The sequence below is a fragment of the Amphiura filiformis genome, chromosome 2 (genome assembly GCF_039555335.1).
Source record: "Amphiura filiformis chromosome 2, Afil_fr2py, whole genome shotgun sequence".
Taxonomy (NCBI): Eukaryota; Metazoa; Echinodermata; class Ophiuroidea; order Amphilepidida; family Amphiuridae; genus Amphiura; species Amphiura filiformis.
In genome coordinates, this window is record NC_092629.1 from 49,994,860 (window position 1) to 50,066,948 (window position 72,089).

General features: G+C 38.6%; 3 protein-coding genes across 3 annotated transcripts; all 3 read right to left on the minus strand.

Moving 5' to 3' along the window:
* Positions 1-17,232: 17,232 nt before the first annotated feature.
* LOC140146323 (uncharacterized) lies at positions 17,233-34,968 on the minus strand. The gene is made up of 2 exons (XM_072168124.1): positions 34,930-34,968; positions 17,233-19,308 (listed from the first exon to the last, which is right to left on the minus strand). Exon 2 carries the CDS (start codon positions 19,294-19,296, stop codon positions 17,365-17,367), a length of 1,932 nt encoding a protein of 643 aa, XP_072024225.1. The 5' UTR covers positions 19,297-19,308; positions 34,930-34,968; the 3' UTR covers positions 17,233-17,364.
* Positions 34,969-35,309: 341 nt separating this feature from the next.
* Positions 35,310-46,286, minus strand: LOC140141230 (uncharacterized). The gene is made up of 10 exons (XM_072163032.1): positions 45,452-46,286; positions 43,837-43,992; positions 43,261-43,326; positions 42,272-42,366; positions 41,432-41,489; positions 40,738-41,055; positions 39,595-39,680; positions 39,125-39,182; positions 37,065-37,379; positions 35,310-35,449 (listed from the first exon to the last, which is right to left on the minus strand). The coding sequence occupies exons 1-10, from the start codon at positions 46,161-46,163 to the stop codon at positions 35,310-35,312; spliced, it is 2,004 nt and encodes a 667-aa protein (XP_072019133.1). The 5' UTR covers positions 46,164-46,286.
* Positions 46,287-61,220: 14,934 nt separating this feature from the next.
* On the minus strand, positions 61,221-71,157 carry LOC140146324 (uncharacterized). The gene is made up of 2 exons (XM_072168125.1): positions 71,002-71,157; positions 61,221-68,099 (listed from the first exon to the last, which is right to left on the minus strand). Exon 2 carries the CDS (start codon positions 68,088-68,090, stop codon positions 66,765-66,767), a length of 1,326 nt encoding a protein of 441 aa, XP_072024226.1. The 5' UTR covers positions 68,091-68,099; positions 71,002-71,157; the 3' UTR covers positions 61,221-66,764.
* Positions 71,158-72,089: the final 932 nt, after the last annotated feature.

The following is a 72,089-nucleotide window of genomic DNA, read 5'->3' on the forward strand; positions in this document are numbered from 1 at the left end:
CAACTTAATGCACACTGAAGCAGACACATGTAACATAGCATGTCTGTTTCCATCATTATTAGTTTATTTGCACTAGATACAACAACAGAAAAATATAATTGCTCAATTTTATCTGCAATAACAAATCAAAAAGTATATATTACCATTTGCGGTACAACCCATACACAGATACAACCCTTCCCAATAATGGTCCAGGTAGTGTTACTGCGTTTTTATCCATTTTCGGACACTACCACTCAGTGTTCGAAATAAGCACTTATCCTCTTGTCCTCTTGTCAACCATATTGAGATATGTACTTATCCTCTGGACAACCACTATATTTAAACTCTTAAATATGACACATTTTGGGGACAACCAAAATGTTTTGAGGACAAGCAGAATTTATGCTTTAGTTGTCCTCGGGACAACCTCCATATTTTCCTTATTTCGGACACTGCTACCACTTATAATAATTGGTACATGGTAAACTGTCTGTGATTACATCTTTAGAATTAACAGTGCAAGGTGGCCATATATACCAAATTTCAGAGTTCTAGGGGATGTACTTATGAATATAATAGCATCTCAACATGCGCTTTCGTGCCGGGATGCGTACATTTGGGTAATTTCGGTCATTTTTCCACATTTTTCAGGTGCTTTGTGGAACCTCAAGATATGCTTCAAATTTTCCAATTCTTTGCCAGGTTACTGCCTCTGATTACAGCAATGGATTAAGCAGTAAAAGGTAGCCATATATACCAAATTTCATAGTTCTAGGGGTGTACTTACGAATATATTAACATCTCAACATGCGCTTTCGTGCCGGGATGCGTAAATTTGGGTAATTTCGGTCATTTTCCCACATTTTTCAGGTGCTTTGTGGAACCTCAAGATATGCTTCAAATTTTCCAATTCTTTGCCAGGTTACTTATTTCATGTGTAAGCAAGTTTTTATAACTATCCAAAAAAATTATCTCAATTTTTTGTTTTTTCACTCCACCCTAGTGTGCATGTTCTCATCATTGATGGTTTGGTGGACTGTCATGAAACATGTGCATGTTCTCATCATTGATGGTTTGGTGGACTGTCATGAAACATGATGGATCATAAAAAGAGTGATCCTAAAAATGCCACCACCCAAACTAATTACAAGGCATCTTCTGCATTGAAGCTGGCTTTCCCTTTAAAGTGAATTTTTATTGATATTTGTTACTTTGTTATGTTTTTTATAAATACAAGGAAAGAAAATCCAGATTTATAAACTCCAACTGCGCTATTTTATGGATTTTATTTCACTATTTCATTCGTGTTTGCAATTTTAAAAGAGAGAAAATCTTTGTTGTATCAGCGGGGCGACACGCGCGCAACAACGCATCGCGCTGCGTATCGCGCAATTTGTTAACGCACAGATACGCTACGCATACGCGACGCTTATCTGCATGCGTGGCGCATCCTTTGGAAACACTAATTTCAAGTGGTCAAATGGCTCCGTTTTAGCTGATAAAATGTGGGTTTTTTCAAGTTCTTTTCCTCGATTTGAATATCAAGTTTTGAATGGATTTCGCTGAAACTTCTCAACGGGCTGTGGATTTACCCGATGTTCACATAATATAAGGTAGAAAAACGAAAACTGCCGCATTCTCCTGTGAGATTCGATGAAAGGGCAAAATGTGACCACTTTAAACTTTAACGGCCATTATTTCAATGTTCATTTTCTCGGTAAAATGACGATTTAGGTACACGATAACTCAATAAATACAGCATCTATAGGTAAGCAAATATGATCATCGTAAAAAGCATGATCGACTCAAGAAACGGTTTTCTCATTTTTTTATATTTTGGTCTATTTCCGATTTTAGGCATCATTTTGTGCAAATAGGCGTTTGTGAATTTTTAAAAGTTCAATTTGATGCCTTATATGGTCAATATCTCAAAAACTAAGGCCAATATTAAAAAAATAAAAAAACCGTTTTTGGAATGGAGCCTCAAGATTGAGCGAAAAACAAAATAAAATATTTTGGAAAGAGTGTTTTTTGTTATGATGTACCTAACAAATATTGCCAAAAACTCACTTTTTGTGATTTTCTTCATAATTGTTGTTTTTACCCCAAATCTGTATTTATATTAAGATTTATTGATGTCTTGCCTTTATAAAAATGTAAACTTTTATATGTCTTGCGCGAATAATTACAAAGTTATTGCACTTTTACTACATGCATGTCTGAGAGTACACAGCCACCTTAATTAGAATCGATCCAATTCCATACAAAGCGTCAAAACAGAAGGTTTGCATTATACTACAGACTATATAGGACCGTTCACAAACACGTAAGGGGGCCTGATGCAAAAAGGGGCCCTGGAAATTTGTATCCCTCTGAATGGGGGGGGGCAGGGTTTTCTTTAAGCATTTTGCTGAAAGGGTATTTTCAAATTTTTTTGACCCTTTCAATTGTGAATTTTTCCTCTGAAGGAGTCAAAACATTGCCCAAGGGGTATTTTTATAATACTATTTTTGAAGACATTTTTAACAATATGTGTGTTTTGGGAGCCATAGATGTAGATTTTTTGCCAGGGGAATGGTCCATACAATCATCCCCCAATGTTGACGCCTGTATGTGGGTTTCTGACCAAATTAACCTCATATTTGGTCATTTTAGTCCCAAAAAGTGCACATTGTTGCGCGCTTAGTGCGAATTTATTCCACTTTTGCATCATATTTCAACAGTTTAGCTTCAAAATGGTAAAAATTGTTGTACCATAAAAGCTCATAAACTTATTATTTCGCCAAAAGGTGCTGGATTCACTATACTTCAAGACATTTTTTCCCCCCCCCAAGTCAATAAGAAATATACGCCACTTTTTGGAGCAGTGGCGGATCTAGAGTAGTCAGAAGGGGTGGGGCAATTTTAAAAGAAAATAATAACATTTAAAACAATAATAATAATAAAAGAAGTAAAAAACTTGTGCAAAATGAAGACCTAATTGATGCAACTTGGTGGATCATTTTGGCGCTATTAATTTGTAAATTTTTAGTTTAAAAAGCCGAACATTTGTGAAATGAGCAGTCCATGGAGCCTTTCGTGGACGGCAAATTTTCCCTATTTATGGTAGGCCTACAAATTGAGTTAAACGAAAATTGGCAAATGTCGAAAGCAGAAGTGAAAGTGACCGTTTGTTTATCAACTACGCAGGGTGATGTTCCCCCCTCAGAACTTGGAAAATTTGCAAAATGAAGACCTAATTGAAGTGATTTGGTGGACCATTTTGGCACTATTACTGTGTAAAATTTAAGTTGAAAAGCCGAAAATTGTGAAATGACGCTCCATAAAGCCTTCGTTGTCACGTTTTCCCTTATTAGGCCTATAAATTGTGTTAAACATAGGGCCTAAATTGGCAAATGTCGAACGCCGATGCGAAAATGGTCACTTGTTTATCCACTAGGCATGGGGGTGTCTGAGGGGATGTTCCCCCATGAGAGGGAATATTTTGCAAAATTAAAGTCCAATTGAAGACATTTGGTGCATCATTTAAAGAGAAAAAAGGACCCGAACCCAATTTGCAAGATTTCAAACTGACCCTCTACAATTTACTAATCACTAAAACATGCATGGATCGATGCTGACAAAATGTGATGGGCCTTATTATATCGGGAGTAGGTCCTAAATGCCAAAAGCCGAGAATAAATGCACAATATCGGGTGTTTCTCTATTCAAATCTTGCAATATCTGAACGCGTACGTTTTCAAGATTTTGGGTGCCCTGAAAAAAATCTGTGAATTTTCTTTTTGCATTAAGTGTTTGTGAACGGTCCCTTTAGGTACTATTGCCAATATTCTACAAGTGTCATGATGCGACTATATTATAGTGCTACGGTCACAAAAATTTTAGGTGCCGTAGTTTTGTCAAAATCCGAGATTTTGAATTAACCGTCTTAGGGCTGTGCAATAATTATGAGCCCCCCCCCCCGGGTACAATTTCCACACGGCTCGCCAAAAATCGCTTGCCCCACCCCTTGCACAATGCACATGCCAAATTTTTGGGATCGCAATTTACAAACCTTGATGGTCTAGATACATGTACATGTTGCGAGCAGGAAAATTGTCATATTTAAGCGTTTCCGTACTGTTTTCCTAAGCCTTTTAGAGTGTTTTATTTAAAAAGCGCCCCTTGTATGTCTGCCAAAACTCGCTTGCCCCCCCCTTCGGCTCGCCAAAATGTCTTCCCCACCCCAATTTTACCCTTCTCCAGGGCTCAATTATTGCACAGCCCCTTATTAATAAAACGAACATGTTGTATGCGATGTTCATAACACAGTACGTACACGGCGTGCCGGACACATCAAAGGATCGTGCCGTATAACGACCACCGGTCACGCCCGCCTCCCCCATCGGCTTGCCAAAAATCGCTTGCACCCTCTCGGCCTGCCAAAAATCTCTGCCCCCCCCCCTTTGCACATACCAACTTGTTTTGGGTACCCAATTTGCAAAGTTTAAAATGGTCTAGATATGTTGCGAGCGTAGCGAGCAGGAAAATTTGCGTATTTAAGGGATCTGGAATGAGCGTTTTGACAGTATTTTTTGTGGGACATGAGAGCACATCAGACATATCGAATTGCATTCTGAATAGGCCTACGAAGAATGTCTTTCTGATATCAAATAATTTTAATTTTTTGAAATTCACGATATAATACAAGTTTTATGACAAATTATAAAAATTTGATATTTTTCACATTTTTGATATATAACAGTTCTCGAAGTAAATTTAATAAATCTAATGATATATTCTTCAAGTGTATGTAGCTCAGGAAAAGCCGACGATCAATTGAAAATTTTGACCTTTCATATTGAAGATATGGATTTTTTCCCCCAAAAGACCTTTTTTTGTTGGTGTTTTGGGAAAAAATCCATATCTTCAATACGAAAGGTCAAAATTTTCAATTGATCGTTAGACTATGCCATAGTCGAATTTTATTAAAAATATGTTATTATTAGTATTGATGAACCCAATTCGTTGAACTCAAAATTATACTGATGTTTATTAAAATTAAAGTATTCAATAGTAAAATGGTCATAAAGAGTTAAAAATATCAGACGATTAGTGACAATAAAAGTAATTGAATGCAACACTATCTTGCATAATTAAAACGGCTCACTAGTTTAATACTGAACAATTCTGATTTTGGAATCTACCAGTTTATTGATAGCGAACCCCGACATTTCGACTATGAACTTTGAATTGTAAGCAGAACTTTACCCCCTGGACTTTGCTCTCTAAAAACACACTGTCAAGCATACTTGTTTATCAGTCCATTAACCACAAGTAGGCCTACTAAGCATGGACGCGCTAGATGTTTGATGAGAGATTAACTTTCGCGTCAACACAAAAGCGCCGCAAATACCACAGACAGTGATACGGTGTAGTTAATGGTAATGGCGCGGGCCCAGACGATTAAAACCATAGCGAGGTATGGGCGACCAATCACAAGGCAGATCCATTTAAAGATGTATTACATCATGGACAATTTTAGTTAGGCCAGAAATTGGCCTAACTCTCCATAGAGTCCCGTGTTAAAAATCTTAACCGCAAGGCAATGTCAGTAGTCCACTTGGGAAGCTAACAAACAGAGGGAGTAGGGTGACTGATCAGATGTGAAAATCTATCAATTGTGCACACATTAATTAAATCAGAGTTTTAAGCTTAAATACAATATCCAGAGTATGCACAATGGGCAAGTGGACTACAGGGTAGTCTAATTGATCGTCGGCTTTTCATCCCACCTACATACACTTTAAGTATAAATCATCAGATTTATAAAATGTGTATTTCATTGCGAATTTCAAGGACATTCTTCGTATTCAGAATGTAATTCGATATGTCTGATGTGCTCTAATATCTCACAATAAATACTGTCCAAACGTTCATACCCCATCCCTTAAGCGTTTCCGCACTGTTTTCCTAAGCGTGGCCCTTAAACTTGGTGGGTAAGTGCGACTTGGTCCCAGCCAGAGAAATTTTGTTAGGTCATCCAAAGTCAAAGGTCAGGTCAAATTTAAAACTGCCCCAATTGTGCTTTATCTCGGAGAAAAACAAGTACCGTCGGATCCGTAGCGGTCGCTGCGGGACAAGGAATTCAATTTTGCAGTGTTGGTGTCTTTGAAGCAGGTTCAAGTTAAATTTCGGAAAAAAAAATTTCAAAAAAAATTTCGGAAAAAAAAAAATTCGGAAAAAAAAATTCGGAAAAAAAAAATTCGGAAAAAAAAATTTCAAAAAAAAAATTTCGGAAAAAAAATTTTCGGAAAAAAAAATTCGGAAAAAAAAATTTCGGAAAAAAAAATTTTCAAAAAAAAAAGTATCATAGCCATGCGACAAACAATGTAGACGTAACAGCATTTTTAGCGTTTGTTACTAACGGACTAACGGACGGACAGACTAACAGACGGAGAGACATGGTGACTTTTTATTGAGCTGCTACCCGCAGCTAAAAAACCCCGGCACTAGCGGAGTATGAAACCGCAAAGGTCATCCGAGGTTAATTTTAAAGTTGCTCTGATTGAGTTGTTACTCGGGGAAAATGATCCCAGCCACTAGGTGAGTATGAATCCGGAAAGTTCATCCAAGGTCAAATTTAAAGTTGCTCCGATTAGCCTGTAACTCGGGGAAAATGATACCTGACACATGGGGAGTATGAAACCGTAAAGGTCATCCGAGGTCAAAGGTCAGGACAAATTTAAAGTTCCTCTGATCGGGATGTAACTATTTCATTACAAAATAAAAACCTCATGACATCTGCAGAATGTTAAGGATAATGGTCTGTTATTGCAGCTTTTTGTGGTTGTGGAGGCGCCACAATATAGGCATGATTTTGTGAAAAGCTTCTAATTTCACTCTTGCTAGATTGACTTCGCAATTGTTTTGCTAAAATTATGCCCAGCTCAGAAATAAAACCACACTTTGCTTGGATTTTATTTTATTATTGTTTTCTGATATGCACGGGATAAAATGGTGAGCGTATATTCTTTGTTTAAAATACAAAATTAGGATTTATAAACACACCAAATAAATCCTGACCTTTGTATGCGTTCAACCAGTTTACCGTGTGCCTTAGAACCCGATAGACGGTGACATTTGACCATACACTAGGATCCACAACATGCTCATCTATCATGGGAACAGTTCTTAAACCGTAATACATTTGTACCGTCATCCTTTGAAAATTTGGGTACACAAACTCATACTCTGCAACTTGAGGTCAAATTTTGCACTATGATTATGTAATTGAGGTTATTGGACTATGCCATTGGGATGAGACTCTTGTGGTCCATAGTGAGAAGATCAATTAACGAGGCTTCTTAAACTGATGGCTTTTGTTTGCTAATTACCATAGAATCTATAATATAGCGGTTATTGCCAAAGTTGCAATATGGTGGCACATTTGGGCGGCAAACTGTATGCAAGCAACACGGCATATTAATTATACATGTTCTACATTGTTGTATTTTAAAACACTGAAGACCAAAATTGACGTGGAGGTAGTACTAGCTACTACCTCCATGATTGGATTAAGTAAATAACTAAATCCTGTTATCTACCCAGCAATGTTTGCTTATCTTAATAATTGTAACAAACTGTAGTGTACTAAATGGTACAAGACAGAAAAGGCAAACAGACAGAAATTTAGAGTTTTAAATTAGAGAGTTGACAGGAAGTTGTAAGAGTTAAATTGTTATGGATGATTGGTGTCAAAGTCATCCGAGGTGAATTAAGTAATGTCAATCACAAATTGTTACAGGTCATTTGAGGTGGACTAAGTTTATATTTGGATTGTCAGAACACGTTCCCCAATCAAACACATTTCTCTTGCATTTGATCATCTTCTACTCTTCCCTAGAAAAATCATTATAATACCAAATCTACACACCATGGAATTCACCATATCACGTCCAAGTTCACACTGGGCGCCACATTCCTTTTTTAAAGGAATTTTTATTTGTGATTGTTGTTGGCTGACTAGGTCAGTCTGTTGGTATGCGGGTTATAATAAAGGTCAGTTGGTATGCGAGTTATAATAAATAGAATGATTCAATAATGGTTATAACATTTTGATAAATTTATGTATGTTAAGCTGTATATTAGACCATTATTCGTTGGCATAGCCGAGGTCTGCTTGTTTTCTGTAGAAAAGGGGCAGTCTTCAGTGAACGGCTCTTTTCAGAGCCACCAAAACCTTTACAATTAGCAGATAGGCGAGATCTGCTTGTTCTCTGTGGGCAAGGAGCAGTCTTCAGCGAACGGCTCTTTTCAGAGCCATCAGTAGGTAAGGGGCGGCCTGCATGTCATATTCTTAGGTACGTTGTCCTGAAGAAGTCAGAGGTACTCCTGACGAAAGCTTGACAGTTCTAAACTTGTCCGGCGAACCCGCTAAAAACCCACTAATTATTCGTTGGCATTGTTGTACGGGTAATTGTGTAAAATAGAAACTTATGCGATAGTACTTACATTTATTTAATAAAACATGTGTTAAACTATTTTAGAACTATTTACATTGATTGGCAGTTTGCTATGTTAAAAGTAGAAAAAAGACATGTTAGAAAACTATCTACATTCTTATGTAGAAGCTAAAATGTAACTAAAAACATTCGTAAACTAGAAACTCTCCACGTCATATACTATACTGTAACATTGTAATACACATTATTTTGTAAACTAGAATTTGACATGTCAAAGGTCACATAGTTAGTAACCATGGTAACACGGGTGACCGGTGAAATAATGAACTGTAGTTGTTTCCAATTCTTAATTGCAAATTGGAATTCAACCACGTACCGATGAGTTCACTATACCTGCACACGTGTGATCAACATACCAGCCTGTAGGTAGGTCAAACTATATATTTTCTGAATCCCTTGTGACTTGGGAATATTTTATATGGAATAAAAATTTTGAGTTTTGACCCTTGTGTAGAATTTCTCTATTCTTATTTATGTAACTCATATAAAATTCTTTATCTTCCACTCAATTTTATAAATCACTAGGAAAACAAAGTAAATTACAGAAATATTTACCTAGCTGGGGGGTTTACACCCCCCAGCTAGGTATTGTAATCGTTTGGTTCTTCCGCTGGCAACAAACCACTGTAATCTTCCGTTTTCTTCCGCTGGCAACAAAGTTAGTACGAGGAACCCATACCGTAGTAGCTCTGCACAATAGGTAGATAGATAGGGCATACAGATAAATGATGTGTCTGTTTTGCCCGTTATTTAACCCTGTTCTCAAAATGCAATTATCATCTGTTCGTCATCCAAGCCCAGGGAATGTGTGTATGAGAGGATTGATGGCTAATATGATTTTGGAAGGGCTCAGTGGGAATTGAAAGGTTATTGCAAAAAACTTGAATAATAGTGACAGTGATTGGTGTACACTCTAAATTAGAAAGACTTGAAATATTAGTTGAGACTTGTAAATGTTTAAGTCTTTAAGATTTATTTTACGCGGGGTTTGATTTAAATTTTACTTTTGGGATCGGGAAATGAAAATTTATTTTTAAATCTTTCGAAAGACTTAAACATTAAACCAATCACAACGCGATGGTGCGTGCACGTGATCAAATCGAAACGTTTTCCTGGACTGCTCAGCCGCCATCTTTCTTTTGCGATTTTGTGTGGTGGCGAGCGAATGAATGAAGTGATATGGACGAATTTGTTTTGCAGAATGGCATCCCAAATGCTGTAATTGCCAATGTCAGTGACTATATGATCTTCCATGAAAAAGCTTCCATGAACATTATCTTCAATCGCCAAGGTAGTAGTATGTGCTTCTGCTGTATAAGCTTACCTATACACATACAGGGTGTCCCAGAAAAAATTACTGAGTGAATAAAATTGAACGTAAGTCTAGAACTAGACATCAGAATCAAATAATATAAATTGTAGCACATAGCCTATTTTATTGTGCATCACATACGAAAATTTTATTTGATTCGGTTGAATGGTTGCGAAGAAATTAATAATTACATAATGCGCACATCAATGCAGTTCATTCCAAGTTTGATCAACAGAAACCTTTTCATACTCGCTCACCGCTTCCTAAAGTTTGTGTATGTCATTCAATTTAGTCCACATTATCTATTTTATAATCCGACGGTGTTATGTTAGTCATGCTTTCACTGAAGATGAATAACAGTTTGTCCGAGAAAACTTTGATTTCTGCAATTTGAAGCATTTCAACTTTAATTCTTTATGTTGTGCAAATATGTTATATTTTAACTTTCCAAAGAACATTTGAGCCAAGAATGACAAAGTGCTTACAGCTTTTACGTGTGATTTTGAATATCACGCAACATTAATGTTGAAGTTTTAAAACAATTTCTTGGAAATATTCCAAAAACATTAAAGTGTTTGAGAAATTTTAAAAGCCAGATGGAATTCTTTATGCAATAATTCTTCATGCAACATTTACATCAAAATTAACGAAAAGAGATATTTACAATTACCGAGCATCATCTTACATGCATCTTTCACTTTCAATATCGTGGAGGTTTTCAAATTTGAAGAAACCCTAATTAAATGTTTTGCAAGAAACAGATTATTAAAACACAAAAACGAAAAGGATTTCACAGAACAAAATATGAAGCTCATCGAAGGTTAAAACCACTAGTGCGCATTGTGTTGAATGATCTTTCTTTCAAACTTGGAATGAAGTGAATTGACGCATGCGTTATGTAATTGCTCATTTCTTCGCAATCAGTCAACCGATTCCAGTAAAATTAGCGTATAAGATGCAGAATAAGATGGGCTACAAGTTGATTTTTAGATTTTTGGATTTTGATGTATATCTCTCGACTTACGTCCAATTTCATTTGCCCGGTAATTTTTTCTGGGACACCCTGTATATAATTTATAAATGGGTAAGCTTATTTCCATGAAGGATCACACTCGGCCACTGCAGTGACACTGGAATTATCATGGCACTGCAGACTATTGCTTGAACTTTATGAAAGAAGTAGTCCTGACTTGGTATTACTTCTGTGAATAGACGTATTACTTGATAAGAAGTCACACAGACTTGTAATTAATATCGATATTTAAATCCCCATAAAGATTTATATTATTTTGAAATAAATCCCAGATATGCTTAAAAGTAAATCTTAAAGGACTTGAATATTAAATCCAATGGACTTGCTGTCACTTGCATTTTTAATCTTTCAAGGATTTGACATTTTAAGTTTAAGGATAGTCTTATTTTTTAATCCAAAGGTTTTGTCACTGATTACAGTCCGCCTTGGATTTAAAAATTAAATCTTTTAAACTTGAAAATAAGTCTTTGAAGTATTAACATTTCCTCTTTGTAAATTTAAACTTTTAATCTGAAAGTTTTATTTTTTAAATCCCTGTGGGACTGAAATTGATAAAACTTTGTAAAGACTTATTTTAATCCTATATTGATTGGTCCTAACTACAGTCTTTGAAAGTTTTGTAAGTAAGTCTTTTGGATTTGAATTCAAATCCCTGTAATTTAGAGTGTATAGTAAGCAATAGTTAAAATAATGGCAGGTGAAAGCAAAGCTACCAGAGTGCCCTATTTTACATCTCTGTACAGAAAATATGTTAGTTTACAACCGTTATTATAATAAATTATACCAGATATAGTACACTCTTAGGGGCATATACCAGTTCATCGACCCATTATGTGGGTCACTACTGCTCTGAGCGAAGACAATAAATAAAAAAAGGAACATTTCTGACCAAATTTATGGTCCCCAAGAATTGTCTGGTCAATTATCCTTTTTATGATTGAAAGAAAAACACCACATTTTATAAACTCTTGTGATAAGAACGGGGTCACCAGTGAAATTGGTTTTGAAATAGAAACCAGATTTTGAAACATGAGATTATTGGGATCTGCACAAGGACATTACTTTGTGAAATTTTTGTAACCAGTTTTAGTTCTGCTGTATTCTGTTCAAGTATCAGTATAGATGTAATCCCAAATCTGAAATGTTTTGAGTAAGGGATTCACGATCATTGAGCATTTGCTATTATAACTGTTTACATATTTAGTTGATGTCAACTTATTTGTATTTTCTGTGTTTTGTCATCTTGAATGAGCAACAAACAAGGTAAGAAAATTATATCGATTCGATTTCATTGTATTAATTTGGTAATTCTAATATTGGGTGGATGACCACACCACTCCACGCCATACATACATTCTGCCAGTCACATTTCCCCAATTTGAAATTTTTTTAAAGTAAAATTTTAATTTTAATTTTACTTCATTAAAGTTTGGCGGAGGCGGGGTTCGAACCCACGGCGGCGGACTGCTTTGGATACACTATGAACCCAGCGCCTTAGACCACTCGGCTACCTGTCTTCTTGGAATTCATTTGAAACTTATTGGAAGATATAATCGCAACTTCAACATAGGCCTACCACGTGACAAGCAAAGGCAGAAAACGTACCATATTTTGGAATTTTATTTGCCTAAAAACATTTATGTGTATTATTAGCACTCAATTATTGTTAACTGCGTGTTTATACAAAAAAAATCCAATAATGAACATGATAACTGGGCGTCTGTATGGACAATACATTATATCGATTTTGACACGTGCTTGTGTCTCAGTACATTTCCATGGTCAGTAAAATACTATAGAGGAAAACCTACCATTTTCTTGTATACACGTTCGATGTTTTTATCAATTACATAAAAATTCCATTTTAGACCCCAAATGTTTTTTCAGGAAATAAAAGATTAGATTACCATAAAAACGAAACAGTAATCTTTTGCCGGGTCTAATGTAATATTCACATAGGATTTTCAACGTTTTTTCTATCCTTATTCTTGCTCAATTAAAAAATATTTTGGCGTATATAAAATTGAAATAAAATTCTCTGCTTCTTAAACGACATCAAATGTCCCACAATTGGGTATCACGAATCGTTATATATGATGTGCAGTTAATATTCATATTTTCTTTTATACAGAGGATGCTTCAGTTTTGACAGGAAAAATATTATCTTGAAAACCCTCTCACTCGGTTATTTTAAAAAGGTAACCACGCTTCCCTAGAATGTGCAATAAATTAGCATTAAAATTTTTCTTATTCTAACAGCAAGCGTTTCTAGAATGTATTTTGGCGAAATGTGGTGTGGTGGATGACTTAAATTTAGATTAGATTAATACGTGTCGATATTCATAAATATGTCAATTCAACAATTTAAAATGAGTGCTGTAAGTCCAACCATCATAATGTGTGCATCTTTTTACATCTTGTGGTTTAGATATAAAAAATGTTTTAATTAATGCAGCTCCATTTCATATTCTGCTGTATGTATTGTACTGTAATTATTTCAACATTGCTCTGTACACTTAGGTTTTTACCTAGCTGGGGGTTTACAACCCCGAAGCTAGGTCCTGTTTTTCTATCCGATCCTTTCTTTCTTTCTTTCTTTCTTTCTTTAGGGGTGGTGCAATAATTATGTGTACCGGGGGGGTGAATTCTCAAAAGGGTCTGCCAAAAATCGCTTGCCCCCCCCCCCTTTGGCCGTGCCAAAAAACCTTTGCCCCCCCTTTCGATGTGCCAAAAACCTTTGCCCCCCTTTTGATGTGCCAAAAATCTTTGCCCCCCCCTTACACATGCAAGATTTTGGGGAACCCGAATTTAAAACCTTAAATTGTCTTAACATCTAATGCGAGAGCAGCGAGTAGGAAATTTTGCATATTTGAACGTGTTCGTAACGTTTTCCTACGCCTTTTAGGGCGTAATATAGAAACGGTGCCCAAAATATCTGTGCCAAAAATTGCTTGCCCCCCCTTTCGACCTGCCAAAAATCGCTTGACCCCCTTTCGACCTGCCAAAAATGCTTGCCCCCCCTTTTGGCCTGCCAAAAATCTTTGCCCCCCCTATAATTCAGCCCCGGGGGGGTACACACAATTATTGCACCACCCCTTGCCTAGCTGGGGTATTCTAATGCTATCCGATTCCGCTTTCTTCTTCTGGCAACAAAAACTAGGAAATTTCCCCGGGGGGTCACTCCCATTGTGGCCTGTACACCATCCGCGATAATGAAAACGCGTAAAAAGGGTCGTTTTTCGTGGGTAGGCACGATACGCGCGTATCGCGTTTAGGGTGTCAAAAACAAGAAAAATTGAAAAAAAGGGTACCAAAATTGCAATTTCTAAATACGTGGAAATGAAATTTAGGGTATGAAATTTGATGTTAGGAATGAAATCCCTGTTTAGGGTGTCGTTTTAGCCAAGGGTTAAATCCTTGTTTAGGGTGCTTTTCAAAAGTTGATTATCGCGGATGGTGTACACTTGTACAGGCCACAATGGGAGTGACCCCCGGGGAAATTTCAAAATGCTTCTCCTCCAGGTTACACCCTACAATTACGTATCTTGCACATATGTATCAGCTATATCCAGTGCCCATAAGGTGCAAACAAAATTGGGGTCAAAGGTCATTAAGGGGGCATTTCCGGTATATAACCAAATACCTTCGAAATGCTCCTTCTGCCACATATTACATAGCACAATGACGTCACTTACACATGTGCATCGGCTTTACCCAGTGTCCATAACTTGCACACGGAATTGGGGTCAAAGGTCATTAAAGACCCATTCATGGATCCCAGCGAAAGTGTTAAAATTTTAAATTGTTCATAAATTGCTTAAAAGGGAAGGATAAGTTATTCAAATTCAGGGGTCAGGTCAAAGGTCATACAGAGGTCAAATTTTAGAAATGCTTTTCCTGGACAACTTTAAGGGGGTACGGGCTCAAACTTGGCGACAACAAACTTAATGATCAAAGGAACATTTGAAACACTTTGCAGGGGTCAGGTCAAAGGTTAACTGGGGTCAAATCTTATAATTTCATTTTCTGGATATCTGTAAGGGGTACGGGGCTCAAACTCAGTGACAACAAATCTCATGACCATGGGGAACATTTTGCAATGGTCAGGTCAAAGGTCATGCAGAGGTCAAATTTATTTTTGAAATGCATTTCCTTGACATCTGTAAGGGGTACGGGGCACAAACTATGTGACAACAAACTTACTGACCAGGGGAACACTTTGGAACACTGTGCAGGGATCAGGTCAAAGGTTATCTGGGGTCAAATCTTAGAATTATATTTTCTGGACATTTGTAAGGAGTACAAGACTCAAACTCGTGACAACAAACCTCATGACCAGGGGAACATTTTTGGAACATCTTTCAGGGGTCAGATACCTCCAAAATACTAACATGCCCCAGCTAGGTTTGTGGTCTATGACCACCATTTGCCTCTAGTACAAACTGTATTTATCTTAGAAGCGACATGCACACCTATAAAGCTGAATTTATACTTCATCGCTGAGCGACGATTTGTATTTTGACCAATGAGGTGACGCGCTCTTCCCAACGCAGCAAAAAGCGCTCTACCTCATTGGTTAAAACCCAATCGCTATCGCTCAGCGATGTAGTATCAATTCAGCTTAATTGGCGAATCGAGATGGTCACCGTTCGCGATATACACCCGCGTCTGTCAGCGTTGTCGTGGTAGCTGCGCGCCAGTGCAATGGAAAATGGACTATTGCACTGGCACGAAGTACAATAGTCTTTTTTTATAAATAGCAAACATATTCAATAGTAATTGACCAATCAAGTAATAAGATCTTTGTATGAGTTATAAGAATATAATGGGTGCCCAGTGGCAAAGCAGTCCATATTTCCACCTCATGAAAATATTCTTACCATTGTACTCATCAATACCGTAAACGTTCGCCTAATGGCGCTATGGGCTCCCTTGACATCAAATGAATTTTAGGCACAACCTAACAGTGTCCTCCTGTGAAATCCCCACCAGCAAATTAGGGCACGGAACCTTAATTCTTGTTGGGATTTCAGAGGAGGGAGCTCTCTATTTGCACATGAAATTTTCCCCCAGGCAAAGGATCCCAGCTGCGCCATTAGGCGAACGGTATTTGAATATCAATACACCTCAGATATCAATATTACAGCAGGACATGTTAGTCATACCCGACTTTATACTCACAAGCAAGTTCTACCCGACTTTGTGGTTGATGGCCGTTTAACTATTATCGATTAAAATTACAGATCTACTTATAATTATAATCTAATTACACAGATTAATTACTATTATCGATTAGAAATTATTACACCAATCACTAGTTAGTGGAAATTTAAAATGAGAATTCTTTAAAAAGCAATGATTCCTACAAAACTATGAGAATTGAACATTTTCTCATTTCTCTGAAACTTTCAACCCTGTGGGTATGCTTTCTCATCTAAATGAATGAGAAATCCTAATTATCGTGTAAACAACCTCTTGGTTGATATAATTTGGTTCACCTCAAGTTCGGTAGTGACGTATATATGTGCGGATTTCGATGGCCGCAGTAGTGAATCTCGCGCGTGAAGTTAAGCTGAATTTATACTCCATCACTGAGTGACGAGCGATTGATATCTGAGTCTGACCCACAGAATTAGTTTTAATTCTGTGGTCTGACCAATGAGGTTGCGTGCTCTTCTCAACGCAACAAAAAGCGCGCTACCTCATTGGCTAGAAACCAATCGCTCGTTGCTCAGCGATAGAGTATAAAGTCAGCTTTAATCTCGCAGAACGTACACCCACGCGTAAAAGAGAGGTTTGTCGGCAAGCTTGTGGTGCAACCGCGACAAAGCATTGACGTCACCCGGGACGTCACTACCGAACTTGAAGCGAACCAATGTATATGATGAACAAATTTTTAATCTTTCCCCGGAGCAGCCAGTGCACATAAACAGTGCTTCTGGCCGGATTCGAAAAGGTCGCCGGTTCGAATCCGGCCAGATGCTTTTGTTTTGTTTTCGTTTATGTGCGCTGGCTGCTCTGAGGAAATATTAAAATGTATAGAGGCCGTCAGCCTTTCGCCATCTTGTGGGTACAAATGATCTGCGTGTTCCTGCATCGGACACTACGCGCAGGGCGCATCTTGTCACGCACGCGTCGATGCGGTGATTTTGCTGTTCGCGCATGGAGATCGAACGACCATCGCAGCATGTACCCACAAGATGGCGGCATATGACGTCACGCTGACGGCCTCTATTCAATAAACTTAATATGTATACAACTCATTGTACTTCTTTTTTTCTATCAAACTTGGGAAAACCATGTTCATGATGTTCATTTATGCCTAATTTTTTTCTTCTTTTTTTGCAAAAAAATTAATAAAGGAAATAAAAAAAAGAAGAAAAAAAGATCCAAGGCCTTTATCAAATGCATTTTACAGCTTTAAAAGTTCCATTGGTAACTTTTTATCACAGAGAATGTCTTTGAATAATACTTCAAAAAATTTCCTACCTACCTACCCTAATTTTTTTAATGTTATGCCAATCAAACAATTTTTAGGCCTTATGATGTTTCAATTCATGATGCTTCTTGTGACACACTTGAGCAAAGAATTTATCGCAGTAATTACATTTGTGAGGTTTGTTCCCTGTATGTGTCATTTCATGTAGTTTCTTGCTACTCCATTTATTAAATGATTTGTCGCAATAGCTACACATGTGAGATTTTTCACCTGTGTGTATCAGTTCATGTTGTTTCCTGTGCGTCATCTGACGAAACGTCTTCTCGCAGTAGAAACACTTGTATGGTTTTACACCAGTGTGTGTCATCTCATGTTGTTTCGTGTAATCCGGTCGATTGAAGGATTTGTCGCAGTAGCTACACTTGTGAGTTTTTACTCCGGTGTGTATCAATTCATGAAGTTTCTTTTTCTCCAGTTGACAAAATAATTTACCACAGAAGCTACACTTGTGAGGTTTTTCTCCTGTGTGTGTCATCTCGTGCAGTTTTTTGCTATACATTTGAGCAAAGGGTTTGTTGCAGTAGCAACACTTGTGATGTTTCTCTTCTGCATGTTTTGTATGTCTCAATTCATGCCATCTCTTTTTACTCCGATAGCTGAAGGTTTCGTTACAGTATCTACACTTGTGAGGCTTTTCCCCTCTGTGCGCCATTTCATGCTCTTTCTTGCTACGCGGTAGGGTAAATAATTTGCCACAGTAACTACACTTGTGAGGTTTCTCTCCTCGATGTGTCATTTCGTGGTGTTTCTTGTGACCAAGCTGATCGAATGATTCGTCACAGTAATTACACTTGTGAGCTTTTTCTACTTTATGTTTCATTTCGTGGTGTTTCTTGTGACCAAGCTGATCGAATGATTCGTCACAGTAACTACATTTGTGAGCTTTCTCTCCTCGATGTGTCATTTCGTGGTGTTTCTTGTGTCCAAGCTGATCGAATGATTCGTCACAATAACTACACTTGTGAGCTTTTTCTCCTGCGTGTGTCATTTCGTGGTGTTTCTTGTGACCAAGCTGATCGAATGATTCGTCACAGTAACTACAATTGTGAGCTTTTTCTCCTGCGTGTGTCATTTCGTGGTGTTTCTTGTGACCAAGCTGATCGAATGATTCGTCACAGTAACTACATTTGTGAGCTTTTTCTCCTGCGTGTGTCATTTCGTGGTGTTTCTTGTGACCAAGCTGATCGAATGATTCGTCACAATAACTACACTTGTGAGCTTTTTCTCCTGCGTGTGTCATTTCGTGGTGTTTCTTGTGTCCAAGCTGATCGAATGATTCGTCACAGTAACTACACTGGTACGCTTTTTCTCCTGCGTGTGTCATTTCGTGGTGTTTCTTGTGACCAAGCTGATCGAATGATTCGTCACAGTAACTACATTTGTGAGCTTTTTCTCCTGCGTGTGTCATTTCGTGGTGTTTCTTGTGACCAAGCTGATCGAATGATTCGTCACAATAACTACACTTGTGAGCTTTTTCTCCTGCGTGTGTCATTTCGTGGTGTTTCTTGTGTCCAAGCTGATCGAATGATTCGTCACAGTAACTACACTTGTGAGGTTTCTCTCCTCGATGTGTCATTTCGTGGTGTTTCTTGTGTCCAAGCTGATCGAATGATTTGTCACAGTATCTACATTTGTGAGTTTTTTCTCCTGCGCGTTTCAGTTCATGTTGTTTCTTGGAATACACTGATTTGTTGGGGGTCTCTACTATGCGCGTCATTGTATGTCGTTCTTTAACAAGGTGATGATGGCTGGGTGTTTTGTTATAATAGCTATGCAGGTGGCAGTTTAAGTTTAATAGTCTGAGCCCAGATTGTGGCCATACCTTCCGGTTTCTGTACCAGAATGGTTTGATGTTCCGTTCATGTCTGCGTTTGTGAGACAGATAGCGCGAGATACTTCCAAACCATTGACGGCAATATCTGCATACTGGAGATAACAAATGTTCGCGCCTCATTGGTGTTGTCATGGTGACGTTGATCTGAAACAGAATGAATAGAGCATTAAGGATACTACAAGAAACGTATAAAAACGTATAAAAGACGTATAAACTTGTTCTCTAAAATCAGGTTTTACTCAGCAATTAAATATCCCAATGAGAAACATGTTGGTGCGTTGGATATAGCTTTACATTATATTTGTATGTTAATACATAATGATAATGGTTAGACTTATACTTATAGCCTTATTATTAATTGAAGTCATCCTGTTTACACACCATGTTGACGAGATCAAAAACGTGTTCATGATGTTTTTTGTGTGCTCCGTATAAAACCACGCTGAGTGATTGCTTTCTCCTTTTTTGTACTGTGCTACAAACCGATCCAAGAAATAATGTCGCCATTTATCACGTTTATTAGAACCAAATGCAGTACCGGGTTTTAAAAACCTGTTTTGCCATTGTTTGCGGGAACACTTTGAAGAGTCTTGCATGACAAAAAAAAATGTTTTGTTGTTATAATTATCTAGAATAAATTGCGGAACGTTAATGTTGACATCTAACTACCTACATTATCCGCCACTCGCTATCCCGTTTCAGTGGCGTAGCAGCCGGGTGGGGGCAGGGGGGCGATCGCCTATTGCCTATTTGGACCCCCGCCCCTAGTGCAAGGAAAAAAAGAGAAAAAGGAGGAAGAGAGAGGAAAAAAGAGAGAAGAGAGAGGGAGAGGAGGGAAAGAAAGATATTGGAATCCATACGATATGCAATACCATACGATTATTATCAACTAGGCGGTTACCCGTATTTCGCGGTTCTCGGCTGTCATAGTAATTGGCTTTTGCAGATCTCAAACCTGGGCTTCCTTGGCCAAAGTTACACCCACCGACCAAGTTTGAGTTCCATGAGCAATTTGAAATCTTTGTTTTTTGACCTATGACCTCTCAACCGTAGGTCTGACAAAAAGGTCACAATGGAACTTTTGTTTGTTAGTCCAATTTCCACCAACTCACCAAGTATGAGCTCCATAGGCATTTTGAAATTTTTACTTTTTTGACCTTTGACCTCTTATACGTAGGTCTGAAGAAAAGATCACGGTGGAATCTTTTGTTGTCCACCCACCCACCAAGTTTGAGTTCCAGAGGGGCAATTTGAAATGTTGACCTTTCTTGACCTATGACCTCTTAACCGTAGGTCTGACGAAAAGATCACCGTGGAAACTTTTGTTTGTTAGTCCAAGGTCCACCCACCCACCAAGTTTGAGCTCAATGGGAGCAATTTGAAATTGTGACCTTCCTTGACCTATGACCTCTTAACCGTAGGTATGATGAAAAGGTCACCGTGGAAACTTTTGTTTGTTAGTCCAAGGTCCACCCACCCACCAAGTTTGAGCTCCATAGGGGCAATTTGAAATTTTTACCTTTCTTGACCTACGACCTCTTAACCGTAGGTATGACGAAAAGGTCACCGTGGAAACTTTTGTTTGTTAGTCCAAGGTCCACCCACCCACCAAGTTTGAGCTCCATAGGAGTAATTTGAATTTGTTACCTTTCTTGACCTATGACCTCTTAACCGTAGGTCTGACAAAAGGTCATTGTGGAAACTTGTATTTGTTATTCCAAGTTCCATCCACCCACCAAGTTTGAGCTTCATAGGGGCAGTTTGAAATTTTTACCTTTCTTGACCTTTGACCTCTAAACCCTTGGTCTGACGATGAGGTCACCGTGGAAACTTTTGTTTGATAGTCCAAGGTCAACACAATGGCATGGCTAGATTTGCCATTTAAAGTATTTGAAATTAGACTTCAATTGAACTTGACCCCATCCTTGACCTTTGACCTTAAAAAATATAAACTCCTTCTTCCTCATACCAAGCTGCACCCACCCACCAAGTTTGAGCCCCGTATGACCTACGGTGGCCTCACATTAGCAGTCACAGACAAACAGAGGCGCAGACAGAGAATAGCGTATTATTATATAGATAAGCCTGGCAAAATTGTCTATTTGGGCCCCCGCCCCCCGTCCCATACAGGCTTGCCCCCCCCCTGAAAAAAATCCCAGCTACGTCGCTGTCCCGTTTCATTTTCACTCCAAATTGAAGCTAGTATATTGCAAAAGAGAAAAAATATCGATACGCCCGAAATTGCAGAGGACGAGCTTTTTATCATAACAGCCTGTGATAACACTATACATAGTCACTCGGTAACTCGCCTATCCCCTTAACTCGCCATATACCCAAATCCTTGTTGAATTCACTTACTCTTGGTCCCCGGGGTCTTGGTAACTCGCCTATTCCTTAACTCGCATAATACCCAATCCCCTTAAATCAACTTACTCTCGGTAACGTAACTCGCCTATCCCTTAACTCGCCATATACCCAAACCCTTGTTGAATTCACTTACTCTTAACTCGCAATTATACCCAATCCCTTTTGAATTCACTTACTCTCCTTAACTCGCTTATCCCTTAACTCGCAATATACCCAATCCCCTTGAATCCACTTACTCTCGGTAACTCGCCTATCCCTGAACTCGTATATACCCAATCTCTCAAATCGCAGCGTAATCAATGAAGCGTGTGAATGTCTGACACCGCGCACCGTGTAAACACCCATGGAAAGCAGTGGAAATTTGGAAATAGCCTATGTAAACAAAGTTGATCACGACCGGTACATGAGAATATAGCATATAAAATAGTGACACGACCATTGTAATGAAAAGGTGACGTCAACATTCGAAGTGTTACTACTTGAAGATTATTGCAGAAAAAAAAAAAAAAAATAAATAAAAAATTTCAAACTTACAAAAGTGGGTATATGCATAGGCTTTGGAACCATTGTGGGTAGCGGGGGCTGAGCCCCTCCCCTGCCCAATAATTTGGGTACAAGGGTTCAAATACCCTTCAACCACCCAATAATTCCAGGTGAAGTTTAAAAAAATGTGATCAGAAACAGGAAAAATTAACGTTTTAAGCGACATATTTTTTACCAAATTTTCTGACTTTGGTGACCCCTTCAGGCACCAATACCTAAACAGGTTATCAACAGAATTTGGATTGGTCAGCTCACTCCATTTGAACTGCATAGAATCACTAGGATCCACAACATGCTCATCTATCAGGGCACAGCTCTTTAACCCCCATACATTTGTACATTCAAAATGACATTTGACAATTTGGGTAAAAATCACATACTCTGCAACTCGAGGTCAAATTTTGCATTATGATTGTTTAATTGAGGTTATTGAACTATGCCATTGTGACGAGGCCATTGTGGTCCATAGTGAATGAGTTCCAATCTTTGCATATAATGCACCCGGATAGTGCACCCCATTCATCACCAGTCTTGATATCTTTAATATGGTCAATTCCAAGCAACCTCGCCCAAATTGTCAAAATTTAAAAATCAAGTCAAGTATGTGATTTTGGTCTCATATTGTAGCTAAAAAGCTATATTTTCTGAAAACATACTTTTTAGGAGGAAATGGTGTCCATTGTTAGAAAAACATCCTAATTCGCATAAATTTGCATATTCTTGACTGGTAAAAGCAGCAAAACTAAAAACACAGCAACTGCTCTGTACTGTAAAATTTTGGAAACAAATTATGCATGTGAATATAAAGTTTATAAGTAGCTCAAAATATAAACACCAGAAATTTTCAAATTTTATAACGTGTAGCCGTCAGCATTGTTTGAGTACCAATTTTACAATTAAAAGCATCATTCCGCAACGCAAAAGTATCATTTATTACCACTGCAATTTTAAAATAAGGTTGATTTTCATTGAAACTAGAATGCAAAGCAAATTTATTCATCCCTATCCAATAACAAAAATAATTGTCAAAAAGTCTAATTTGCGGCGGTAACGACCAATTAAAGTTGCATCATTCCGCAACGTTGCGGAATGATGCATAATTCATAATGTGCCCGTTTGAAAAAAATATTCACAATTTTGGGTTAAAACTTTCTGAAATGCATTGCACAGAACTATCTTTACAGTAATTGATGTTTCAGCATTGCCTGAACCATTGTAAGTGACATTTCTCCACAAAACCCCTGCATCATTCCGCAACGCCATAAGGATTCATGGATTGCAAGGATTTTTTTCTTTAAATTTACGATAAAATAAAAACAGTGATGATTATTTCTTGATAGATGGTGATAGTTGTTACGTTACATCCTATGGCTAACATCCAGTGCTAAATTTCACTTCCAAGAATTTTAGACTGGCAGAATGTTGACATAATTTTAGTTTCAAAATGTGACCATGCAACACAAGTTAGCGGATTAAAAAAAAATCGGTGATAAATATTTTTGGATAAATATTGATATTTGTCAGCTAACATTTAAGTAGCTAAGTATATTTAACACAATTTACTCAAATTTATTGATATATTTATTTTTATTTTCAAACATGGACTGCTTTTCATTTTCTATGGGATTTTACACACAGCATCATTCCGCAACGCTCCTTGCATCATTCCGCAACATGACCTAGTGTCTGCAAATTTGGCATAAAGAGACGTTGCCCTTTTTTTTTTTAAATCGATACTGACAATTGTCAGTTTACATCCTAAGCTTTACATTAAGTGGCAAATTTAATATCTCAGATTACTAAACTCACAGAGTTTGTCAAAAATGTTTTAGTGCAAAAATACTGCTCCGTGCGCATCATTCCATAACGCTGAACTTTGCATATGCAAATTAGGAAATTAGGGTGGTTTGGAAAAGTTTCTCCTACCTTAATCATTCACTTACCAAAAATACTTTAACATTATGCTATTCACCTTATGCTGTTAATACATATTTGGCTGCTGCATCAAAAAAGAAATTCGTACGAAGGCAGTTTGCATCATTCCGCAACGCTTGGAATTGCCCATATCTTCATTTGGTAGTTTAATCACTTTCGGTCGTGTGTCTTGAGCTCGCCACCAAAAAAAGGTGGCGACGTTACATTTTGCCAAAGTCGACTCAAAACAAATGATGATATCTCTGTCAAGCAAGAAGTTATTGTCATGCTTGTGGTCTCATTTTATTGCTAAATAAAATGCACTTTCAACCCTGTAAAAAGAAATACTTGAACTTTTTCAATACTGACACTGTGCTTCATAGAATTCAGAATGGGCAGGGTGGCGGTGGTGGGGATGTGGTGGTGGGGATGTGGTACACACAAACTCTATGGGATTGGTATTTTTAGTGCGTAATCTGCTTCTGTAAAGGCTGTAAATTGGATTTGGACTCTATTTAGCATCTAAACGACTCACGGCCTTACAGCTAAACAATTCTACTAATTGTTTTTAATCATTTATGATTGGTGTAGTGTAGAAAATACACACTTTTCCATACAAAACTACCCGTTGTCATATTAAACACTGTAGTAAGTAATGCAGATGTCTTCAAAATCTGAAAGTTACTGTAAAATTTTAATTACTTATCCTATCATAGTCAAAGTATAGATTTTCTGAAGGGAAATTTGATGAGGAATCTAAATATGGACATATTTTTTCTGTATGGGTTATGGGGAAAATGTTTAGGTTCAAAATATGTTGAATTGTAAAAAAAATCTAACATACTTTGGGACACCCTATATTCCGAGATTACCAAACAGCTGTGATTTTGGTTTCTTCCGAAGTCAGTTGGCTCTCCATTTCCTCTAACCAAATGAATGTTGTTTACTTCCAGTTTATTACTGTAAGTTGGTAATAAGCAATGCATTGAGTGACCCATTTTTTATCAAATCCTTTTTATTCCACCCTGTATAACTTTTTTTTATCTTTCCCACAAGACACAAAGTGCCCTGTGCTTTTATTTTCATTATTGCAGGTCACCCTGTATAATGAGTTGAAATGTATATATTGGAATTGCTGATGCCTTCAGCTTTCCAAAAATGTATACTCTTGCTAGTTTAGGGTTGATGATTGTCGAGATAATCTAATTAGAAACCCGGTTGGTGTAAACATTCATAATATTTGTCATGTAACGCTAAGGGTGGCGAGTTCAGGACACACGGCCTTTCACCTATTTTGTGCACCTTTGCCTGTGGCTCCGGGCCACGGGGACTTCACCTCTGCACCAAGTCCCAGTGTAGCTGATTGCTGCATGCACCTTCGAGGAAGATTGAAGATCCCGGGTTGAAGATCTTCCTAAGCCATTGATATGCGTTTACAAAATAGCTCCTTACCGTATTTACTACTTGTGAAATTAAAGTCTGTCGGTATCCCGTGGCAATAAAGTGCACCGAATTGGTATCCTAAGCCATGCCTAAATCAGTACGATATCTGTAGTTATGCTATTATTATAGAAATAGCCAAAAACCTCACATTTATGAACTTACCTTATCAATTAAATAACTGCTAATGGTATATAATTCACCTGTACCTGATGACCATTGCTGATATACCTGTGGGAAACTCTGCTTTCGATTATCATTATTTAATTTACCGTGCAATGCAATGCATCGCTGAGACTGTATGTTTAAAGCACCCTGCTGTTTTTTAAGTTTACCTTTATGAATCGTTTCCACTTTTTTTTTTTTTGGCAAAATAGCTTGGTCGACTTCGAGTCAATTTAATAACAACAAACTCTTTGAAAAGGACATATATAATATTAACTCTCTCCACGCGGGTGTAGACTGCAGACGACAAGTTTAAAAGAAAATTTCAGAATTGTAAATTTTCATGACCATATTTGGAATCAGCATGAAAAATGCATTAAAATGAGTACAAACAAGCCTAGTATTGGTTCAGTAGTTCTTGAGATCGCGCTTGATATTTTGAGAAAATATGTCAACACTTGGATTTTTGTTGTTGAAGCCGATGGAAAGCATGCAGAGCATTAAGCTTGGGAGCTCGAGCACAAACTTGTTAATGTTGGTCTGAACCCTGGAATTATGAAAACTTTCGGGCCTCATAACTGCTAAATTATTAGTCTAAAGAATATAAAGTAGACATTTTAGAATGGAAATGACTTGATGAATTCATCTGTGAGGTCAATTAGGGCCAAAATGCTCATTTTGAGAAAATCCCAAAAACGGGTTTTTGGCCCAAATTTTCGTGCAACCTAACAAAAAAATTGTTTGGCCAAAATTTTTTTTTTACTAATTTTTATAAACTAGATACAAATATCTAGGGACCGTTTTTTAATTTTTTTTGAATTTTGACCAACTTCACCAAATATATTTGAAATTTGGGCGAAAATCAGGCTTTTTTATGATTTTGTTGAATATGTTGCATTTTTGACCATTTTTGGTGCAAATTTCTCAAAGTTGGTCAAAATTCAAAAAATAAAAAACGGTCCCTAGATATTTTGATCTAGTTTTTAAAATTAATAAAAAATTTTTTGGCCAAACAATTTTTTTTGTTACGTTGCACGAAAAATTTGGGCAAAAAACCGTTTTTTTTATTTTCTCAAAAATGAGCATTTTGGCCCAAATTGGACCTCACAGATGAATTCAGCAAGTCATTTCCGGTCTAAAAATGTATACTTTTATATTCTTTAGACTAATAATTTAGCAGTTATGAGGCCCGAAAGTTTCCATAATTCCAGGGTTAAGACCACCCTTAATGCATAATGTTTCATGTATGCTAAATTTGTGATGATTTGTGTGATTGATTATATTTATTGTTCTTGTCGATTTTGCCGAATAAATATGAATGAATAAATGAATGAATGTACCAATGAAAATATATTGTGCCGAGGGAAGTTGTGAACTGTTTGACTCCAAGTTTTTCCCCAATGCGCTCAAGAAATTTAAAAGAGAGGAGAGGAGGTGGTGGGTGCGGAGCAAACCTTTTTCAACGCACGTTTATAATTATACACTCCTCAAATTAATTAAAGGATCAAATATTTGATCTAGATTATCTGGAACCTGCTTGTACCTAATCGGATTATCTTTTTATATTATGTGGCCAATGCTCTACTGAACACTGTAAACAGTTGGATGATGCAAGAGCTCATTCACGTGATTCAGTGTACAGGTTGCTGGATAAGTCAAAAAGGACTCCATACAGTCTATTGAAACGGAGAGCCAAAATGCGATTTCAGATTTTTGGCCTGTTTTTAAGCTTACCTCCTGTGTGTTTGTCTATTGCAGAAATACGAAAATTTAGCTCTTGTCAAATTCATATTTAGAGAAAAGTCACGATGCTCACGTGTTCGTGGTAGTTTTTGATTGTTATTCTGAATATAAAAATGATTGCATGGCTCTGCACAAGGTATATTTTTGTAAATATTTGGATTTGTTTACCTGCCGATCGTCTGTTGTCGCCGTGGGTTAAAAATACGGCAGAGAAAATTTGTCATGTCGTACGTGCGAATTTGGCTTCAAAATTTCACTATTCTGCTAGAAGTTGTACATAGATCTTATAATATTGTGTAAATAATTTTGTCAGGAACAAAATAAGGTATTACATACCGTCTACGAGTAAATATTGAGGACAAAATTCAGGTTTTTCTTGTTTGTTTACAGAATTTTGGATTTGTCATTTTGAAAGTTCCCGGCCATCAGTCGTCTGGTTTACGTAAACAAGTTTTCCTAAAAATTGTAAATTTCCTTAAAAACGACTTTTGTTGATCAAACTTTGGATTATTTAAGATGTAATTGTTTAAGGATGTAGAATTTTAAGATATTTTTGAGTATTTCAATGTTTTACATGGTCAAAAAGGGGGTCATCAGTTTGATTCCTGATTTAAAAACACTAGCAGTTCTAGTTATTAAATTTCGTCATGTTCAAAATCTTTTCGAAAGTGAGCGCCTGACGCGGAGTGACTGCGCGATATCCATAGTAACGGAGCTTACGCTTTGAACGCAGCCGCCAAAAGGTTCCATGAACGCGTTCAGGAGTCTATATAAAGGCCGTGCACGACGCGAATTAATCAGATTGCTTGGTGGACAATAGTCCACCCAAACCTTCACTCAGTTTGAAGGTAAGCACTGCCAACCAAAGCAAATACGCCCAGGACCGCGACACTCCGGAGGACAGCAGAGGACAGAAAAATGTGACTCTCGTGCTAGTCTCCTACACAACCAGTTAATTATGTTTTTGTTCATACCGCATACAGTCTGGCCCGCGCCCGAGACTAGCAGGAGAGTCACATTTTCTGTCCTCACATCGGTATAGGCCGTCTGCACGTTAATTGTACGGAGTGTCGCTTCTCTACCTTTATTTTCTCTGATACGCCCTACTCTGGAGCTCAGATTGAGCTAGGGGCAGCTTGGCTACCACAATAGTGGCACTGCCAACACCCGGGTGGTTATGCACTCCGGTGTTTTGGCCTAGCGCCTATACCTATTGTGCAAGTGACTTGCCGCACACATGCACAAGTCCAATGGAAAGTTATGCACTGTATTTGGTGTGCATTCATTGTTGCATGGCAAGTTCGTATAGGTGTACAGACATGGATACTATGCTCTGTAGTCGGCCTACTAGGCCTTGGCCTAGCCTATGACTATGTCATGTGATGAGAGATTCTGTTGATTAAATTGTATTTTTATGCTTCTCGATTATTCAAGCAGATAGTATGTACTTTTCGGCAGCATTTATTGGTAATTTATTTGGATTTAAAAGAGAGAAATAAGGAAATATCGTCATGATCAACAACAGAGATTGTGTATTTACCAGTGTTTACTTGTATTTATGAATTGTGATGTGATAAGACAAATATGAAAGCAAAATAACAATACAAGATATAACAAAAGAAGCAAATATAAAACCGAATTGTCAAGTCTCATTTTTACCTGTTACTTCTCATTTCATGCATCACTGATTCAACATATCTTGGGGAGAATTCTAGTCTTTGATACTACGCTACCACTTGTATGTTTAGAAGGCTAGTCTTCTCCATCAGTCGTTTACAAAAGTATTAGGGGCAAGCTCGGTCCCGTTACACTATTGCATTGTTATGGTTCAGCTCCAAAATGGCCGTGTTTCTTACGGTGTTTTTGGGTTGAGTTTCAAACTGTAAGACCCGCTATCAGAAGACACCTGGGTGAAATTGAAGTGGTAAGGGCTGTGCAAATGACTTCATATGGATTGACTTGGCGTCAATCAGCTGCTAACCTCGGGAGTGTGTTAGACTGCGGAACTCAGTCCTCAATGATAGTCAGTCACTTATCTTTTGGTCGATCATTTGAGGACTGAGTTCTTACCATACATCTTCCGAGGTGCAGTTTCAGACAATAGCTTGGGATTATTGGGGCAGAGGTTATCTTTTGAATTCTTTCATGACCACTGAAGCATAGTCAATCCTGTCAAGGACACTCGGCGTGAATTGAAAGACCATGTCACTCGCCACAAAAGAATGTCAAAGGTCATAAACACCAATTTGGTGTACTTCCGCGCCTCGGAAAATGATGTTTAAGGTTTAGGGCTAGCAGAAGACGTGGACACGGTCGTCGGAGGTTGACAACACCAGCTCAAGACCGTTATCTGCTAATTGTATCATCCAAGGTTTCTCTACTGCTTAGCAAAGCTTATTAGCCGAGATGTGCAACAATCTCCAGTGTGATGTCTTCTGTTTGCAAGAGACACATCGAGGAAGTAACAACATCCGCCCTACCATACCTGGCATGGATTTAGCCATCGAACGACCTCATCGACAGCATGGCACTGCTGTATTTGTCAAAGCTGGTTCAATCATAGAAGCTACGTCCTTCTCTGCGGATGAAGACATTGCGATCTTAACTGTGTACACGAGTAGTGTTGTAGTGATCTCTGTGTATAAACCACAACCTGTTGCTTCCACCAACTTGTTCCCCGATGTGCACAACAAGCCTCAAATCATCATTGGTGACCTTAATAGCCATAGCACTCTGTGGAGGTATAGAGAAACCAACAAGGATAACGAAGCTGTAGAAATGTGGATGGACACAAACCAACTAAGTCTCATTCATGACCCCAAGCTCCCTCCTTCGTTAGAAAGTCAAGTGGCAGAACTTTACTGACGAGCTAGATCTGAAGGTGAAACATTTTAAGCCAACAGCAGGTAACTACGACCAATTCATTCGACTGGTTAGGAAGATTGCTAGAAGATACATCCCACGAGGCTGCCGAGTAAATTACATCCCTGGAGTCTCAAACTCAGAGGTGATCCCAAAGCAGATCCGCCACAAGTGAAAAAAGCAGAAAAAGATCAAACTTACCATGCTTACCGTAAAAAGTACAACAAGGGCCGTGGTTTTACAAGAACTTTCACCTTGGAAGAGCTGGAAGCAGGAATCTCCCCTCTAAAACCAGGAAAAGCGATAGGTTTAAGCAATATCGCAACTGAACAGATCAAAAACTTTGGTCTTGATTCGACGCAAGGAAGTGGCTCCTACCATGCCTACAGCTCTTCAACCAATGTCTTGCAACACACAAGCTCCCGAATATCTGGACGAAAGCTCATGTGATAGCACTTTCGAAACCTGGAAAAGATCCATCAATTCCAAAGAACTATCGCCCAATATCACTTCTGAGCCATACATACAAGCTCTTTGAACGCCTAATACTCAACAGAGTCGCACAGTCGCACTTGTCATCGATGAACGCCTCATCCCTGAGCAAGCTGGCTTCCGCCCTGTCAAGTCAACAACCAGCCAAGTTCTCAACCTCACCCAGTACATCTAAGACGGTTACGAGAAAGGAATGGTGTCTGGGGTTGTGTTCGTCAATCTATCAGCAGCTTACGATACAGTCAACCATCGATGTCTTCTCCACAAGATCCAGGAGATGACTAAAGATATACAGTTAACGGAACTGATAGAAAGCATGCTTTGTTGACCTGGATAGCAAGAAGAGCAGATGGCATAGGCTCAAGAATGGTCTTCCACAGGGAAGTGTACTTGCGCAACTCCAGTGGCGTAACTATGGGCAAGAAACAAAATTGGCGCACCTCCCCCCCCCCCCCACCCGAGAATATCTTAAGGTCCGTTCATACTACCACCGCATTTGCGATGCGTTGCTTTGCGATGCCAATTATATTGATTACTTATGCCGCAACTCAACGCAACTCGTCGCATTTCCAAGTTAAATTGTATTTAACTTTATTGCGATATCGCAATGCAGCACTTGCAGTACGATGCAGTGCGGCAACTCACCGCATCGCAAAGCAACGCATCGCAAATGCGGTGGTAGTATGAACGGACCTTTAGACGCGGGGGTGTGGGAATGGCATCGGCATTATGATTTGGCGATTTGATGCCCCTCCCCTAATGGTAGCGCCCGGGGCACCTTGTCCCCCCCCCCCTAGTTACGCCACTGCGTAACTCCTCTTCAACATCTACACGAACATGACGAACGACCAACCAAGAAGTGAGATCACTGTTCGATTCATCTATGCTGACGATCTCGGTATTAGAGCTCAAGATCTAGATTTCACAGTGGCAGAAGAACGCCTCTCCAAAGCTCTGGTTGAACTCACGTCATACTATGAGGATAACAGTGTTGTAGTCCTCGGCCTCAAGGACTCCTCGAGGACAGGTTTTGAAGTCCTTGGTCCTCGGACATGTAGTCCTTGGCCTCGGACGTGTAGTCCTTGGCCGGCCTTGGCCTTGGCCTCGGACCCCAAAGTCCTTGGTCCTCGACAACAAGGACCCGACAAGGACAGGCAAAATCATCAAAAATGCAGGCAAATGTTCAAGTGAAAGAGTACAATCTGCTGTTTAGGTATATATTAAAACTTTTAGAGAAACATGACAATTAAGGATATATCTTTTATTGTACCTGATTGAAATACAAAACAGTTTGTCAATATTTTGGTGCGCTCTTAACTATCATCTTTGCTCTTTGCAAAACATGCACATGGAGGCCAAATATGTGGTTTGATATTAAAATTCCACTCAGCCAATATGATTCCTAAAATAGGAATATCCAATAGACACAAGAGGTTCTTTAGATATTTTAAGAAACTCATTGGACGCTACTGTAGGACATGTTTCGATTACCGGGTAGGCCTAACTGTGATCAAATGAATTTTATCTATTTTGGTTAATCTCATCAGCTACATTTTGCTGCATTTGATCTTAAGATAGATCAGTGCCCATTTTAGACTGCTTTGTCGCACATTATTATATACCACATAACTGTCTAGCTTTTGACTTCAAAATGGTAGGTATGCGATCAAACATAACTGTGTTATATTGTAATCTTCACTACTTGTCTAGATAAGGGAACATCCCAAAAGTTGAAGTCTTATTTACGAAAGTCCTTCTGTTAGGCTGCGATCACATAGAAGTATACGGTATTCGCTATACGAAATACGCTCATTCGATCAGGCTGAGTTCACATAGTATACTCCTATGTGAACTCAGCCTGATCGAACGAGCGTATTTCGTATAGCGAATACCGTATATCGTATATTTCTTATGTGATCGCAGCCTTAGGGAGGGAGGCGGGCCGAAAAGACAGATAATGTTTGTAAAAAAAAGTCGTTAAAACATCTGTCAAAGTTGATCTTTTTTAAGGATTTAATATAAAATTTTAGTATTTTCTGAAGTAGGCCTACGATATTGAAATTTTACAGTGGTTGCTTCAAAATGATTTTAAATCAATATAGTGTACAGTATTCGCAACCTACAACTCGTGCTAAAAAGGTACAAAGAAAATATCTTAAAATAAAATAGAATATTTGTTTCTTCCATAAATGTGATCACTAGTATCCTAGCATTGTCGCACCCCATCCACCATAGCGACGGCACTGTATCCTATGAATACAGGTTGGAGTTTTCGATATTTGACACTTGCGTTAGAGGGGAGGGTGGAAGGGTTAGCGTTCTAGCGAAAGGACTTTCGTTTATAGGACTTCATCAAACTTTTGGGTTGTTCCCTAAGACTAAGAAACAAATCGATATATTGAACAAGTTGGGTTTTGTTGGTTGAAACTAGGATAAAGAGTCCATTTTAGGCATGTTTATTTTATAAAGTTCTATAAATAGGCTTACTGTGCAGTGTTATTTAAAGTGCATATAAAATTGCCTTATGTTGACGACAATATGCCCCCCCCCCCCCCGATCGGGCGTGGTTTAGTATGGTTCATTATTATGAAAGTCCTTGGTCCTTGGCCTTGGCCTCGGAGACAAAAGTCCTTGGCCTCGGACACCAAGTCCTTGGCCTTGGCCTCGGACATGAGGTCCTCGACTACAACACTGGAGGATAACCACCTGCGAGACAACCCACCTTCCACGAATCATGTCGAGAAGACATACATGACAAAGATGAATGTCAGTACAAGAAACAACATCTTGAGTAAGCTCACCGGAACAAGCTGGGGTGTAAGTCCTTACACTCTGAAAGCAACAGCCTTGGCTATGCTACTCAACAGCAGAGTATGCATGCCCTGTATGGGAGAGATCGCCTCACGCAAAGAAGATGGATCTAGCGCTGAATGCTAGCTGTCACTGATAACAGATTGTCTTCGAGCAACACCACCTGTAGCAAGCATGAAAGAACGCCAGCGCCAAGCCACTGGTGTAAGACATCCCCTGTTTGGACATGTCCCTCCAGAAAGTCGTCTGAAGTCCAGAGATAGCTTCCTCAATAGTGTAATTCCACTTGAAACATCAGCTAACAGTAAAAGAGTGGCAAAATGGGAGGAGAGTTCTACCAATCACCCACCAACTTTGAATATCCCTGTTGGCGAAGAACTACCACCTGGTGTAGATGCAAGTTGGGTTGAATGGAAATGCCTCAATATTTAAGGTCTGGTGTAGCAATATGTAAAATCAACCTCAGCAAATGGGGATATCGAAAGAATGCAGATGTAACCTGCGATTGTGGAACAGAACCCCAAACAATGTGTTGCCCTCGCCTCAACTGGAGCAAACATGCACAACTGCTGACTTACAATGAGAATGCTGAAAATGTGTGCAGCACTGGCTGAAACACATTTAACCCTATTCTATTACCCCCCCATCAATTTCGTGCCATATGCACGAAATGGCTTAATATGCATGTAAACAATATGAACACAAAATAAGGTCTTATCTTTTGAACAGTTTTGATAATTTATCACACAAACACAAAACCCTTTTTCCTAATATAACTATCATTTACACGTCGTAAAATGGTTTAAAATGTTTGAAACTTGCATATTTTAACCATTTTAGGCCCAATTTTGACCTAAAAATAGCCCAAAAATGTCCATAAACTTTTTAAATATAGTCCAAATTAACTCGGATTTCTTTTTATTATGTCCAGAAACTTTGAAACTGCATTTGTAGATTTCCAGCCCCCACTACCAAAGTATTTATGAACGTTCCCTAATCTTGTGCCGTGGATTCTCTTGGTCGGGCTGACGTCACAAAGGGGAAATAGCCTTGTAAAACCAGTATGCGCATGTGCAGCGCATGTGCAGTTCCCCTTTCTCGAGCTGGTTGCTATGCGCGCGCTTGTGCAAAGGGGACGAAGGGGACAATGTTCCCGGATGTCCGACCGAGTGAATACGCCAAGGAGAAGCCGTGCTTGATTTTGAACATTATCATTTAGCACCCCATGAGAACTACCTGCCGATTGGCCAAAAAGAAGTTTTTACTATCATTTGGACCAATCAGCAACATTGTTAGAATAATTTCACCACGCAAAAACATTGGGGTGAATTATTTGCAAAGCTCCATTCTGATTGGTGATTAAAATGAAGGTATCATGTAATTGACCAATCAGAGGCAGAATGTTAGAATTGTTCATGTTTAACTAACCTTGCTACATCCGTTTTTCTTCTTTCTTCTTGTTCCCGTCGCGCTACAATAAAAATATATACATAGATCAGTTCATTGATAATGAATGAATAAAATAAAAAATATAAAAACAAAAATACAATACAAAAATAAAAACAATAAAAATTAAAAACAAAAAAGGGAAGAATGAATGATGAACCAAAAAGAAATTTATCTACCCAAAAGAAAAAGGTATGTATGGAGAAAAGACGATAAAATAGTAGAATACTTGCATTAGTAAGTTGGAAAAAGAAGTTGGAGAAGGCCTTAAGGACGAAAATGGCGCGACGATGATGATGATTGATTGATAAACAACACGAAGAAGAAGAACGGACATGACGGAGGAAAGTAATAGGAAGAGGTCAAGAGGAACAATGAAATAATCCATGAAATGGCACTTCACAAAATACCTTTTCTTTAGCTTCTTGATTAATTTCTGCATCACGTATCTTTTCGACCTGTCGTTCTTTTGCGATCTTCTCAAACAGCAACCTCTCGCGTTCTGTCGTATTTAAATAGTTTAAAAAAAATCAAAACAGAGCAAAACAATTGAACAACTTAATGCTTCCTACATCATACGCGCGGTGCGATATCGCGTACGCGCGATGTGCTATCGCGGAGTATCAACGGGGGTGTGCGATTTTGAACCAATCAAGAAGGGTATTAAAAGGTGGCTGTGTACTCTCAGACATGCATGTAGTAAAAGTGCAATAACTTTGTAATTATTCGCGCAAAACATATAAAAGTATACATTTTATGAAGGCAAGACATCAATAAATCTTAATATAAATACAGATTTGGGGTAAAAACAACAATTTTGAAGAAAATCACAAAAAGTGAGTTTTTGGCAATATTTGTTAGGTACATCATAACAAAAAACACTCTTTCCAAAATATTTTATTTTGTTTTTAGCTCAATCTTGAGGCTCCATTCCAAAAACGGTTTTTTTATTTTTTTGATATTGGCCTTATTTTTTGAGATATTGACCATATAAGGCATCAAAATGAACTTTTTTAAATTCAAAAACGCCTATTTGCACAAAATGATGCCCAAAATCGGAAATAGACCAAAATATAAAAACATGAGAAAACCGTTTCTTGAGTCGATCATGCTTTTTACGATGATCATATTTGCTTACCTATAGATGCTGTATTTATTGAGTTATCGTGTACCTAAATCGTCATTTTACCGAGAAAATGAACATTGAAATAATGGCCGTTGAAGTTTAAAGTGGTCACATTTTGCACTTTCATCGAATCTCACAGGAGAATGCGACAGTTTTCGTTTTTGAAACTTATATTACGTGAACATCGGGTAAAGCCACAGCCCCTTGAGAAGTTTGAGCGAAATCCATTCATAACTTGATATTTAAATCGGGGAAAGAACTTGAAAAACCCACATTTTATCAGCTAAAACGGAGCCATTTGACCACTAGGTTTTTGTGAAATCAGTGCTTCCGTGGTGTTTCCATAAGATGCGCCGCGCATGTAGATAAGCGTCGCGTATGCGTCGCGTATTTGTGCGTTAACAAATTGCGCTATACGCAACGCGATGAGTTGTTGCGCGCGTGTACCTTGCTGGTACAACAAAGATTTTCTTTCCTTTTCAATTTCAAACACGAGTGGAATAGTGAAATAAAATCCTTAAAATATTGCAGTTGGAGTTTACAAATCTGGATTTTCATTCATTATATTTATAAAAAACATAACAAGGTACAAACATATCATAAAAACTCAATTTTGAGAAAGAAACAATGGCTAGAGTACACATCCGCGTTAATAAGATCATCTGCAAATGCAAGTTTGACCATAAATAGTTTAAAGCCAAGTCATAATTGGCAATTGAAATGAGCATTTCAAGTTATCAACCAATCAGAAATTCTGTTAGATGACCAGTAGTGTTCAGGGAGTTAATTAAACCATGTTTTTGTCAGTACATTCATATGCTAGAGCCCCACTGTTCTGAAAACCTGGCTACGTCACTACCTAGATGCAATTTCTAGTACATTTCTTATGCTTTGTAGAAAGAATAACATAAACTAAGTGTATTGTACGACAATTTTGTAGCACGAAATATTGTTATTCAATTTGGTAACAAGACTTGTTTAGTAGACTTACCCTTCTTAGCACCACTCCTTCTCATGTCCATATGCAGTGGCATTATACCAGGATGTTTCTTCTTCATATGATGATGTAGATACCTTGTCCTATAGGGACAGCAAGGACATAATCTTGTTGGACCCCGAGGCTTCCCTTCTTTCCTCTTGTCTTTCCGTTCCCTCCGTGTCGGTAGGTCGACGTTGCCCCCAGTTTTAGCCAGGTCTAAGAGGGCTGTGACGTCATGTGTGGAGTTGGTATGGTGCATACTGTTAATGTGATATTTCAGGTTGCTCTTGAAAACACCACATCTTGGACACTTCAGCTTAGGTTTACCTAACAAAAGTAAAAACATCATCATCATCATCATCATCATCATTATCAGTTCTGTGACCCCGTCACGGGTCACTGACCAATCGCCGCCGAAAAAGCAGACGGCTTGAGGAAGCATCCAGGATAGGATGTGAAACGTCGCCAGTCAATAAATAGTAACTCCAGTTGACTAGATTTTAATTTAAATCAACTCGATATTTTATATACCTGGATGACTGAGAATATACACAAATACAGGGTGTCCCAAAAAAAAGAGGCCCCACATTGCACCCTCTTTTTCTCCTATTTCTGAAAAGTTGATCAAATATATTTTGGTATATAAAGAAACCTTAAATCGTTAGCTTTAATAAACCAAAACAATTATTTCAATCGGCTCATAACTTTTGAAGATATGTCCTTTTAAAGAAATGTATCCGTTTTTCACTCTGTCCACGGAGGAGGTTTGGCTACTTCAAAGATTGAAAAGTGCATATACCATGCATGAATATAAAACATTCCTCGATGATAACTTTATAAAATAACAACTTTATTTTAGGGAATGGGCTTTACAGGTGGACTTATGGGTTATGGATTTTGTTAAGTGTCATTAATTTGGGCGAAATTGATGTGGGATGTGACTTCTTTTGCTATACTTGCAATTACTTATGTTTTTCTCGTTTCTTGCTTTCTTTTTATTGACAACATAAGTCATTTCTCTTTTTGAATAAAAGGTAGCCCTGAAAAGGGCTGTTTAGTTTGTCTTTGGTTCTTTTGAAGTGAGTTTACTGTGCTGCTCTGCCCTCTACCTGGTTGCCTCCATGACGAATACAGGTTTCAGCCCTAGTTCTCATTGCATTAATTGCGTTGCGTACCATCCTTATGCGCCGGATACTTGCGAATGCAGCAGAAATACGGGGTTGCGAAGATATTTGAAGCTAGCTGGTGATCCTCGCATATAGTGAATGCTTTCCCAAGCCTAATGCTATTATCTATCCATGTCATTAACCGTGTGTTTCGTTTAAATCTTTGATGTAGCCAAACCTCATCCGTGGACAGAGTGAAAACGGGTACATTTCTTAAAGAGGGCATATCTTCAAAAATTGTGAGCCGATTGAAAGAATTGTTTTGGTTTATTAAAGCTAACGATTTAAGGTTTCTTTACATACCAAAATATATTTGATCAACTTTTCAGAAATAGGAAAAAAAGAGGGCGCAATGTGGGGCCTCTTTTTTGGGACACCCTGTATATCATCATCCTTATCAAGTTATCATCATCATCATCATCATCATCATCATCATCATCATCAGTGGCGTAGATTTCTTTTTGACATTGGGGGGATGGAGTTGGAAAAAATTCTTGAAGTATAGTCAATCCAGCACCTTTTGGCGACAGAATAAGTTTATGGTACGCGCGAAAATATTTGCTATTATGAAGCTAAACTGATGAAATATGATGTAAAAGTAGAATAAATGCGCGCGAAGCGCGCGAAAATTTGCACTTTTGGTGCTAAAATGAGGTTAATTTGGTCAGAAACCCATTATCAGGCGTCAATATTGGGGGTGATTGTATGGACCACCCCCCTCCTGGCAAAATATAAATATATAAATCCCCCATCCCCCCGGATCTACGCCTATGATCATCATCATCATCATTACTATTAGCAGCAACACGAATGAAAAATCTTTACTGTTTCCTCTTTATGAGTGACTAATATTAAAGATTCACAACGTCATATCTACACTAATTCATGTGGGTTTTTTTAACAAACCTGATTTAGGTGCTGCCTTTTCTTCGGGTTTTTCATCTTTCTCCATGTCGCCGCTGCCCTGCAAAACAATATGTAAATAGACCAGTTCAATCATTCGTTCTAAAATAATAACTAATAAATAAGTTAACAAATCCCCCCTTTGCACATGTCAACTTCTTAAAGTTGAATAATACTTAAAGCTACCATGCTCATAATATCAAGGGCCAAAAGTACATGCAGGTAACACCTCATATTCACTTTTGGCCCTTGAAAATGGATAAAGCCTTGTAGGTGTAGACTTTATATTGAATGGTTTGCTTCATCCATGTTCAAGGGCAAAAAGTACATTATGAGGTTTTTCCCGCCCAGTGACGTTATGCCAAAGGGTGAAAAACTAACATTTTGTGGAAAAGAAATACACATTTATTTTTTATGAAAATGTAACAACATGGCTTTAAAAAGAAAGCTCTAATATACAAATCTCATAATACCTTTTCTTTACTGTTTTCTGCATCAGACATATTTTCTAATACGACCTGTTGTTCCTTTGTCTTCTCAAACCGTATTCTCTCACGTTCTGTTTTATTAAAAGAAACAAAAATCAAAACAAATCAATTAAAATGAATATCACATCAATTTTCGCAAAAGAAACATTGCTAAACATTACGCCCCGGAGGGAGTTCCCCCTGCATGAAGGTATACGGGGATGTGCCACGGTTTTGGGGTACCCTTTCAGCAATTTTGGTATATCAATGGGTGGGTTTTCAGTGGAGACTAAATGGGCATTTGGGCAAAAGTGTAAAAGCGCCCAAATTTGGGTGTTTTTTGTGAAAAATTGGTATACTGATGGGTGCCAAAAACAGCAAAAAGTAGGTATAGAGAAAGTCAGCATGCGAAAGTCTGCGTGGCACATCCCCGTAATTTTTGTTCGAAGACCCCCCCGAAAACTACCATACAAATATTTCTAAACCATAATCAGTGGCGTACCGTGGCCGCCCCTTCCCCGGGGGGCTGAAGAAAAGCCAATTTTGCCGCCCCTTCCTAAACAGCCCGAAAAGGTTCCCCCAATTTTTTTTACGGTCGTTTGAAAAAGTGAAGAGCAAAAAAAAAAGGATTTATAGGCGTTACCGCCCCAAAAGCAACACATTTTGATGTATAGTACAATTTTTCACATTTTCCGCCCTAATTTACTAATTCTTTTTGCCGCCCCTTCTTCTTCCGCCGCCCCTCTTTTTGCCGCCCTTCGTCTTCCTGCCGCCCTTTCGATTTTGCCGCCCACTGCTTTGACCCCGGGGGGCTGGCGCCCCCAAAGCCCCCCCCCCCCAAAAAATACGCGCATGATAATCATCAACATCATACGGGGAGGTGATCAAGAGGCCGTAATAGACAAGAGAGTTATCACCACCCTAAACCATCCTAAATTATAAGTTACCAAATAACCAACACACAGTTGACACACCAATCAAAATAAGGGAAAAAGAACAACGTTCCAAAAATAATAACGAATTATTACATTGCATTAATAATGTTGTTTCAATGTAGCTTCTATGAGATTGCACATTCTCAGGACTTGCCACCATTCAAAATCGGAGCAAGTTAATTGTTAATTTGAGACAAGACCAGTTTAGACTTACCCTTCTTAGCACCTCTCCTTCTCATGTCCAGATGAAGTGGCATTTCTATACCAGGATGCATCTTCTTCATATGCTGACCAAGATATCTTGTCCTAAAGGAACAACAAGGACATACTTTGGGTGGACCCCGAGGCTGCTCTTCTTTCCTCTTGTCTTTCCGTTCCCTCCGTGTCGGTAGGTCGACGTTGCCCCCGGTTTTAGCCTGATCTAAGAGGGTCATGACATCATGTGTGGAGTTGGTATGGTGCATACTATTAATGTGATATTTCAGGTTGCTCTTGAAAACACCACATCTTGGACACTTCAGCTTAGGTCTCACTGAAAAAAATAACATAAAAAAATAAGTTTTATCATCATCATTGCCAGTAGCATAGTACGCAGAAAATAAGAAAAATAACTTGTTTGATGACGATACAATAATGTAGGTACACAATTTCCCATTGACGTGTGACCCATGCCCAGTTTTGCACCGTCTAATAAGGCTGTATCAAAATGATCATTAACTGGTCATGATTGAGACAAGACTGCCACATCAAATTGCAACACATGATCCTCCTGATTCGTAGATTAATGTTTAGGTTTAATCAAAGTTACTGGTAATTTCAAGAAAACCCAATGCGCTATAAACCTTTATATTGGTCATTTTACACATTAATGAGTAACAGTAATTTTGATACAGCCTATATAAACAAACCTGATTTGGGTGGTACATCCTCTCTGCTTTTTTCTTTTTTCTTTTTGTCCCCATCGCCCTGCAAAATAATAGTTACATAGTACAAGTAATTGATTCATAAAAACTGGTAAAAAAAGACAAAACAAAAAAATGAATGATGGTCTACAGAAAAGAGGGACGTTTACCAAAGCGGGTGTATTATTTCCGCTTGCCTAGGGCCCAATTAAAGAACAAATCTCGTTATCATAAATGGTGGAGAACCGGGTATGATGATGATGACGATGACTGTGTTCTTAAGCGTGTTGTTTTTGCCAGGCGGCGGATGACATGATCGAGCCGGCAACTCGTGAAACTGCCCGGCCGTATGGCATTTTCCATATACTTGGTTAGTTTTGTGGGGTTCATTATCGAACCCCAACGGTTTTAGCTTGTATTTATATTATTTATCAACATAGGCCTATTTGTTTGTGATATTTCAAGCGTTTTAAAATTTCAAAATAATCCCATTCAATTACACGGTTGACGATGAAAATTTACTGAATTTAGGGACTGCACGTCATACACCACCTGGTTTTTGCTTGTATATTTTGTTGTAAAGCGCAATGAACATGTTGAAGCTATGTTAATGTTAATGCGCTATAAGTGTCAGTTTATTATTATTATGATGATGATGGCGATGACGACGACCATGATGATAATGACGATGAGGATGATGATGATGATAATGATAATGATAATGATAATGGTAATGATAATGGTAATGATGATGACGATGATGATTAATGATGATGATGAACAGAAAGAAAAGGAGAAAGCTCCGTAATACCATAAATACGTGAAAAAGTAAATTCATATAAATACCTTTGTTTTAGTAATTTCTTCATTAGGCATACGTTCTGGTTCAAGTACGACCTGTTGTTCCTTTGTCATGCTCTCAAACCGTATTCTCTCGCGCTCTATTTTATTAAAATTGTATAAAAATCAAGAACAAAAAAGGGTGAATAGTAGTATGCTCATGGTACAGTGGAAGTAATAGTGTTTTACAGTTTCAAACAAAATAATCAAAAACCAAGTTTTATAATAAAACTTTACTATTCAAGAAGCCTAAACAATTATCACACAAATTCAAAAATGTCGCATTCTTTACATGAGAGAAAGCAAGCAAGAAGTAGTAGTAAGGGTCCTCCCATAGGTGATGTTTATTAGGGTAGGCCTACCATTACATACGATATATATACTTACAGATCGGAGGCGTTTTAGGTCAATTTGAAGTTACTGAGTTCGAATTTTGAATTTGGCTGGCAATAAGGAATCAGTATCGGTTGACCTATCTGTGATGCACCATTTTTGAGTTATAAGTAAAAATGTAAAAATTATATTTTGGTGACTCCAACTAATTTTGTGATGGTACTTATGTAACGAGATATCCTATGTGGCGTAAGCTATTCTTTATGTAAATTGTTTTTGCAACAGGAACAATTTCAGACAATTTTAAAACAAATCAGATAATTTTAAAAATGTTGATCCCTATAGCGCCAAAAACATGACATTTGACCTTTTCGCTTTTTAGTTAACGAGTGGTTTTCAACAGGATTTGAGCAATTCTGAAATTTCACCTGTACCCCTAGTATCTCTTAAACAGAGTATTTAATCACTTTCTCCTAAATTAAAAATGTTACATGCAGTGGATTTGAACTCAGCACCACGTCAAACACCTCCCATATCTTTTAGTGTAATAGTATCTTGTGTATGGTTGAACCGTTTCTGGAGCACATTTGGCTTGGTATCCCCAAGAAAAGAGTGACATTAAAGTATAGCAACGCCCTCCATACTAACTCGTGTATATATACCTGGTTTGGGTGCTTCAACTTCCCTATTTTCGTCATCTTTCTTGTCAGTTTCAGGCTCAGCAGGTCCTGTTTCAAACGAAAAACAAATAGGGCCTAGGACTATGGTTATTATCATTTTACAATTAAACATGTATCAACCATTTAAACTTCTAAATTAAATTCTCATATTGGACTACTCAAGCAGTCATATATTTTTTTACTGAAAGACCGGGAAAAATGCTGTCATGAGCGCGAGATTCAATGTTAACCAACCAACCAACCGTCACACACGCGAGATTTACCAAAGGCAAAATTGTGCGGTGGTAAAGGTTAAAAAAAGAAATATAGAGGTATTGGACAGGGGTGAAAACGTTAACCGTCTATATTCAATGCATCTGTATGGGGAGCCTCGACTAATCGTGGCTCCCCACATAAAAAAATATTTAATGGTAGGTGTTGTCCATATATTCCACATGTTATGGCGGAATTAATATTAATGTTCATCCCCTAATAGTGTATGTTCCGTGTTTTGTTTGTGCATGTCCTTCTTTGTCTTGTGCATACTATTTACAACTCATACCATGAAGTCTCACATACCTATTGGCTGCACGTAATCTGAATTGTTATCATAATCTGAACTGAAAGTTCCTTCTTCGTCCTCTTCATTTCCATTAAAATGTGCCCTTTCATCATGTTCACCTTCAACGGCTGCGGGGAAAAACTCGTCGTACACCGAGCCGTTTCTTAATCGCTCTGTAAGACAATGAAAAGAATATATAACACTATAAACGAGGGTTAGGACTCCAGATGAGCTATAAGAAGGCAGAGATCATGTCCATCGGCCGATCCAGTGTTACAAAAGCAGTTGTCCTTCTAGGCAATGAAGGTCTCATTACAGTAGTCGACCACTTCAAGTATCTTGGTGCTTACTGCAGTGCTGACGGGTCTAATACCAAAAAGCTAAACAACAGCATTGGCAGAGCCACATGAGCCTTCAGAGAGCTGGACGAAGTGTGGAAGGACAACCTGAAGACCAAGCTGATGTTCTACAATGCTTGTGTACTTTCCACACTCCTCTATGCTGCTGAGTACTGGACACGAGGGATGAGGCTAGACTGGATGCTTTTGACAAGCGCTGCCAACGCAAAATCCTTCGAGTGGTATGGTCGCAACATCTTAAAGTAGTCGACCACTTCAAGTATCTTGGTGCAAGCAGTGCTGCAAAAAGCTAAGCAACAGAATTGGCAGAGCCACATGTGCCTTCAGAGAGCTGGACAAAGTGTGGATGTAGTGTAGTGTAGTGTTACAAAACCAGCTGTACACTCTAGGCAATGAAGGTCTCATTAAAGTATAGTCGACCACTTGCTTCAAGTATCTTGGTGCTTACTGCAGTGCTGACAGGTCTAATACGAAAGAGCTAAACAACAAAATTGGCATGCAGAGCCACAGGAGCCTTCAGAGAGCTGGACAAAGTGTGGAAGGACCGTCACATCAACCTGGAGACCAAGCTGAAGTTCTGCCATGCTTGTGTACTTTCCACACTCCTCTATGCTGCTGAGTGCTGGACACTCACATCGAGAGATGCGGCATATACCTAAGAGCCATATACGACCGAAGACCAAACGGCTCCAACTCACATTGGTCATCATCCGGAAACGCCGCCTACAGTGGTTTGGACATCTGCAGCTAATGGATAAAGATCGCATCCCTAAAAGACTCTACCTTTGGAAGCCAACCCATGGGAGACGCAAACCTGGTCGTCCAAAGACATCATGGAGAGACGTCATCCACAGAGACCTAGGGTGGACTGTAAAGGAGGCTGAAGTTGCAGCTATCATGGATCTCAGGACTTGGAAGCATCTCTTCAGCCAGGCAGCGTTTGCAGGAATGCATGACGCTGATTGGTAGGTAGGTATACCGAGGGTTTAAAACCAGAACCACGTATCAATCTTGATCTATGTCCAGAATTACATGTTACTCATTTCGGCAACAAATGGACGGTTAATCCTGCCCTCATTAATGTAAGTGACTTTGGGGTATATGCATGGTCTTGCGTATAACTGTTTAATGGACATGGACATAACAAATGGTTTTATTTTGGTTTTAAGCCCTCGATAAGAAAACATACAGTTCAACATTACATTTCAAACATAATGATCATAAGGAAACGAGGAAAATTGCTTACAATTATAGGCTACATCCTTATACATACCTTTATGTGTCAGTTCATGCCGGTTCCTGGCACCAAGAAAAGCAAAAGATTTGTTACAGTAGCTACACGTGTAATGTTTTTCACCTGTGTGTGTCAGCTCATGTTGTTTTTTATGGTCCAATCGAACGAAGGATTTATGGCAGTAAAGACACTGGTGTGGATCTGATCTTCCTGTGTGTGTCAGCTCGTGTCGGTTTTTAGCACTCAAATAAGCAAAACGTTCGTTGCAGTGGCTACACTTGTGTGGTTTCTCACTTGTGTGTGTCAGTTCGTGCTGTTTCTTGTGGTCCATTCGACTGAATGATTTCTTGCAGTAACGGCATTGGAGTGGCTTATCTTTACCTGCATGTATCTGTTCATGCCGGTTCTTCATACCCAAATGAGCAAAACGTTTGTCGCAGTAGCTACACTTGTGTGGTTTCTCGCCAGTGTGTGTCAATTCATGCTGTTTCTTGTGGTCAATTCGATTGAATCCTTTATAGCAGTAACTGCAATGATGTGGTTTTCCTGTACCTGTGTGAACCAGTTCATGGCGGTCCTTGGTAGCTAAATAAGCAAAAGATTTGTTGCAGTATGTGCACTTGTGAGGTTTCTCGCCAGTGTGTGTCAGTTCATGCTGTTTCTTGTGGTCAATTCGACTGAATGTTTTATTGCAGTATTGACACTTATGTGGCTTCTCTCTGCCTGTGTGTGTCACTTCATGCCGCTTCATTATACCCAAATAAGCAAAACGCTTCTCGCGCGCGGTACCCACACTTGTGCAATTTTATTCCTGTGTCACCCAAACGATCATGATTAGACTTTATCGCAGTATTTGTGTTCATAGGATGTTTTCTTTGTTTCCTCGTCCTGCATTCCGGAGCAAACAACTTCCAATGTTTGTTTATAGTGTCGGTGTTGATCTGAAAATAGGAATGAAGTGAATGAAATAGAACAAAAAGTGAATTTTAGTACGTAAATAAACATGCATTAATGATGTTGTCTCGGTCCCAGCCGGTTTGTGTTCCTCCGTCACTAAACAAACCGTCTGGCGACAACCCGTGAAATGGCAGTCGCTGATTGGTAGCTATTGGTTAATGAATTTCCAAATAAGACTATTTTCAATTAGCTATAGAACGTGACTTGCGCGGGAATTGCGTAAGTGACAATAAACATCGTAGCCTGCCCCCCCCACCTCCCCCACTTTTTGTAGATACCACAAACACAAAATATACGCTAGCTTAGCAGCCACTGAGGCGCCAATCGTCTGATATTGCCTTTCATGTACATGTCAGCGACTCGCAGCGCGTACTCACGTACGTTGTGTGGATTTTATAGCAGAGATCCTGGAAAGTTCTTTCCAGCATCTGTGATTTTTAGTAACCGCATATTAACTGTCCATCAACCGCTGCGTGCGCTGAAGCCCAGCGCCGATTCACAGTCAATTCTCAGTCTTAACTTTTTAACGATGATTGGCCAATCAGAAAAGACGTACTGTGAGGTTGTCGCCACGGCCAGACGGTTTGTTTAGTGACGAAGGAGCACAAATCGGCTGGGACCGAGACTATCAATGATGTTGTACTCGTGATTGTGTTCAGTTTATACGGCGCAACTGCTATTGAGGTTATCAAAATAGTCACAAAATGCAAAATATATCCAGGGGGTGTAGTACCACCTTAAGTGGCTAATTTTTAATTCATTACCGTAAAATGGGGTAACTTTGGGCACTTTTCAGAGTTTTTAAACCACTGCTTCCAAACAAAACCAATTATATTTCTAATTAACTCTTTTTGTGACATTAGGGTTCCTTCTACACCTTGAAGCTGAAAAAGATTTTTTATTAATTTTGTAAGGGTGCCCTAGGGGTTCTAAATGACCTGACCAAAGTTACCCCGCCTTTGGGGCAACTTTGGTCACAGTAGGCCTATTACATTCCATGAAGGAAAAAAAATTAAAAAAATTGATCTTCGCTGAATATGGGCAAGTTGTTGTTTTTTGTGACATTTGACACCCTGCAAAATTAATCAAACACACATCCTTGCTCACAAATATCGATTTTTATTTTTTCTGAAAAATGTAAAAAATGCTGATTTTGGTCAAAATCCGCTTTTTTCGTAAATTTCAAGGAAATTACACATGAGCGACTATTAGTTCTTCCAAACATATTTCTTAACAAATTGACACCAAATATGACTAAAAACAATATTGCTGTACGAAAATATGACCATTTAAAAAAATATATTTGGCCGACCAAAGTTACCCCGCTGACCGAAGTTACCCCATTTTACGGTATTCATTACTGTGAATCACATGCACTAAAATTTGTTAGTGCATGACAAATTGATGATGGATTATAAAGTTATTCGACATTTCATTTGTCATCATGGTCATGCGCTAAAAATATTTGTCATACTACATATTTGTCATTCATTAAGGGGCTGTGCAATAATTATGAGCGCCCCCCCCTGCGGGGTAAAATTTCCGGACAGCCCCCCAAAAATCGCTTGCCCCCCCCCCCCGGCCTGCCAAAAATCGCTTGTCTCCCCTCTCAGCCCGCCAAAAATCTTTGCCCCCCTTTACACATGTATGCCAAATTTTTGGGATCCCAATTTGCAAATCTTAAATGGTCTAGATATAGGAAAATTTGCATAGAGCGTTTCCGTTATAATTTTTAGAGCGTTTTATCTAAAAGGCGCCCCATGAATGTGTGCCAAAAATCGCACCCCCCCCCTCTCGGTTGGCCAAAATTGCTTGCCCCCCCCTTTCGGCTCGCCAAAATGTCTTCCCCCCAATTTTACCCTCCCCAGGGCTCATAATTATTGCACAGCCCCTAATTTGTCATTTTACAAATTCATTAATTCGTCATTCAAAGTGAATATTTCGAAGTCGTAAAAATAGTTGTAATGATGAAAATTAATTTGAAATGCTATAAATTGTTTCTTTGGCATCCCAAGCACATTTCAACAGTTTTTGTCTTGAATGATAAATATTTCATATGCAATGACGAATTTTAAACTGTCAAATTAGACCACTTTTTGCCATGCAGAAGTGGAATAAATTCGCTCGCAGCGCGCAAAAATGTACACCTTTGGAGCTAAAACGACCAAATATGAGGTTAATTTGGTCAGAAACCCACATACAAGCGTCAACATTTAGGGAGGGGGGAGTGATTGTATGGACCGCCCCCCCCCCTCCGGATCTACGCCAATGAGGCCTGGTATATAACTTTTAAAAGCTTTTAAAGTCGTATTTCCTTGAAACATATCTTCCGAAATTGTCACTCGTTTTCATTCGTTGAAACAGTAAAACATAGGCCTACATTATTTTTCTTACAACTGAAATTTCAGAAATTTATCCGGCCATAGTATACTGATATAGGCCTACCAGGAGGTAGGCCTTAAAGTGGTGTTGACAATGAAGACACAACTGAAGGGGATGCATTTCTGTGATGCCCCCTCCACGTTTCACTCTACCCCGGCCCAAATGAACCTGGGGCAAAGCGGAACGACCTTTTTCAAGTTCACACCATTTAATACAACTTTATTTAAATGTCATTTGTTAGTTGCAGTCCTGAGGTAAGATTCAGTAAACCTTAAGTTTTGCCTTGCCTTCCCGGGCTTGCCTTGCTTCGAAATCCTGTTTGGGCTGGACAAAAAATGTTTGGTCCTTTGCCCTGGTCTCCGATCTCCCCTATTAATTTTGCCGGGATTTGTGCACACGCATAATTGAATACCTGAGTGGAAGAAGGGCCCAACTCCATCAAAACTGTTTTCGAGATATTAAGAAAAAACTTAATATTTGGAAAAGTTTTATAGGCAGAATGTTTTCATCTTCAGGGGACCTTTAATACATGAACATACAATATTACATACATTCAAAATTACAAAAGATGTTTCCATGGCAACGGTACAGGTCTTAATACGAGCTGGAGTTGGGCCCTTCTTCCACTAAAGTAATATACTGCAAGTACCAGTTCCGTTAGACTGCGCTGCATTCTTTTTTTTTTTTTTTTTTTTTTTTTTTTTTTTTTGATAAACAATTCATACGTTTCCATGCATGAAACCATTTAATATCTATGACGAAACACATCACATCTCCAGTGACTGCCCTGCCCAGATATCTGAGCTGTTGAATCAGAACAGGAATGATGAGTTTTCCATGGTCAGGTCAGAGAGATTAATTTAGGGAATGATAAATTAAACTGGTCTACTACAGTAGACTACAGTTCCGTAAGCAGATGTGTTATAAATAGCTACGGAAATTTGGTAATTATCCATTAATTACACAAATAGAAGCATGTAATATGTTAACAAGAAAGTTTATTGTAGTGAAAAGCAGATTTCATGGATGAGCAAAATTCCTCTTTAACCCAATATTTGTGGAAGAAGGGCCCAACTCCATGGATTTGGGCCTTTCTTCCATGAAAACCATGATTAATTGTACGTGGAAGACCATAGAGAGTGGATTTTGGCTCATCTTTCACACACAAGGAAGAACAATCTGCTGGCAATAAAATGCTGGATCTAACTCATTTTTGCAAAAAATTGGAGTTGGGCCCTTCTTCCACTCAGGTATTCAATTCTTCCAAGTAGGTAGCACATGGCAAAATTTGCCAGGGCTCCATCATGTCCATGTCCATTATATCCTATACAAACTTGCTTTAATATAAATACTTAGGGTCTACTTACCAGGTCACAGCGACAACCTACATCAAACCCGCTCCGAGGAAACTCTACTGGTGCCGCCGCCGCTTCTACATCCCGGGTTCTACATTCATAGAATGAGAACAGATTTCAGTAGCCTATTTTTTATATTATAATATATATATGGCCTAAATATATTGTAGTGAATACTATAAAGTTAAAAACAAACAAGGCCGGTACAAACAGGCTTGAAATGTTAATACCGGTTTTTCAATATTTAGGCCTATGATCAGAGCTTGCACATGGTTGAGTCGCCAGATAACTCGATCGTGCGTGTTGTACAAAAAGGACACAGATTTTTCCTTAGAATCTGTGTGGGTATTTCATGACCTTGGGTCAACATCTTATGATGTACTGGTACATGTACACATAGAAAAATACCACATGTGACGGCCACTGACCATGCTGAACTCTTAGCGCCGTCTATAATAATACGGGCGCAAACCACTAGATAAAAGGCGGTCTCAGCTCATGTACGAGGGTCATTCAAAAAGTTCCACTTCTACCTCTACCACCACATCTCCGTTTGTATCTTACGCGCCAGGATATTGAAATTATGATACTCTTAAATCTTGGCTACAAAACAAATGTTATTTGGTTAGGGGCTCAGTGTGCAATAGTAAATTATGAGCCCTGGGGGACGGGTAAAATTGGGGTGCAAGAAATTTTTGGCGAATTTTATCGCCCCGGTGGGCTACTAAGGGGCTGTGCAATAATTATGAGCCCCCGGGGAGGGGTAAAATTTCCGAATGGCTCGCCAAAAATCGCTTGCCCCCCCCTCGGCCCGCCAAAATCGCTTCCCCCCCCCCTCGGCCCGCCACAAATTCTTTGCCCCCCCCACCTTGAACATATCAAATTCCAAACTTTAAATGGTCTAGATGTATGTGTTGCGAGCGCAGCGAGCAGGAAAATTTGCATATTTAAGCGTTTCCGTTCCGTTTTCCTGAGCCATTTTAGAGCGTTTTATTAAAAAGGCGCCCCGTGAAATAAAAATGCGTGCCAAAAATCGCTTGCCCCCCCTCTCGGCTTGCCAAAATTGCTTGCCCCCCCTTTCGGCTCGAAAATGTCTTGCCCCCCTCCCCCAATTTTACCCCCCGGCTCATAATTATTGCACAGCCCCTAATAATTATTGCACATCCACTTAAAATGTGATTTTTAGCTATTTTTGGTTGTTAAGATGCGTTGGTTCACCGTTCAAGTGAATACAGATTAAAACTGAAGCCAAAAGTTTAGGGGCTGTGCAATAATTATGTGTACCCCGGGGTGGTGAATTTTCAAAATGGTCTGCCAAAAATCGCTCCCCCCCCTTTTGACGTGCCAAAAAACCTTTGCCCCCCCCCTTTTGACGTGCCAAAAAATCTTTGCCGGTCCCCTTACACATGCAAGATTTTGAGGAACCCGAATTTTAAACCTTAAATTGTCTTATCGTATAATGCGAGCGCAGCGAGCAGGAAATTTTGCATATTTGAATGTGTTCCTAACGTTTTCCTACACCTTTTAAGGGCGTAATATAGAAATGGTGCCCAAAATATCTGTGCCAAAAATCGCTTGCCCCCCCCCTTTAGACCTGCCAAAATTGCTTGACCCCCCTTTTGACCTGCCAAAATGCTCCCCCCTTTTTTTTGGCCTGCCAAAAATCTTTGCCCCCCCTATAATTCACCAGACCGGGGCCGGGGTAGGCCTACACATAATTATTGCACCACCCCTTAGTAAACATCATAGGCCCTATTAATTGTAGCAGCTTGTAGCTTTGGATACTCTCCAAACAAAAATATAGTTGGTGACATCCCGACATCCCGCTATCTCTAAGGTTCGCTATCACTAACGTGTAAAGTCTATGGAGATCAGAATCCCGCTATGCGCTATCTCTAATAGAGAAAAGGGTTCGCTATACCTAAAAAAGGTCCGCTACTTCTAAGGTTCGATATCACTAATTTAGAATAAGGTTCGCTAGTTCTAAGGTTCGATATCACTAATTTTAAATAAGGTTCGCTATCACTAATTTAAAATAAGGTTCGCTATCACTAATTTTGAATAAGGTCCGCTATCACTAATTTATTGAAGGTTCGCTATCTCTAAGGTTCGTTATCACTAATTCCAATAAAGGTCCGCTATACCTAAGGTTCGCTATCACTAATTTTGTTTCAGGTTCGCTATCCCTAATTAATTAAGGTTCGCTATCTCTAAGGTTCGTTATCACTAATTTCGATTAAGGGTTTACCGTCGTAACTAAACCGTTCGATCAAATTTTTTTAAATTGACATATTTTGTACATTAAAATGTGTAGATAATAAATCAGTAAAAAAAACAGGGGGTGCCGGACCTCACTTTTGAGCTACAACCGTTTTAAAAGAGGTGTACATTTCCAAAAATCTCTGTACACTTCAATGGCAAAATCAGCAATTTTCTCAAAATAGACAACCTTTTGCGTTGTAGAAAAAAATTGTATCGATAAAATTTTGTTAATTTTATATATGTTATGAAAAATAAAAAGCTCTGTAAATCGCGCCAAAAAAATTTGGGGGTACCGGACCTTGTTTTCGCGTAAATTGACCAAAATAGGTCAAAGATGCGTTTTTTTCTGCGACACCATGCGTAGTTAATTGCGTACATGGATATTTTGGTGCGTACCAACACGCTGGTATACACGCGCGATCTGATGCCGGATAAGCGTTCGTTTACGCATATGGCCACAAAAAAGGAATTGTCTGTTTACGCAGGAAAGTTTTCACTGTAAAAAAAGTTACCTAAGAAGTTAACATAATAGGAACAATTATTCCAATGATGTCGATTATTAAGACTTCATGCCTTAATATTCTTACTAATTTGGTGTATTTTGGTCATAAACGGGTGTAAGAAAGACTCCCATTCTGCAATCTGCAAGATATTGGACCAAAGAGTTATCAAGTTACACAAAGTGCAAAGTGAGGAATTTTCAGCTTTCACCATGTTCACCTGACTCGATCTGCCAAAAAGAGGATTTATTAAACATGTTAAAGCGAAGCGTTGACACCGTGGGCGGAAGTGTTTGACTATAATAGGCCTGCAATTATTATAGGCATAGGTCTACTTAGCATGCTTAATAGTGCCGTTTACCGAGAGGAAAACTTTTTTGGTTACAAAAACTATATAATACGGAATTATCTCGAGGTGGATTCATATCACATAGCAGTTCAATTAAAGCAAAGTTAAATTCCGGGTTGCCTATAACGTACATGTATGGCCTATTAGCATGATTAGGCTATGAAATTATATTTGTAAATGTAGGCCTATGACACATTTTTTTAAATTGAATAATTTTGATGGTGTTGTCTACATCGCATGCATTATGAATTCAGTGCACGTAGTAGGCCTAAGTCTTTACTCAATAACACAAAATGCTTTAAAGATTTAAATGTTGGATTATAAACCAACACTCGTTTAGGCCTAATGTTTAAAAAAACTTGATTTTGTGTTTGTTGGGTAGGCCTATAACTTCATAGCATCTATTGGACCCTACTGTCGTAAGCCTACTCGGGGGAGGGATCCAGGTCCGTTATCAGTGGAAGCACGCTGGCAAAATTTGGTTTGTAGGCCTACATGTTATATTTAAGCGGCCACTTTTCTTGCGCTCAGCAAACATTGTTTTCTTTATTTTGTGGCCCTGGTTATCGCCGGTGCGCAAAAATAGCATTGACACGCACAACGCGCATTGTTCTCCGCGAATTCTGCAACGCATCGCCGAGCACGACGCGGAGTACGCACGCGTTGAAAAGAGGCGCAATAGTCGAGTCGAATCGGGTGACGACGGAAAACCCTTAAGGTTCGCTATACCTAATAAGGTCCGCTATAGCGAACCTTATTTGAAATAAGAGATAGCGAACCTTATTTGAAATTAGTGATAGCGAACCTTAGAGATAGCGAACCTTAGAGATAACGAACCTTATAGATAGCGGACCTTATTTAAAATTAGAGATAGCGAACCTTAGGGATACCGGGATTGTTAAAATTAGAGATAGCGGACCTTATTTTAAATTAGTGATAGCGAACCTTAGAGATAGCGAACCTTCAATAAATTAGTGATAGCGGACCTTATTTAAAATTAGAGATAGCGAACCTTATTTAAAATTAGTGATATCGAACCTTAGAAATACCGAACCTTTTTCAAAATTAGTGATATCGAACCTTAGGTATAGCGAACCTTTTTCGTAATTAGTGATAACGAACCTTAGAGATAGCGAACCTTAGAGATAGCGAACCTTAGAGATAGCGAACCGTAACCAAAACAAACAAACAAGAAAAACATAATTTTTATGAAACATCGAAGGGTTAATCAGACACACAATGTTAGTGAAATTTTCCAGATTTCGACTCATACTCAGACCACGTTTAAGGATAATATGGATGCATCTTGACGTGGAAATAAGCTTGAAAAGTTTGCTAAATAACCTTGTAGGCTATACTAACAAAATACTTTTGCTTCTTGATTTTTCAATGATTGATAACAATGATTGAATGATAGCAGTAGTAGTAAATAATAATAATTGAATATTAAAAAATGGGGAGTTGACATTCAAAACATGCGTCCTCAGAGTTCGCAAATACGTCACCTGATTAATTATTCATAGTGCCTTGAACGGTTGGAATACATGGTTTACCCAATATTTATGAGGATTCATAGTGCAAATGCACGTGCATCGTATATAATTAAATGGTACCTCTAGCGTATATAAATAAGCAACTGCCATAACAACAATCCGAGTCGTGATCTTAAGTTCATGCCGGGAGTTCATGTCTTTAAGCTTCTTTAGCTGTTCAAATATTATGTTGGTGCTGGAAATCACGGGGAAGTTAATATGATGATCATGATCATGATGAAGGGACGGCGGATGATGTCTTCTTCAACACACTATACCAGGGACTGTACCTCGATGTCATAATTTAACTGTATATGGTACGTATTCTGATCCATCCCATATGTATACCGAAAAATATAGGAGCAATGCTATATGATACTGCCCTGATACTGTAGGGTAGGCCTAGGCCTACTAGCCCGGGGGTTCTAGGGTAGACTGGGGTAAAATGGGACACAAGGATGGGGCAGTGATTTTCGGAAATACTTTTATCCTTAAAACCCTTAAAATAGTCACATTATAAAGTTGCTCATTTTTGCAACAAAATAATTTTGATATAATTTCTATATTTCAAACCAATGCCTACCATTCTTCATTAAACATGTTAAACAGAACTGACGTCTGAGGGCCGTAAGCCTTAAACATCAAAATAAATATTCCACATTTGAAAGCAGAGGTCACGACTTGAGTATCTTAATCAAATTTGACCACTGTTGACCTTTAACCTTTAATATGTTATAGACCATAAAAGGAAGCTAAAAAGTTGGTTTGGTAGAGTGTTCTTTCAACACATATATTCAAGTGCAAGCCTTAAAATTGGCTTCTTTAGAAAGCAAAAAAATACGGGAGATATTCAATTATTCATCATTTTCTACCCCGGTATCCAAAGATTTATCGTCTGAATATCAAATCGTGCATAGCACATACACGTGTATCGATCCCGGGTATTGATTTAATTTCCTTGCTGTAGGCTACAATGTAATTATTTACCAGGCGATGCCGATGTGCGGGAGACATGTGTCAATGGGTCACAATTAGGACAATTATAGAAGGCCTAAACCCGTGGCAAAGGAAGATGCACATGACAACGTTTGGTAAATTTTCTCCTGGTATTTCGAGAGACAGGAGGGGCAACTTGGCTCCTTGCCCTGGTTTGTAAGCCTCTGCATAGAAGTATTTGATGGAGCTTATATTAACTTTCATATCCACCAAATTTCACGACACCTTGACTTGATCTCCAACAGACTATCACTTTATAGGACTGACCTGACTCCTACAACTTTGTCAACTCACTCATTCATATTCCAAACTTTTCGGTCTTTCCTGTCCTTTCTGTCATTTTTGTTTTCTGTCTTTTACAGCTACCGTCTCGAAATAAAATATGGATTGCAAAAGTAAATTTGTATTTCTAAGTCGTATACGGTACTGTTTTAATTGTTCTTCACAGATCAATGCTATGGCAAGACTAAGAAGACTTTGTAACTTACTGTCGGCACTAGAATGCAAGTATTGCAACCAATGGTTTGGAAATATCTCTCGCTATCTCTCTCACAAACGTCGTCATGAATTGCGCATTAAATCATACTGGTACAGAAACCAAGATGCCACACGACCACAATCAGGAGATGTTGTGTCAACCTGTTATGAATATAACTACAATGATGAATACAATTACAATTATTGTGTCCCGATTAATTATAAGTACATGTGTAAGTACTGCTTTAGACCATTTAGCCAATTGAGTAACATGAAACAGCATGAAATGACACACACAGGAGAGAAGCCTCATGCGTGTAATTATTGCGGGAAATCATTTACCCAATTAGGCAGCAAGAAATTGCACGAAAGGACACATACGGGAGAAAAACCTCACAAATGTAGTTACTGCGACAAATCGTTCAAACGTCTGGACCACAAAAAAAGAGCATGAAATGACGCACACGGGACAAAAACCTCATAATTGTAGGTACTGCAACAAGTCTTTCATGCGATCAGATACTAAGAAACGGCATGAACTAATACACACTACAGGCAAGCTACGTGCGTCGCGGCAGTGTAGCTTTTGTGACCAAATTTTCAGCAAAGTGAACGATAAGAAGGTACATGAAATGACACATACCGGAAAGACACCTTACACGTGCAGCTATTGCGGTAAATTATTCGATCAGAAAGGCAACAAGCAACTTCATGAAATGACACATACGAGAACAAAACTATATAAGTGCAGTGTCTGTGATAAATTATTTTGTCGATTAGGTAACAGGAATAGGCATGAGCGGATACACTCCGGTGAAAAACCTCACAAGTGTAGCCAGTGCACCGCATCATTCAATCGACTGTATAACATGAAAAAACATGAAAAGAAACATATGAAACACCTTACAAAAGTATAGATACATCAAAGGTTTAGGGGAAGAAGGCACTCTATCATGTTTTTGAAATTGCTAATTGCTGCTATCCACCTTTTTCGTGATTGACCACTTCGTTGCCGTTGGCGGCGTTTGGCTCTGCTAACTCCAATTAGGCAAGAGTTAGCGATGTGGAAAACTGAAAGCGAGGCCGAAGATGTAAATTATAATGTGCCCAATTGTGCAAAGTTAATTTGCCAAGTAATATAAGGACTATCTTGCTGAGACTTGGTACATATGTAATTCAAGCACAACATAAGTATATTTTGTATAGCATTTTGCTCATTTTAATCTTATTCCTAAACATCAATGGCTAAAAGTATCCATCAATACTCAATAAACCTGTTAAATATTCAATCACCGCTATAAAGTGAAAGCAAGAATACTGTAAAACCTCGTCTACAAGCACATAGAGTGCTGATGATGAAAGCTAAATTAATCCAAGCGCCATTGTGGAGTTTGAGCATATAAATTATAGATCCAAGTATACAAACAAGTATTATTGTAAGACCAATCGATTGTATTGGCATATTCACGCTTGTTTCATATTAATTGAACTTTCATCAAAAACGCTATATATGCTTGTACGAGGTTTTACGGTATGTTAAAAAAGTACCTTTAATAATCTGATGAGGCAATAACTTACCTTTATACTCAGCAGCGGAACATCCATAGAGTACAGTGAACATAGTGTTTGCTTTTCAAATTCAAGAATTTGTGAGATATTTTGCGATTTTGTCGTGTGTAATCTCATCGCCATTCCGTCAATTCAAATATGGCGCCGACCGTAACAACAAACAGTGACACAACTGACTTGCTCAATATAAAATCAATCTCAATATTCTACGTTATATACGTGTATTAAAGTGGATGTGAGGTAACTTTTGGCCTCAAATACTATTGTATAGAAGATGGATTTTTAACATGTTGTTGTGCTTTTAAAAGACATATTAACCCTAACAGGACGGTATACTACAAAATATAAATGATATATGCGCTGTTCGTGCATGCATCCCACGTGGTGTGATGACGCAATCGCCCTAAGTGATATATAGATAATATAGGCACGGTTTCGCTAGCCAGCGAAGCCCAAGACCCGTGGCAAAGTGTCGCCGACCCAGTGCCTGGCATGCGAGGGGTCGCGGGTTCGAATCCACCCAGAGCAAACAACTTATTTCCTTCTTTTCTCTCTTTATTCCTTCCTTCTTTCCCTTCACGTCGCCAAAAAGCCCTTAGGCGGTTAGGGTTAAGGGTACAGTACATGTCGGGTTCACAGCAGTTTTGGATTGGCAACCTCGGGTCTACAGGGTGTATCAAAATGATTGGTACCGGGATATGTGACATTTTTAAAAATACATCAAAAATATAAAATTGCTAATTAATATAGTTTTTGTACTATAAATAGAAAGGGGCATATGTTAACTTGTTGATCTATTAATCTGAAGTTGATAGGTTGAAGCATCTGGGAGCTATTGTTATTTAAACGAAGATCGACGTAATCATGGTTTGATTTACACAACACAAGATGAATAGGTTCACTGCTTGAACCATTTATTGCATACATGCTCTTCAAATCTCACCTAAGTCTACATAACATAAAATTGCTTTACACATGCTTTTAGAAAGATAGTTCCTGGAGTCCCTGCCTTACGACTCTGGCAGTGTGAGGTGAAGCCCTATCTTGTAAGAACTTGACACCCGGGATGGGTCCATTCCCATATCACTGCCCATATCAAATTTTGAAGCATTGCGAGTTATAGCATGTTTGCATGGGATAAGCCTTGCTCTTAGAAACTGTCTCCTAAATCTTTTCTGCACTTCTCCATAGCTTCGTGTCGACCAGTACTTCTTAACTATGAATGCACACTGAAGTGTGGAATACTGTGGAGCCATTTTTACCAGGTCTAAACTAACCCACACTGTCTACAGTCTATAGCCATTCTGCCACACCATCTACTTAGTAATCTCAATAATACAATTTAAATTACCGCCCTGGATGGTGTTGATACACAAACTTCTTTCACCCCACCTAAATTATTCAAGTCAATAATATTACTCTCAAGCAATAAATATTGATTATAGCATTTATGTATATTATAAATGAAGAAATAGGCAAGGAAAATATTCAACATTTGCATGATTTTCAACATATCATCCTCACAAGGTATTTGCAATAAAATGGAGCTTTGAAAAAGGTGCGCTACTGATCCAGCGTTATGATGAAAAGTGTAAAAACACCTTCTTTCATTTAGAATCATGTAACTTCTGAATAGAATGTGCTATCTTTATGATTTAAAATTCTTAGAGAAGATAAAACTATTATAATTACAAATATTTAAACAATTAACCCCAAACTGGCACAAAAAATAGTTTAAAAAATCGGCAAAAAATGAAAACTCTTCGGTACCAATCATTTTGATACACCCTGTATGCAAGCCAAAGCGCGTATACTAGTTGTTGACAGTATGGAATTGAAAGAGAAATCACTTCAAATATCTGGTTTTTCTGCCGCTCATCAGTATAAACACCCCAAGAAATCTAGCAATGATGTAAGATGTGATACAAGAATATATTGCACTCGATAGAAAAATATATTCTTGTATCACACTCAAAGCCATTCAATATTATATAAATATTCACGGCATTCCGCAGAATATCCCTAATGAAAGTTTGGTTGGTGTTTTTGCAACCCTCGCTAGCCCTATCATTCGAGTTAAAAGGAGATAACAATGAATTTGCTCACCTCTTAAATGGACATAAAACTGTTTTTAGCAAGATACTTGAAAAACAACCTAGGTATTCAAAGATGTCGATACCAGATCCTCTGGATCCAAGAACATTGATTGATGTTGAAGTTGTCCTCTACTACAATGGGACCTGCGGCACAATTACAGATATTGTCATGGTTTTATCGGGGGTATGTCACACCATATATTCGTGTCCTGTGTACGCCGAAATGTTACCACAGTGGTGTTTTGTGTCATGTGAAACAGCAGTATCCAGACCTGGCAAAGGAAAATGCTTCAAATGTTCCAACTTTGGACACAAGAGCTTTGAATGTACCGGTGCTATTGATCAAGATCTCCTAACTCCAAACGCAACAAGACCTGATGGGGAAGGTGACAAAGTAGCAGTATTGAATAGTTGTATGCCGTATCACTGCACCTTTGAAACTGGCCTATACATTTAAAGCCATATTATAACATTTGCTGAGGAAGACGCCCTCACTGAATTTTTAAAATTCCCTTTCTTACACGATTAAATTGTACTTTATTAAACCAATATACCCTGCAAAAATCAAGACTCTAGGTGCTGTAGTTTTGTCAAAACCCGAGATTTTGAATAAAACGCCGGAACCGGCGCTTTATTATTACGATGGAATTATTAGTCGAACGCATACACGATGTTCATAACACAGCGTACACGGCGTGCGGTACGGTGATATACACAACAAAGGGTCGTACCACAACATGACCGAAGGAGTGATACGTATTGGCGACATGTGCGCTGGTATTAAATTCCAATTTTCTTTGATTTGCCGTATTTGTTCGGCTCAAAAATAAAAGGGGATATATCCGACAGTAAAAGCTAACATTTTATGGCAAAGAAATGCCAATCTATTTTGTTTAAAAATGTTATAATATTGCTTTAAGTAAGATTATCAAACTACATTCCTTCAGCAAAGTTTACGAACATGTCGGAAGATAAATGATTCATGTTCACTATTTGGAAAAATCGTTGCCCTATCCTCAAAGAAATAGGGAAATATCTATGGTCTGATGGTGCCGTATATGCCGTATTCCATGAAGCCGAAGGCTGAATGTAATTTACATTCAGCCTTCGGCTTCATGGAATACGGCACCAGACCGTAGATATTTTACCGTATTTCGTGAACAAACAGGGGGTAACTAACTAGCATTAGACGGTCTATGCTATAGTATCCAGTATTATATTTTGATATTAAGTTTATATCAATTTGTACACATTCGTGACAATTTATATGTACTCAAGGCACGACCCCAATTCCCGCAAATAAAACACTTGACACATACATTTTACGCTGTGTTGTTATTTTTTTTCTTTATTACTCTTTAAGCTCAAAAATGTCATAGAAGTAGTATGTAACATAGCGATGTGTATACTTAAAAACCTCGCGTCTCGGGTTTGATTGACAGGAACGTACGTCAGACGAGAACTAGTAGAGAGTTTGCGATTTCCAAACGTAGCATTGAACGTATGTGGAATCTATTCAAAATCCTGTCACAGGAGAGCGATTTTGAGTAGATTCCACGTACGTTCGATACGTACGTTTGGAAATCGCAATCTCTTATCTCTAGTTTCTTGATCTCTGACACCGATTACATGATTTACGTAACGTCTACATGGTGCAGTGTAAGCAGAATACATTCAAACACGTTCGCGAATAGTGTAGACACAGCCCTGTTACATCGCTACTTCTTTGGCGAATTACATTATACACATGTCAATTTACAGGCAATCACAGACTATACATTTGTAAACATGATCATTTCAACGTGCTACTCCACATGAAATATTTATGAAGTTACATGAGCTGATCCTGATTTTCAAAACTCAAAAATGCATTCACAATATAAATTCTTAAAGCTAAAATATGTGATTTGCTCCACAGCGACGACCTCACGTGAAAGACCATGCCTGAAGTGCTTTTTACAATAGAAGTAAAATATTACTTTTTATATTAAATCCGGAGATTCCGAAGTTCACTGATCGAGTGATGGCTAACTCGTCTCGTGCATGTGAGCTCATGTGTGTCATTGAATCAGTGACATATGAACTGCGTGCTGTGCTATATATACGTCCCATCTGCGTGAAGCTCCGCTCAATAATAATAATAATACGATCAGCGGGCTAATACGATAAGCGGACTCAATACACGCATTGTAGGCGCTTTATTTGCTTGGCTACAAATTAAAAGGGTTCAATGGGCTATTCCAGAAAATAGATGCACACCCCCTATAGAGGAGTTCGGATTTCCAGACTTTTTGTCCAGTCGTGATGTTTGGAAAGCCAGATTTTTAATGTGTCCAAAGGCGAAAACATCCAGCAGAAATATACCTTAGTTCAAAATCAGAAATCCTCAATTTGAGAGCTCATTTTGAAAATATCCATGATTTTTTCTTCATTTAATTGGATTTCCAGGCTTTTTCTAGGGACATTGGTAACTGGAATTCCAGTCGTTTTCAGAAAAAAAAGCAGACTTGGAAATCTAGACATTTCTTTGATTGAAAAGTTACTCCGCTATAGGGGGTGTGCACTTATTTTCTGGAATAGCCCAATGTGTTCAGAAAAAACTAACATTTTTAAGAGGACTCTATTCTTTCGTTGCAACTCACAAATTATTACTTTAAATTGGCATGATTTTAAATTTCTGAAAATGTTTGCATTGTTTTCAATTTATAGTTGGTCCACTGCAGATTCTGATTTGACTACGATCTATAAAATGAATATATAACTTATACATGTTATACGAATTATTGATAAAACTACCAAACATAATTATGTATATCAGTGAAATTTTCTTCCTGGCAAAAAATAATTTCTCTGATTTGAATGAAATTATTATTATTAATATTATTTGTATGTCATAGCTGGAATATTATTTTTTCACAAATAGAGTTGTAATTGGCATGCTTTATACATCAATTTATACACAATCATGACAATTTAAACACAACCATGACGATTTACACGCAATCATGACACTTTGTACACATTCAGTTCAACTCTTCAATATCAGATGCAATATCATGACGTCACTGGGTCCGCATTAAGCAATTTTATTTGTGTAGCAAATATGCTCACCAAATTTGAGAGCGAATGGTACAAAATTGCTACACATTCCAAAATTGTGTAGCAAATGATGAAAATTGTGTAGCATTTTGCTACTGCTACACACTTATTGCAGACACTGCTTTTTGCCCTTGAACATGGATGAAGAAAACCAATCAATATAAAGTCTACATCTACAAGGCTTTATCCATTTTCAAGGGCCAATAGTAAATGTGAGGCGTTTCCTGAATGTATTTTGGCCCATGAACATGGATGAAGCAACCTCCTCAATAATTATAAAGTCTACACCTAGGCCTACAAGGCTTTATCCAAGTTCAAGGGCCAAAAGTATGAGGTTTTTCCTGCCCAGTAACGATGGGTCAATGCAATTGACCGGGACAAAATTGATACCCGTCTCATATAATTGAAGACTGAATTAAAAAAAGACTAGTTTGCGTTTGACGTCAGGGCAAAGGCGCGACGTGATTTGTTGCTGATTTGCGCATTACGGGGCACTTTTGGTCTGATCGACATGACGTCGACGCGTCATACGCAATTTTTTTTATTCCGGCCTTCAATTATAGACTGCAACCACAAAATGCCATTACCACGATTACACGATTACTTTGATTATCTTGTGCAGGCTGTATCAAACCGATTGGTACCCATCATTTTCAGTGATATAAACATGACTACCACATCAAAAGGCAACATAGGATTAACATAATTTGTTGATTAATGTTATAAACAGGCTTTTTAATATAAACCATCAATACTGACGGGTACCAATCATTTTGATACAGCCTTTTTTAATATAAACCATCAATACTGACGGGTACCAATCATTTTGACACATCCTGTAGTCTCTCGAGGAAACTTGCTAGGCAATTGGAAATTACTGTTCAAATGGTCACACATTTCAGGCTATGCATGCCATCTATAGCGTACAAACAGATAATGCTGAGCGGTGTCCTAGAGTTTCATTCACAGCTAGCTTGAGTGGACGTGATAGTTACAAGTTTCTTACTTTTTCAGTAAGTGTATAGTTATAGCAAGGCTCTATCTATTAGCCCTTACGTAGCAAACAAGCATTTGGACGTGTTCAGAGCTTTCAATTTCTGAATGCACGATCCATATGCACTCTCTTGAAACATCCTTCACTAACGAATAACAGAAGGTCCATCTGAAACGTGTAGCATTGGCAACCATGATCGACAGGTCGGCTCATATATTCCCAAACCAATACCAGCATTTATTTCGAGAATTTGACTGGACTTTTGTGACTGCAACAATTCTAACCCAGTATGGCCCCAGAAAATGGGTCGATCTATTGCCTGTACCTGCACCAATGGATGTGGTATCAGATGTTCCTGTGTCAGGAAAGATGCAATGTGCTATATCGGCTGTAGATGCATCGGATCAAAAGTTTAGTCAAGCACCACTTTTCATTTTAGCACAGCTTAATTGCTTTAATGGATTCCTTGACCCCAAAACCTGGATATAGCCGCCAAAATCATAACTCTATATGTACGTTGGTCGAAAATACTTTTGAACGGCGGCCATTTTTCAGGGTTGTGCACATATAGACATGTCCCTGGACACGTTGATACCCAACAACTTTTTACAGCATCCCATGTCATTATTTGTGAGTTTCAGGTTTTTTTTATTTTTTCAGATTCTTTCGACATTTTCAGGATTTATTTGATTTTTCCCAAGCCCTTACAGTTTGTCCACTCTGAAGTACAAAGTGGCAACACTCGCGTATACTGCGCGTAAACAGTGCGCACTGCTGCGTCTATGCTGCGGGTATGCGTGCCTTCAAAGTCGGCATAATGTGTGCATCCGCGTCGGTACTTTGTACTTCAGAGTAGACTGACTGTAGTCGTGTTGGTAGCCATATTGGTGCACGCAATTTGAAGCTGTTTGAGCATTCCTATAGATATGGATGGAAGTTTGTTCCATTAATTTGATCCAAAGAATGAGAAAGATCTGTCTGCGAATGGCACACTATGGGTTCTGAGTTCAAGAAACTGAAGAGATGTACAAGGAGACAGTTTGTCTTGAGCTTTGTAGAACAAAAGGAGGGCTTTGAAAATGATGCGTGGTTGTATGGGAGCCAATGGGGCACAACGAGTTCAGGAGTGATTGAGTCATAATGTCTAATGTCTGAAAGTACACATAAATAAGCAAAGCAGTTATAATAACAACAAACATTTTAAACGGTGGGAAAAAATCCCAGAAAACGTATATCAAAAAACACGTCAAACATAATCTGCAGATGATGCAAGCATAAAAACTCGCTATAGCTAGTGAGACGCGGACCACAGAAAAGACAGCAAAAAGAAGAAAAAGGAAGAGCGATAACAAGACAAAATAATAATCAGATGGTCGGCATCTCACCCAATACAAAACATGATAAATAACTTGGCAAGGTTAAGTGGCATAAACAAACTACACAATTGGATTGTTAAAGAGATGAGTTTTCAAGCGTTTCTTGAAGATGGCAAGAGACGTGGCTTTCCTGGTGGACTGTGGCAAGCCGTTCCATTGCTTGGGTGCGGAAGGGTAGAAAGCCCGCTCACCATAGTAAGATGTTGCAATACGACGAGGCGGGTCCAGAAGGAATTGAATTGCAGTAAGCAGATCGGCAAGATATGGCGAAGCAAGACCGTGAAGGGATTTGTAAGTAAGCATAAGAATCTCATGGCAATACGGTCTTTTATTGGAAGCCAATGCAGCTCATTTCGTCGCAGAGAGTTGACATCCACGCCATATCCTTTGACTCCTAAAACAAGTCTTACGGCAAGTCTGCACCCGCTGAAGCTTTGAAATAGCAGAACTTGGAAGACCGTACAACAAGCCGTTATTTGAGTCTTGATGTTACAATCACGTGGACCAAGTGACCTCTCTGCCGTCGAGCGGTCGATATACATGTACTTGCGAATGCTACCTATCTTTGATATTGTAAAAGAGGCAGACTGGCAGACCTTTGTAACATGTGATGAAAGAGTCATAAATTGGTCCATGATGACGCCGAGGTTACGAGCCTCTTAAGACAGTTCGACTTCTGACATGCCAACACTGATTGAAGATATTGGATTCGGCTCGTGCTTAAAACGCGAAGAGAAATGTATGACCTCCGTCTTCGTATCATTCAGAAGCAGTTTATTTGCGGCAGTCCACTCTTTTACACCGCGAATGCAATCCTCGAGGCGCTGAAGTGCACTATCGCGATTTTTTTGAGTTCAGGACCAGCAATGACCAGATACAATCGAGTATCGTCAGCATATATCATGCTTTCTACGCCATATGACTCGATGAGATCTTCATGAGGAGCGGAGTAGATGGTGAACAAGAATGGACCGGCAACAGATCCCTGAGGAACGGAGCAGTTCATAATATGCGTCCTAGATATGCTCCCGTCAATAACAACGGCTTGCTGATGTTCACACAGATAACTGTTGCACCACTTCAGCACGTCGTCACACACACCACAACGATCTCTCAGCCGCTGAAGTAAAACTTGATGATCAACTGTATCAAAGGCGGCTGAGAGATCAAGCAGAACAGGTAGAACATCAGAACGTTGGTCAAAATGTCATTTTTGACTCTGACGAGGGCAGTTTCAGTGCTGAAATGTTTCCTATATGCAGGTTTTTTTACCATACAGTCCGTTTTCGGATATAAAATCTTGGAGCTGATGTTGATGATATGGTAATTGGCAGTCTTGATAACACAAGTTTGCAATATTCACCTTGATGAATATGTTGGAGCAATATCTGTGGTTGGAGTCACTGCATTATTTGTTTGATTTCTCCCCTATGTCGTGTGTAAGTTCATGCTTTTTCATATAACCTAACTGACTGAATGATTTATCGCAGGTGGTACACTTGTAACGTTTTCCTGTATGTATAAGCTCATGGCGTTTCATATGACTCGCTTTAGTGAATGCTTTACCGCAGTAACTACATTTGTAGAATTTCCCTTCAGTGTGCGTACGTTCATGCGTTTTCAAGTAACTCTGATTACTGAATAACTTCCCGCAGAAACTACATTTGGAAGGTGTACCTGTATGTATAAGTTCATGCTGCTTCATGTGACTCGCTTTGGTGAATGCTTTACCGCAGTAACTACATTTATGGGGCTTTCCTTCTATGTGCGTACGTACATGCATTTTCATGTAGCTCTGATTAATGAATGATTTATCGCAGAAACTACAATCGTAACGTTTCCCTGTGTGTACACGTTCATTCCGCTTCTTGTCAGCTATGTATGCGTGGGGATTCTCCCCGGTGTGCGTACGTTCGTGTATTTTCATGTAATCCGGCTGACTGAACGATTTATCGCAAAACCGGCAATTATAACGTTTACCCGTGTGTATCAGTTCATGCCTTTTCCTGTGACTCTGTTTGAGGAATGATTTCTCACAGTAATTACATTTGTGCGATTTCGCTCCTGAGTGCGTACGTTCATGAATTGCCATTTCAACCTGATCACTGAAGGATTTAGTGCAGCAGCTACATTTGTGACGTTCACCAGTGTGTATAAGTTCATGCCGCTTCCTGTCAGCCAACTTGATGAAGGATTTCTCGCAGTAGTTACACTTGTGAGGCTTCCCTTCTATGTGCGTACGTTCATGTATTTTCATATAATCCATTTGACTGAAGGATTTCTCGCAGAAACTACACTTATACCGTTGTTTACTCCTCATGTGTATTCGTATTTCATGCCGCTTTCTGTAAGACATCATGGCGAATGATTTTTTGCAAAATTTACACTTGTAAGGGTTTTCTCCTGAGTGTGTATTAAGTTTGTGCACTTTACGCAAACTTTCGTGCCTGAATGATTTATCGCAGTACCTACACTTGTAACGTTTATGCTTGTGTTTCTTGTTACGTTTACCCTTGTGTGTCTTCTTACGTTTACCGGTGTGTGACGGTTCATGACGTTTCTTGCAAGCCAACTGAGTCAATTTGTTGCAGTTGGGTTTGTACCAGTATGTTCTTATGGCCAGTTCATGAGATCGCTTGTGAGATAGGTAGCGGGAGATAGTTTCAAACCATTGAAGGCAATACTTGCAACGTGGAGCTAGCAAAGTATTCAGAAGCCGCCTTGGTCTGGCCATTGTGTTGACCTGAAACAGAATTAACATGTTATATATTACTTTAATTATTGGGATAATGTTATGTGTTATTAAGTGGGGCATATTTGCACAAATTTTGATCAGTTGTCCTCCTTCATAGTGCAGTTATGCTGCACAGCAAACATGATTCGACCTTTGCAGTACTTAAACCTGGTTAAACTGGTTAAAACTCCAGCAAAATCAATCGATAAAGTCTAGTCCATCCTCCACATTGAATGGTGGACTGCATTTATGCCCAAATATGTCACTTGCCAATTCAATAATCACCCACTTGAAATCCTCTGACTCTCTCCACTGACCAAAGTTATGGAATGATTTGGGAGTTGTTTTTGCTGTTATCTGTCATTTACATATCAGGGAGGTACGACCATTTGCAGATGCCCCACCTACTCAGTTTTTAACCTACATGTAATGTATACATTATTCTTGATTGACAGCAAGTACAAAAAATATCCGTCAAGTGGTTTAGGTTTAATGCCTTTCGGAAGAGAGCGGTCCACAAAATGAGTGATAGTCACTAAAAGTTGCATTCGTTTTACACAGGGAATATTGCAAGCAATGCCGTGCCCTTCCTTCCTACAACACAAAAGTACGAATATTTACAAACATCTAAATTATAGCTAAAAATTTAGGACATGTTACAAAACTATATTTTCTAGAATTTCAGAGAGTACAAAAAATATTGGCCGGTTAGTTTTCACACAGTGACGTTAGGCCGTGTAAAATTAATATTTTGGTTCTCGTCCCCTCCCTCCTCAATTTCTGGGATTTGTCAGATTTTTTTTTTTTTTTAGATTTTTCCAATTTTTTTAGACTTTGGAATGATTTATGAAATCTTCATACATATAAATAAGTTTATTAGAGAACAAGCATCACTTCCAAGTCTTTTTGTGGTACTCTAGGGGTTTATCCTCAGAATCTCACATTTGAAAAAAAGAAAGAAAAAAGGCCTCATCGTTTCCTCGAGCACTGTTGAGAAGACCGAAAACTACTGACAATGCTAATTTTACATTGAAAAAACAAAAAAAAACAAAAAAAACACCTCCCTCCCTCATCAATTCATGAAAATCCTCTGGACGAGAACCAAAACATTAATTTTATACGGCCTTAACTAGGCAATGCCCTATACCTCTATCATACGTTGTTTGTAGAGGTCACACGTCAATGGTGAGAGCACTGTGTATTGTGTATAGGAAAATGGACTGCAGTATGTTTCACTTAAAATTGGTACACGTCTAAAACTATAAATCTCACACCAACAAAACTTTACATTTTTGGAAAGCATATGTTCCAAGGAATTCCACTTTGAAAAATCAAGTTGTTATACAGGGTGCGTAAGAAAATATAGGGTGGTATTATGAAAAAAAGCAATGATTTTACTAGTAAATTGTTATGAAATACTTCAAAGGAAATCTTTAATTTGTCACAGGCCATACTATGAGCTTTAAAAACATACATGTAGGCCTATAGTTTTGCTAAATATGATTGACCGAAGTGTTGATACAGGGTGTAAAAGAAATAAGTAATAAAAATATTTTCTTTAGCGTGCGTGTGCGTAACCTATAGGCCTATTTATTTTAACTGCATTTGGATTTTTGGTGGTACATGTATAACGTTTTTTCAAAAATGTAGGCTATACTTCCTACTTTAGGGTGTATAATTCACTAAATATAACAATTTAATTAGCTTAAATAAGCGTTGTGACTGAAATCTTGGCACTTGTGTGTAGTGAATCTAGGGAAAAGTTGTGGTTCTTGTGACTTGCGGTTCTCAGTGAGTATAATAAGTGCAATTTCTGTATAAGAGATGAAATTATCTCATTAGCTTCCCCTGGTAGACCTGTCAACAACTTGTGAAATAGGCCCATGTTGACCACAACCCCCCCCCCCCCCCCACCCAATTCGTGCGCTTTAAACTGATGACAGAATTTCTTGCCCTCCCCCCGGGCCCTCCCCCAATTTTACCCTCCCACATAATTATTTTACAGCCCCTTCAAGAATCATAATCATGTAACATTTACGTAGTACTAGACTTGCTTGCCAGTCCTATATACGCCGTACCTATGTATATTAAGGACTGGCTTATGCCATTTTGGATGTCAATGGGAAATACACACTTAACGATTTGCGCCGGTTAGAAACTTGAAAAAAAATCTTTAAAATTTTATCAATGTATATAAAAGTGGTACCAACCTTATTGTGCTTGCTAATTTAAGACTCGGTTGAAACACAATTAAGGATCGAATGCATTTTAGTGTCCAAAAAGGCAAAATTATCGTCAAAGTTCTGCCGAAATCGGCACCCTTGTGAAGGGTTCAGAATTCGAATCGGGAACGAAAATATCTGATCTTTGCGATCAAAAACACAAAATTACAACTTTAAACATACTATTGGCAAAAGACATTATTACCAAACAATATAGAATAGAAAATTTGACATCATTTTCTCAAAATATTGAAGAAATTTGCTCACTAGACATCAAAAAAGTACGCAATCCAATTCCCGTTCAAACGCGTGAGAAACTGAAAGTGCATAATCCCGACTACGTAGTACAGTTCTTCTGAAGACATATTATGCGCCTAAATGGACTCCTCACGGCAATAGTCTTAGGCCTACCTGCAAATTTTACCTTAATTTAATAATATATTAATTAAATTCAAATAGTCTGAAATAATTATTCCACTCACTGCAGCCCGATTTTATGCATGGGCTTCGGCCACGTACATACATGCATGCATGTAGTACAAACAAAATACAAACCGATTCACAGATAGTAAGGTCACCACTGCACGAACACTGTACATTACGTGCAAGCATGGAGATATATACATATATATATATATATCCATGGTGCAAGGTTACATTTTCACCGGTGAAACCACATTTACATTTACCTAGCTTTACTGGAGGAAAAGACTGCTGCTCACAGCTGCTAGCTGGCAATATTCACAAATAAAGTGAGTAGTAGTACGAGACCCAGGAATAAACACAAAGAGTACGATATACAATTGAATCTGATTTTGTAGTTTGCTGTCAATGCTGTGCACAATACACTTGCTGACCCTTGGCTGACCCTACAGGATAGAACTTTACACCGCCACGTAGCGCAGTTTATGAATATTAATGAGATGATGTATTCAACTTCGTAGTGGATATCAGCCTGTATTAGTGCATGCATGTAACAGCATGTTGTTAGGTCTACTTGCTAACTTGCATACTTACCGGCCTTGGGGGGGGCACTTCAATATGAAATGGATGGAGGTGTAGGGCTGGCACTTTCGCACTAAAGGGCATTCGGTGAGAGCAAAATGTAAAAAATATGGGGTCATTGGGTGAGAGCATGAGTTTTTGGCATTCGGTGAGAGCAAAATATGGGGTCATTGGGTGAGAACATGACCTTTTTTTAAAATGGAATCTTTGGGTGAGAGCCGAAAAAGCGCCACAGAAACCTCGAAAATTGAGTATCTAGTTTTAAATGGCTTCAAATTTCCTTAAGTAACAAAATCCATGATAAATGAAAGTTGCTGTTCAAATTGGACTTCTAAGGGTCTTTGGGTGACAGATCAAATGGAAAAATAGGGGGTCTTCGGGTGACAGAGCATGTGTTCTTAAAAAATATGGGGTCTATGGGTGACAGCGATGCTGAAAAAGGGGGTCTTAACAGCCCTAGGGGAAGGTGGGGCATAACGGAACACTTAACTTTGAGGATGCTCTGTGACGTCACCATAAGTAATATGGCTGTGTGATGGCTGTAAAAATTATATCTACCAAAAAACGTTGACAACGTAAAGAAATCAGCAAGTTTAAAAAAAACCACCTCGGCTCACTTTTTGAAACTTGGTCCCATTTGTAAAAGGTACTGATTTAAACTTCATCACATTTATATAAATCTAAAACATTTCCAGAAGTGTTATGTATCTTTAATGTGCAGATGCGATATTAATTTGTAAGCTTTCTGGAACGACCTGAAAGGTTATTATCT

Coding starts and splice junctions, on each gene's coding strand:
- LOC140146323 (XM_072168124.1), bottom strand. CDS start 19,296: ATGACAACACCAATGAGGCGCGAACATTTGTTATCTCCAGTATGCAGA.
- LOC140141230 (XM_072163032.1), bottom strand. CDS start 46,163: ATGAAGCGGCATGAAGTGACACACACAGGCAGAGAGAAGCCACATAAG. Junction 41,490..42,271: donor AAGAAATTACTAAAACAAAG/GTATTTATATGA, acceptor ATTATTTTGCAG/GGCGATGGGGACAAAAAGAA. Junction 41,056..41,431: donor GGATGTACCACCCAAATCAG/GTTTGTTTATAT, acceptor TATTTTTTTCAG/TGAGACCTAAGCTGAAGTGT.
- LOC140146324 (XM_072168125.1), bottom strand. CDS start 68,090: ATGGCCAGACCAAGGCGGCTTCTGAATACTTTGCTAGCTCCACGTTGC.